This window comes from Bubalus kerabau, chromosome 2, assembly GCF_029407905.1.
Source record: "Bubalus kerabau isolate K-KA32 ecotype Philippines breed swamp buffalo chromosome 2, PCC_UOA_SB_1v2, whole genome shotgun sequence".
NCBI lineage: Eukaryota > Metazoa > Chordata > Mammalia > Artiodactyla > Bovidae > Bubalus > Bubalus kerabau.
Genome location: NC_073625.1, coordinates 93,469,341 through 93,541,429, shown reverse-complemented (window position 1 = coordinate 93,541,429; position 72,089 = coordinate 93,469,341).

Below are 72,089 nucleotides of genomic sequence, written 5' to 3'. Positions count from 1 at the left end.
GTAGACCCCTTCCCAACCCTTTAAAAAACATGTGAAATCAGCTCCTTCTACTTACCCTAACCTGAAACACCATTCCTTCCATTTGCTCTGCTCTCCTTCACTCTCAATGTGTTTGGAGGCAGGACCAAACCAAGAGACCTGATAAAGGCCATTTTCTTGTGTGTGTGTGACAAAAGTTTAGACAAAAAGATGTACAAAGGAATGGGATGGGAATGAAAAACCAATATACCCTAGTCTATGTGTGTTAAGTCACTTCAGTCATGTTTGACTCTTTGTGACCCTATGGACTGTAGCCTGCCAGGCTCCTCTGTCCATGGGATTCTCAAGGAAAGAATACTGGAGAAGATGGCCATGCCCTTCTTCAGGGGATCTTCCTGACCAAGGGATTGAACCTGCATCTCTTATGTTTCTTGAATTGGCAGGTGGGTTCTTTATCACTAGCACCACCTGGGAAGTCCATGTAATTTATGCCAAATCTTATAACAGTGATTATATTGTATCTCATTTTAGTCATGTAAACGACATTCTATGCAACCCTGTATTTTCCATGATGAAATTCTGAATCCATTTTCCGCATAGAAATGTCATTACATTACATTCCACATCAATCTACATTCAGAGCTATGTTCTGGGTAAAAGGTATATTAAATAGGTATTCTGGATGTTTCCCTGAGAAGCTCAACCATCATGTATAACTTGACTTTTTATGGGGAAATGAATTCTGAGTTGCAAACAAGAGATTTACAAAAGTCCTTTTAAAAGAAAACCTTTCCCTCAATCAGAACTTGAAGGGTCTTATTGTGCTTCTTACCTCTTTTTTTAGTACCTCAATTTCTTTGTCTGCAATACAGAAGTAACAATTCAACTTGTTTCCCAGGAAAAGATGATAAATGGAAAGGATAATTAAGACCTAAAATTAAAGACTTGGTTTTATTTTTTCTGAGTGCAAAAGTCCACAAATGTCTCTGTGTGAGCAAAATCTTAGGAAGAAGAAACACCTTTTGGTTGATATCATACCTTGAGAAGACAGTTTTAAAAATGTAAAAAGACTACTGGAATTTGGGCTTTAATTCTGGCTCTTTCCCTTATTTACTTTAGATACTTAGGGTTTAGGAAAGTCCTTCAATATCTCTGGTCAATAAGACTCACAACAGAATAATGGAGGTTGGGACCACCTGGTCTCTAATGGCTATCTTGATTTCACAGTCTTTCATTTTGTGAACAAGACAACCAGAAAACACTCATTTAAAAAAGACGTTAAAGACAATTGTTCTTTTTACCAATCCCAAAGTAGAAAAAGTAAAATTCCTTTTACATATCAGACTATTTAAACCCAACTGCCCCTGGGTACCAGAGAAGGCAATGGCGCCCCACAGAGAAGCCTGGTAGGCTGCAGTCCATGGGGTCGCTAAGAGTAGGACACGACTGAGCGACTTCACTTTCACTTTTCACTTTCATGCATTGGAGAAGGAAATGGCAACCCACTCCAGTGTTCTTGCCTGGAGAATCCCAGGGACGGGGAAGCCTGGTGGGCTGCCGTCTATGGGGTCGCACAGAGTCAGACACGACTGAAACGACTTAGCAGCAGCAGCAGCAGCCCCTGGGTACAAGTTTTCATACCTAAAGGAAGATCACTCAAAGATCCATCCTTAAAAGTTAGAAAAGTTTTGTAAAACGAAAATACCACTTCAGATGACAGCTGTTCTATGACTTATTACATCATTACTGATGATAATAAGAGGTAGTTAATTATAAAAAGGTGAATACTTAGTAATAATTTTTTCACTGATATTATCTACTTTATAAAGGTAAAGATTAAGAAAGGTCTTACAACTTGTAAATTTGCTACATTTTCTTTTTTTTTTAATTTTACTTTATAACTTTACAATATGGTATTGGTTTTGCCATATATCAATATGCAAATAAATATCATCCCATTTACTAGAAAATTAAGCCTAATTCGATAGAGAAAGGCACTGAAATAAAATTTTTAAAAAGATCTGAAAGAAGGCTCACACTTCTGAGGCATGAACACTTGAATTTAGAATGCAGTTATTTTACTGCTATCTGTACCAGTTTTCATTTTTAGTAAAGGCAAGGAAAATTAAAAATATTCAGGCAGTATGTATGTCATAAATGTAACTACTGTTTATTTTAAATCATTTCATTCCCTTTTATGATTTTTTTTAAAGCAGCTGTTGCCATTGCTACATGTTTATACCAATCAATCAACCTCTTGCTCCAACATTTGCAACAAAATCTAAAAAATCACAAGCGGCAATGCATCTATCTACTCATCTTGGCAGCTATGAAGAGAAATCAGATGAAAAGCATTTTATGTTAAGGGGTAAAAGTTCCATCCACATTTACATTTATATTTAGCTGTATTGAGTTTGCAAGCTCTAGTTTTGGGATGAAATAAGAGCAAAGTTTTCTGAAGTCTTGGCCTGAGAGACAACGAAAATCCATATGACTTCAGAAAACCATAAAACCTGCAGGCCCATCATGCTCTGCCTGTGAAGAAAATTGTCTATGAGCATGTTAGGTGAATTTTGAAAGGAAAGTTTATGTCAATATCCTTGTAAGAAAGTTTCTTCGCCACCTATCGCTAAACAATTTATACTATAGGATGCTTGATCACCTCTCTGGATTCTAGGAGTTTCTTGAATCCTCTTAGTGATCAAATAGAGAGAGAGGGAGAGCCTCAAGAGAAGTAAATAAGTAGATATCTGACAACCCACCAAACATTGTTTTGAATGTAAAAATTATTATTCAGTTCAGTTCAGTCGCTCAGTCGTGTCTGACTCTTTGCGACCCCATGAATCGCAGCACGCCAGGCCTCCCTGTCCATCACCAACTCCTGGAATTCACTCAGACTCACGTCCATCGAGTTGGTGATGCCATCCAGCCATCTCATCCTCTGTCATCCCCTTCTCCTCCTGCCCCCAATCCCTCCCAGCATCAGAGTCTTTTCCAATGAGTCAACTCTTTGCATGAGGTGGCCAAAGTACTGGAGTTTCAGCTTTAGTATCATTCCTTCCAAAGAAATCCCAGGGCTGATCTCCTTCAGAATGGACTGGTTGGATCTCCTTGCAGTCCAAGGGACTCTCAAGAGTCTTCTCCAACACCACACTTCAAAAGCATCAATTCTTCGGCGCTCAGCCTTCTTCACAGTCCAACTCTCACATCCATACATGACCACAGGAAAAACCATAGCCTTGACTAGACGGACCTTTAAAAAAAGTCATTTTAACAATCACTTTTCAACATTTAGAGAAGAGAGTGGGCACATGTCTATTTATTTCTATAAATCCTGTCTCCTCTTTTGATATACCTTTATTATGAAGTGGGTAGAGGAGTAGGGAATACACATTTCATCTTGGGCATCAGACCTCCAGTCTGCATTCTTTTGGAAATCTCAACACAGAAGAAGACTGCTGTCTCCACTTTCTCACACACTTACTCTCCTGTGCTGAGAATAGGTTCATTGATTTCTGGAATATAGATATAAGAATCCAGTATCCATAGGAAAAAACAATATCTCTTCTTCACTAAGAAGATGAATTAGTTTTAATTAATACTGCTGCTGCTAAGTCACTTCAGTCGTATCCAACTCTGTGTGACCCCATGGACGGCAGCCCACCAGGCTTCCCCGTCCCTGAGATTCTCCAGGCAAGAATACTGGAGTGGGTTGCCATTTCCTTCTCCAATGCATGAAAGTGAAAAGTAAAGTGAAGTCGCTCAGTCGTGTCCGACTCTTAGAGACCCCATGGACTGCAGCCCACCAGGCTCCTCCGTCCATGGGATTTTCCAGGCAAGAGTACTGGAGTGGGGTGCCATTGCCCTCTCCATTTAATTAATACTAGAACAGTAAAATTCCTAGTTCTAATGTATAATTGTTATGGCTATGCAGATATCTCCATGACAGCAGGAATAATGTCCATCTTGTTTATTGCTCCATTCACTACCTCTAGAGCATATGTGACACTTGATAGTCTTTCAACAAATGTTTGTGGTTGAATAAGTATATGGATAGAAACTATAGTTAGGAAATACACTGACAATTTCCAACCAGATGAACTTTAAAAACAATTGTTTAAAAGAGGTAAATGTGTTTGATATAGGCTTTCATGACATAAGATGGTGTGCTAGAGTGAAAGGTGCAAAATGAGATTCACATATGCATAAAATAGGAAGCATACATAAATTGTTAGTTTTCCTCTCCACAACATTACGCTGATTCTGATTTTAAAATCACTAAGTGCATGCACAATATCCATTAAAATGAACTATCTCGTGTACTTTAAGTTCTACAAAGGCTAGGGCCATATCCATTTCAATCTTTGCATTTTGTTTTCTCAACTCTTAGTACAGCGCTTGGCACATAGAAGATGTTTAATAAGTATTTGTCAAATAAGTGAATAAGATATAAATGAATGAATGAAAAATGGCCTCGAATTATCGATTAGTGGGAAATATTTTTGAAAAGTAACGTGTATTTTTTCATTTGTCAATCTCCTGATGTATGGTATTAAAGGCTCCTTTAAGGAAAACCATTTTCTCATAATTATCAGTGCAGAATAAAATAAATAAATTGTGAATAATTGCAAAATAGAATTTTACATACAGAGTTCATTTTTAAAAAATGTTCCAGGCAAGAAGGACCTGACAGTTGACATATTCCTAGAGCCAGGAGTTAACCCAGGGGTTGACGATTCTTGATGGAAGATCTAAAGTGAATGGAGGCTTGGCTACCATGGCGAGTTCTAGGAGTTTATAACAGGTGCTCCCCTTTCCTCAGATATGTTCATTACTAAGCAGCTGGTTGTCAGTGGTGGTAAAGATAAGGTCTACTGTACTTACACAAGACTCTCTTGGTAGGAGTTACTGTTTCCAAGCTCAGAAAAGAATTCAGGAGATATGTATCTGTATCTAACATGTCAGATGAATGGTGTACCTATTTTTCTCCACTAAATGAAAGAAGGATGAGAAAAAATAGTAAGCTAAAAAAAATATCATATCTAGTTTTGGGTTGGCAAACGTAAAGAACAGTGAAGTAGTACAAGTAAGACTCTAACTGTGTTCATAATCTGTTTTGAAATAGTCAAATGAAAGAAGTTGTATCCCTGGAAAGAATTAAAATATGGATTCTGAGAGAGGGGTTTTAGCCAATATCGATACCAAAGACTTCTGCATAGATCTCGCCTCATGCAGGTCTTATTGGGCATCACCATGGCTGGGACCAACACAAGAGATGGTAGTGAAAGGCATTTCACTGTGAGGGGCACCCTCACCACGTGGGTAACATGCTCTTAGTAAGAATGAGAATGGAATGCGAACTCCTTTAACACATTTTCTACACAGTATTTGCTATCCCTCTCCTTCCTTTCAGAAAGAATTCTAGGGCATTCTGCCTTTTAACAAAATGGAGCTCTCCTGCGACTTGAAAAATCTGCAAGGAGTACACACTCTATAAATTCAAGATCAATTCCAAACCCTTCCATGTGTACAGTTTTGCAATTCAGTGGTTCTCTTTCTATAAAAATAGACTTCATGTCTTGAGAGCAAGCACCTTACCACTACTAAACTTTCAGCTCCTGTCTTCAGAAGTCTCAGGTGAGGTTTTGTCCCCATCTACTGCTCTCACCTGGCTGTCTGCCAACAGCTGAGCCGGATTCCCACACACAGGAGGCTGGATCTTGGGTCCACAAGGCTTAGCAAAGCACAGAACTCCGTGTCCTTATCTACTCTGCCACAACTTCCAGTGCAAAGGCCCCTTTGCTCTCCTGCCTGGGACTCAGCTCCAGCAGCCACGCTTTTCAATCACAGTACCCTGTGACTAAACGTGTGGACCACCGCATGATTTCTTCCACCGGCTGGCTTTCCTGGCATTTGAATAAAAGTAAAAATAGCAAACAAAAAGGGAGAAGAGAAGTGACAAGCTGAAACCTGCAAAGAGAAAGAGGACAAGGTACAGAAAATCGGCTCCAGATTGCTGGGGAGGGGGTTGGGGTATGATGAGCTGATACTGCCATCTAGTGGCTTCACGACACTCGGAGAAAAATACTAAATCAGTCTCCCTCCTCGTGCAGTGATGTGTTTATTTTTTTAGTTCTAGGGAAAGAGAGAATACAGTTGGCACTTGAATGATGTGGTGTTTAGGGGCTGCCCAACCCCTGCAATTGAAAAGAGGCCACTGATATATCAGCTTCAAAAACAAAGGGATTAATAAATGACTCACCCAAGGGCAGGAAGCTGGAACAGTTTAGACCAAAGCAGAACTCAAACCCTAGTTCTTTTCATTTCACATATTGTGATCTCTAATGGAACACACACGTTTTCCCACACTGAGTTAATTTTAAAATCTGTAAAATGAAAATACACGTACTATACTTATTAAAAAGAAAAACCTGCGTTTAAGTTGACCCATGCAGTTGAAACCAGTGTCCTGCAGAGATAGACAGTTCTTGTCTAAATGAGCCAGAACTATGATAGGGACAAGTGTTCTTTGCCTTAGTAAACGGCTTCCATCTTCCTTGGGAAAAAGAGAAAGACAGAGGAAACCTTTCCAGAACTGCCTTGCTGTCTTTACAAGTGCATCCTCAGCTTTTCTGTTTGAGACTTCAATAGGTATCTTTGTCTTTGCAAGCATCTGTTTCCCCTACACTAAGGTTGCCAAATTAATATATAATTGGGCTTAACTGGTGGTTCAGGTGGTAAAGAATCCTCCTGCAATGTAGGAGACCCAGGTTTGATCCCTGGGCCGGGAAGATCCCCTGGAGAAGAAAATGGCAACCAATCCAGTATTCTTGCCTGGGGAATCCCATGGACAGAGGATCTCCTGGACAGACGGACTGCAGTCCATGGGGTCACAAAACAGTCGGACGTGACTTAGTGATTAGAGAACACACTGACAGAAATTGAAAAGTTATTGCTTGAGGGTGGAAGGATAGGATAAAAGCGTAACAGGACAGATGGAATTTTCAGGGGTGATGAAAGTGTTTTAGTTCTTGTTTGGGGTGATATAGGTGAGTGCATGGTAAAGTGTCACCTGCAATGCAGGAGACCCAAGTTCGATCCCTGGGTGGGGAAGATCCCTTGGAGAAGGGAATGGCTACCCACTTCAGTACTCTTGCCTGGAGAATTCCATGGACAGAGGAGCCTGGCAGGCTACAGACCATGGGGTGGTAAAGAGTCAGACATGACTGAGTGACTAACACACACAGATATAAGCAGATATTGATATAGGTAGATAGATACAGTCAAATTTAAACACCTAACAATTATTTAGTATAAGGATGTCCATGCAATATTTAGGATACACTAAAATTTAAAAAATTTGTCCTTTATCTAAAATTCAAATTTAATTGACCATCTTGTATTTTTTATTTGACAACTTTACCTCACTCCCAAGTAAAAACACAATTTTAGATGACAAGTTTCTGTTAGAACTAACCTTAAGTGAAGCTGTCTGTGAGAGAAATATATTACTTGTATCGTCTTCGCTACCATGACCATGATTACAGTGGTGGTATGATAAACACCATAAAAAGAATAATTAATAATAATGGTAATATCTTAGGCATTGAATCAAAGTCAATATTGATTTTTCATAGGGAACTCTCATTCATTCTGTGATGAGTCTAGAGCTAACAAGTGGTAGGAAGCAGACAAGGTTTGAAAATACAGACTGATAATCACATAGTGATTAGAAGCCTGTAAGTTTGTTAACTTGACCTTAATGTTATTAGCCCAGAGCTTACATGTAGGTGAACAAAGAATTATGAATTGTCACTATAAAAGAGAGTGAATTGTGAAAAAAAAGACACCTCACTTGCCAGGAAAACAACAGTCTAAAAAAAAGACCTAAGTGTCTTAGCAGCTATAGTTTTCAGCTTTAACATACTTGACCATTTGACAGATCAAATTTTGCTTTTTAGATTTTGACTTCTGATGAGAACATTCCTCTCATTTCACATTGCTGAAGGACAAGGTTTAAATGTCCCACTGAACTAGGATAGCTTGTCAACTGCTACAAAGATGCTATGGGTTGAATGATCTTGTGTATTTAGGACAACCTATTCAAATGATGGATGAGGCCAAATCTTCAGAATTTATTAAACATATTTTGGATGTTGTACGATTGTGGCCATTTTTCAGCTTGTGTCAGTCATCAATAGTAATAGAAGGTCTACCCACAATGAGAAACAATAATCTCATTTGGTGTTGAAATAGCCACAGCTCCAAGGAGTGCTTCTGAGTAAATGATCAACACCATTTACCGCTCTATGGCTGCTTGCTTTAATTCACCTCAAGCTGCCAGTGACTTTCACTTCTTCCCTTGCCTCTTTTTAGGTAGCAGCTGCAATAGAAAATGTGAGTTTTCCTATCTCCAATTCTCACATATCCTCCACACAGCAACATCATATTAATATTACTTCTTTGCTTATTAATGTTAGACAAATAATTTTCTGTGGTTTAGTTTTTGTCCATCACAATGCGCTAAAATCTAACCTGCCTTATCTAAATAAAAGAGCCTAGTAATAGGAATTTAATTCCTTTGAAATTCCTGGAGTAGACCACATTCATTCATGGCAAATTCTTCCCATAATTAGAGGATGCCTTAGTCCCAAGTTGAGCACATTTAGAAGTTACACACCTTAGAATCTGGGAAATAAATACATTACGCATATGATGGTATTCTAATACAGATTTTTCTTGCTTGACATAATAAATATAGTCTTCCATTGGGTATCAATTCAGATCATCTTTTGCTAGTGACTTATTATATAAAGTAGGAAGTGCATTATCTTTATTTCTAGTCCTTCTTTGATTGCCAGTGATCCCAGTACATACCCTGGGACACTTAGCATCTCTACCCCTGGTCAAGTAGCTAGTAAAAAATAAACAAAGAATATAAAATAGTATTAGATAAAAATATTTATACTAATTCTTATTGTATAAGAATTATTTCCTTTAAACATCAGTTTGTATACTTGGGATTTTTCCCAAACAACTGTATATATATTTTATCAACTAAATTATTTTTAGGTTATGAAAGCTACATTAGTACTCAGAGAATCATTGTATAAGTATAAAAATCTATAAAATAGAAAATATAAGATTTGCCTATTAATTTCAACAGAATTAAATTAATGTCAATTAATTTAGCATGGATTATAGAAAATATATTTTGAGGTAATTTTTTTTATGGTTTCCCTTTGTATATATACATGTCTTATAAGCAGAGTCTGGAGAAGGAAATGGCAACCCACTCCAGTATTCTGATGTGGAGAATTCAATGGACTTGTATAGTCCATGGTGTTGCAGAGAGTCAGAGATGACTCAGTAACTTGCACTTTTTCACTTTCACTATGAGCAGAGTCACTGATAACTTTTATTCCAGACTATCATTTCAATTATTCTTCAGTGCTCAGCCTTCTGTATGATACAAGTCTCACGTCCATACATGACTACTGGGATAGCAACACTGATTCAATGCATATGAGTTTGAGCAAACTCTCGGAGATAGTGGAGGACAGAGGAGCCTGGCATGCTGTAGTCCATGGGGCTGCAAAGAGTCGGACACAAATGACTAAACAACAACAATAATTTCAAAAATCTATTTTCAAGGCATTCTTTTCAAGAGTGGAAAACAGCCTTGGGATATAGAAATAGCATCACTTTCCTAGGCAGAGGGCAGATTTATTTGCTGCCCAATATAATAAAGATAATAATAAAAAAAAAATAGTGAGGTTTTCCTCTGGGCATAGGTTGAGCAAGTCTTCTGTAACCCCTCTTAAAGATTGGAATTTTTTTCTCTGTGACACAAATATACTAGGTGCCCAGCATCTCCCTGGGTCCATCTCCAAGTGACCACCTTGGGATCTGGGGCTGGAGATAGAAATCAAGGCAATCAAAAAGCTTAGGCTGCCTGTCTTGCCATGAATAATCAAGTCTTTTTTCTCTTACCCAAGAATCTCATGTTTTCTCCTAGCATCCATGAATCTATGACAGGCTAGTTTAAAAATAGGATAATATCTCAAACCCTCATGATTCTTGATATAAGTACATTACTGTGAACTTTTTTTTTTTTTATTACTTGTAGATCTTCAAACTTCTGAGATAGTATTATTGCACTTTGAATTGCCTTACAAAATGATAATGTATGTGTCTGTGCGTGTATCTGGGCTTATGTGTGTTGTGGGGAAAAGAGCTGCATCAGAATCTCCCAAAGGTAATTTTGCTAACATGGCAACAGCATAGCATACCTAAGGCCAGTCCTCCCCGTGTTGCAGCATTCATAGACCTGTAAAGATGGAAATACAGTGTAGAAGTTCTGAGTGCACACTCTGGAGTGATGTCATGCTGTCCCAACTCTGTAATCTGTTGGCAGTGTCATCTTGGACAAGTTACTGCACTTTTCTTTGTGGTTAGTAATACATATTTCGTAGGGTTGTTGACAAACCTGGTAGTCAGTTACTGTATTGTTTTTACCATAGTAAGTCAAGCAAATAAAAATAATTCAGTTTTGTCTGATTTAATTGAGGCATAAAGATTTGAGGCAAACTACCTATGGGATAAATCTGGCTTAATGCATTAATTCTATAAAATTCACTGCTTTTTAAATTAAAAACTACTGTTCTGCTTAATACCTCTTTCACAGGTTAACAGCCACCTTTGCCAACAGTAACAGATGTATTTATATCTCCTCAGAATACCCCCATAATCAACATAGTGAAATCAACAATGAAATTATTTAATAATCATTAACAACTCTCTCCTTGCCTAACATTTTATTTCATTTGGCATAAAATCTTTAGGTTTCTTACTGCCTGTATTAAGCTTAAGTACTGTATGTACACATATTTTTTCAGAAGAGGATTTGTGAGCACTTAGCACATACTGCTTTTTCTGCCAAAATTTAAAAGTTAAATTCCTAAGAAACTTTAAATTAACCGAAATCTTTAAAAAAGCAATGATTATAATGGGGTAAAACAGAGTTTCAGACAATATTGTGCTATAATCAGTGTTTTAGACTTATGACATCAAGCAGTTTTCCTATGGGGATTTATGATTAAAAGTTATTTTCATGTATCATAAATTTCTTGATTAAAAGTGGAAATAAGTAACTAACCAATTTTTTATTTGCTTTCCAATTCACATGTGTGAGTCATAAACTTTAGCACTCATTCTTATAATACACAAAGCACAAATTTTACATAAGATACCTTATGATCCAGCAATCCCACTGCTGGGCATACACACTGAGGAAACCAGAAAGGAAAGGGACACGTGTACCCCAATATTCATCGCAGCACTGTTTATAATAGCCAGGACATGGAAGCAACCTAGATGCCCATCAGCAGATGAATGGATAAGAAAGCTGTGGTACATATACACAATGGAGTATTACTCAGCCATTAAAAAGAATACATTTGAATCAGTTCTAATGAGGTGGATGAAACTGGAGCTTATTATACAGAGTGAAGTAAGCCAGAAAGAAAAACACCAATACAGTATACTAATGCATATATATGGAATTTAGAAAGATGGTAACAATAACCCTGTGTACGAGACAGCAAAAGAGACACTGATGTATAGAACAGTCTTATGGACTCTGTGGGAGAGGGAGAGGGTGGGAAGATTTGGGAGAATGGCATTGAAACATGTAAAATATCATGTATGAAACGAGTTGCCAGTCCAGGTTCGATGCACGATACTGGATGCTTGGGGCTGGTGCACTGGGAAGACCCAGAGGGATGGTATGGGGAGGGAGGAGGGAGGAGGGTTCAGGATGGGGAACACATGTATACCTGTGGCAGATTCATGTTGATATTTGGCAAAACTAATACAATTATATAAAGTTTAAAAATTAAAAAAAGTAATAGAAATCATGAAATAGAAATAAATCAATTTGTAAGTACCATCAGTAAAGAAGAACTATGATGGTAGTACAGCAGCCATAACCCATAACCTCAAAAGTGAAGCTGCATGTATTTTTCACCATATAAACTTTTTTTCCCCCTTAAGATCACTATTATTTCCCAACATCCTTCAAGGTCACTTAAATTTCCCTGAACAGGAGCCACTGCACTTTGTAAGCATGTGCTAATTGTTGTCTTTCTAAAGATAGTTAAAATAAAAATCCAAGTCAGTTACAGATCTTCATTCCCCTAAGAAAAATGCAATACATTTTTATAAGTGATAAAAAGTCATCAAGAAAGAATTTCATTGGAAAATTTCAGTCAATTAATCAAGAAAACTGAATTTATTTTATATACTGATCTTCTCTTATCCTCTTTTTTTCTTCTTTATACTTCACATCTCTTACTACAGATTTCCTAAAGAACTAACATGTGACAGGTGGTGTGGATAAATTGCTATATATCTGTCTAGCTATACAGCAGCCTAAATAGCCATTCCAGGAATTCAGAGTGAAGAAAAGTGGTCAGAATTCAAGATCAGTTCAGTTCAGTCACTCAATAGTGTCCAACTCTACAACACCATGGACTGCAGCAAAACAGGCCTCCCTGTCCATCACCAACTCCTGGAGTTTACTTAAACTCATGTCCATTGAGTCGGTGATGCCATCCAACCATCTTATCCTCTGTCATCCCCTTCTCCTCCTGCCTTCAATCTTTCCCAGCATCAGGGTCTCTTTCAAATGTCAGTTCTTTGCATCAGGTGGCCAAAGTATTGGAGTTTCAGCTTCAGCATCAGTCCTTCCAATGAATATTCAGGACTGATTTCCTTAAGGATGAAGTGGTTGGATTCCCTTGCTGTCCAAGGGACTCTCAAGAGTCTTCTCCAATACCACAGTTCAAAAGCATCAGTTCTTCAGCACTCAGCTTTCTTTCCTACAAAATCTGAAATGCTCTCTGTTTCCACTACAGGACATCCTCATTCAATAGGTGCACAAGGTTGAAACAGACAGAAATAATGATCCCCTATTGGATGCAGTCTACAACTTAGAAGTCAACAGAAGCTTTAAGTTTGGGAGCTTGTTTGTTATTTTCCTCAAACATGTGAACAAGTTCTTCCCTGCTTACTGCCAGAATTGATTCATAATCCAGACTGTTCTAAGCACCATGGATTCAGGAAAAGTGCTTATTTCTTTTCTTCAAAGTCTATTTTTAAATGGTGAGGACAGAGTGGTAAGACCTGTGCATGGACTAGGTGTGGAATCAAAGTGTCTTGAGGCAGTGATAACGGAGTGGGAGGTCTGTTCTGAAATATAGAATCCTGAGCCCATGGCCATTCTGAGAGCTGTGTGTTCCAGCTAAGAGCATATTAATATGCACTGCCTTCCTATAGCCAACAGCACAGCTATAAGAAAAACAGACAAATACATTACCACAAAAATACTATTAATGAAGCATGTCAAAGTTTTACTGTTAAAATGTCCCTTCAGAGAAGAATCTTGAAAAGCTTTGTTCTTCTCCACTCCAAAGGAGGGAGACTGAGGCATGAAGAGGTTAAGTGAGTTGACCAAGGTCACCCAGGAAGGCAGTGAACTAACCAGAAATAGCACCCAGGACTCCTGCCTCCTATACCACAGCTCCAACCACTGGACCATGTTTCCTGGTGTCAGCGAAGCATTAGACCACAGCGGTTTGCCAGCAACATCAAATAGCATTTTGCCAGTGTAATTTACCTCTTTTGGAATTAAATAATAATAACATTTTACCTTAATCTATCACCTTTCATCCCAGGGGAGCCTAAAGTGCTAAGTGCTTTAGTTATGAGTTTGAGCAGCTTATATATGCATCATTAAAATGCAGCTGTCCTTAGAGTCAATGTTGCAGCTGTTAAACGTAAGTATTGCGACTGTTAAACATTTATTAAGCACCAATGATGTGCTAAATGTTTGAGAGAATGGAAAAGTTGAATTTAGAGAGTTTACAAGGACTAGGAAGTAGAGGAAAACTACTTAAAATCTTGATGACATATAAATAGAAATCAGACTACTACTGGAACACACTTTCGTTTCTAGGGAATATAATCATGAAGGGGTCTGAAAAATTGTCTTTGTAGAAAAAGGACCCTTAGATGAATGATCTAAAAATGTTAAAGTGATAGTTTAGACCACAGATAAAGATATTTTAGAATCATTTCAACACATTCTCCTAATCTTTACCTGATTCCTCACATTTATTTCTCATTCTTTCTTGTGTTCTCAGGCACTTATGATAAGAAATGTTGAATAGCAAAGTCCAATAAGTTTAATATAACCTGATCTGATTTTCCCATGGAGATCTATTATATAACTAGAAGCATTTACTCCCAGGGTGGGGTGTAGGGAGGAGGGCACAGATCCAGAAGAGAAACAAAGCAAACTTGAGCATGCTGTAAATAATGACATGGTTAATGGAAAAATGATAATTTTATGATAAATGGTTAAAGTAGAATTATAAGGTTTTTTGACAATAGCTCTCACACCATACATAGACTGTAAAATATGATGGATCATAATAAACTCTATGCAGCAAGTAGACGTGCCATAGAAATTATGAATGGAATTAACCAGGATTATTTTTTTCCCAACCACGTGAAAAATCAAAGGGAAATAAAGGAAGTTCAAAGGAACAGAAAATCCCAAATGGGGAAGTGAGTCTCTATTATATCTGTCCAGCATTCTATGGCTTGAAAACATACTTTAGTTGTTCAGATGTTTTATAGCACTTTATGCCAAATATGTTGATCTGGGCCTCAGGAAGGAAAAGACACAGAAATACAGTAAAGGACTCTATTTGATATGCTATGGACACGAACCCACAAAGGGATCACACTGCCCAAAATACAGGCTTGGGGCCAGGAGTGAAAACTCGCTCTGCCCTGACTCTTCTCTCTGCTATCAAAATAGAGCAAAAGCGAAAACAAAAAATCTTCTTAACCTTGTTGGCTTTGTAGGTTGTCCAGTTTTTGATAGCTTATATTTCAGGAAGTTTTACATAAATCAGACAAGAATACTGAAGTGGGTTGCCATGCCCCCTTCCAGGGGAACTTCTAGACCAGGGACAAAACTCACATCTCTTATTACAGCCTTGACGTACTTCTTTCCTGATTTGGAACCAGTCTGTTGTTCCATGTCTGGTTCTAACTGTTGCTTCTTGACCTGCCTACATATTTCTCAGGAGGCAGGTAAGTTGGTCTGGTATTCCCATCTCTTTAAGAATTTTCCACAGTTTGAAATGGGATCTAATTAAAATTAACATCTTCTGCACAACAATAGAAACTATAAGCAAGGTGAAAAGACAGCCTTCAGAATGGGAGAAAATAATAGCAAATGAAGCAACTGACAAACAACTAATTTCAAAAATATACAAGCAACTCCTGCAGCTCAATTCCAGAAAAATAAACAACCCAATCAAAAAATGGGCCAAAGAACTAAATAGACATTTCTCCAAAGAAGACATACAGATGGCTCACAAACACATGAAAAGATGCTCAACATCACTCATTATCAGAGAAATGCAAATCAAAACCGCAATGAGGTACCATTTCACGCCAGTCAGAATGGCTGCGATCCAAAAGTCTACAAGCAATGAATGCTGGAGAGGGTGTGGAGAAAAGGGAACCCTCTTACACTGTTGGTGGGAATGCAAACTAGTACAGCCACTATGGAGAACAGTGTGGAGATTCCTTAAAAAACTGGAAATAGAACTGCCATACGACCCAGCAATCCCACTGCTGGGCATACACACCGAGGAAACCAGAATTGAAAGAGACATGTGTACCCCAATGTTCATTGCAGCACTATTTATAATAGCCAGGACATGGAAGCAACCTAGATGTCTATCAGCAGATGAATGGATAAGAAAGCTGTGGTACATATATACATGGAGTATTACTCAGCCATTTAAAAGAATGCATTTGAATCAGTTCTAATGAGGTGGATGAAACTGGAGCCGATTATACAGAGTGAAGTAAGCCAGAAATAAAAACACCAATACAGTATACTAATGCATATATATGGAATTTAGAAAGATGGTAATGATAACCCTGTATGCGAGACAGCAAAAGAGACACAGGTGTATAGAACAGTCTTTTGGACTCTGTGGGGCGGGGGGTGGGGGGGTGGGGAGGGGATGATTTGGGAGAATGGCATTGAAACATGTGTAATATCATATGGGAAACAAATCGCCAGTCCAGGTTCCATGCAGGATACAGGATGCTTAGGGCTGGTACACTGGGATGACCCAGAGGGATGGTATGGGAAGGAAGGTAGGAGGGGAGTTCAGGAGTGGGAACACGTGCACACCCGTGGTGGATTCATGTTGATGTATGGCAAAACCAATACAATATTGTAATTAGCCTTCAATTAAAATTAAAAAAAAGAATTTTCCACAGTTTGTTGTTAGATTAATTGTTGGATTAATAATTATATTAATTAAAATATACTCCTCAGATCTTAATTTTTTCAACACATATGTAAAATTAAAATATACATATATAGGTGTAAGTGTGATAGAAAAAACCTGGTTCAGCTGAGCAAAAGTGAAAAAGTTTTGGAAATATAAATTGGCAAGGGGCTCAACACGACTCAACCACGTGCTACAACTGCTAAAAAAGGCTGAAGGGAGTCTTAGTCCATAGTCAGTTATCCATTTAGTCAACATCGTTTACTGAATCTCTAGCGTGTGCCTAACATAAAGGGGAACCCAGTGATGAGTAACACCTTGTCTTTGTCTCAGGGAGCTTAGCATTTAATGAGAACACAGATGTAAATAAATAATTACCGAATAAGCAAATAAATAAATCACCATTCAATGCGATATATGCAAAATAAAAGTGTATATATAAAGTGGTTTTAACAACAGAGGAGGGGGATGGGGAGATGTAGAGGATGATGTCTGAATTCCACAGAAGAGATAAGATTCCCCCAGGAAAAGGTGACTAATGGGTGGCAGGAGGGGATTTTAGAAGCAGGATATCCAAAAACAAAGGTGACGATTCTCCCATTCTACTCAGTATAAGTTGAACTCTACTTGGACAAGTAAACAGTGTCCAAAAGAGATCTCTGTTCTGACAGGATTTGAAATGCTCTTTTTCAGTGGAGTCAATGGGAATACAGAGTCTTCAAGGAAGAAAGAAGGAAAAACATTTGTGTTTTCCTTAGACATTTAAAGATTCTTGTGTAAAAGAGAGAGAACAGCTTGTCCTATTTAGCTAAAAGAACAGAATGAGGAAGAATATTGGGGGGAAATTGCGAAGAAGCAGACTTTGGCTTGATCCATGGACAGAAAAAACTGGAGTGGTTCCCAAACAGATTGAGGTTTCACCATGACTGAAGATATTGAGGCCAAATGAATTATTGTCAGGGATATTGCTGAAGAAAGTTAACCATTATGTGGGTGAATTAACTGACATCTATTATCCTTATCTTTCCTGTGAGTCTATAAAATGTATTGTAAAATGAACCGAAATAGTAGTGGGCTTGGCTGGCTTTATAAGCACACTATTCGGTTCAGGCAGCTATTGCAAACCACACACTGGTTGGCTTATAAACAACAAAATTTCATTTCTCCCTGTTCTGTGGCCTGGAAGTCCAACATCAAGATGTTACAAGGTCAAGTTCTGGAGAGAATCCTCCTCTGTGATGCTGACTGCCAGACCTGCCTTGTATCCTTAGGTGGTGGAGAGCAGAGAGAGAAAACAGGTGCTCTCGTTACTTTCATAAGGACACTAATTCTATTCATTTAATTCTAATTATCTCCCAAAGGCCTTGTCTCCTAATACCATCCCATTTGGGCTGGTATTAGGGGTTTCAACATATGAATCTGGAAGGAGCATACTCAGTCCATATGTGTATGTTACGTTTCTGGTTTTCTAGTGAGGTCCCAAATCTGAGGGCAACGGATCACACATGCAGATACAGCTTTCATGCTGGATATTCTAAGAGGTGGACAAAATTGCCTCTGTAACCCTTATTCCATGGTCTTCCTCTGCCCTTAATGACATGATAAGAAATTCAAGAGAGGTTGATAAGAGAGGAAAGGATGATGGAAGAGAATTAATAAAAATAAAGAATACTGTGACATAGGGAAGAGACTGTCTTCTTTCAAATTCCAGGCTAAATGGGAGCAAGTCCACCTCTGAAAATGAAACTGAGGGACATTCAGAAGAAAGGAATATTGACCTCCAGACTTAGTATTTCTGGAGCTTTGGAACTGTGGGTCGGATGCTGTCTGCTATAGACTGAATGTTTGTGTCCCCCTCCCCAGTGTATATGTCGAAATCCTAACCCTCAATGTGATAGAATTAGGATGTGGGCCTTGAGAAGTGATTGGTCACAAGAGTGGAACCCTCATGAATGTGAGTAGTGCCCTTGTCAAAGTGACCAAGAGGCTCCCTCGTCTCTTTTGCCATGTGAGGACACAGCAAAAAGACAGCTGTGTATGAACCAGGAAGTGGTTCCTCAGTTCAGTTCAGCTCAGTCAGTTCAGTCGCTCAGTCGTGTCCAACTCTTTGCAATCCCATGAATCACAGCACACCAGGCCTCCCTGTCCATCACCAACTCCCGGAGTTCACTCAGACTCATGTCCATTGAGTCAGTGATGCCATCCAGCCATCTCATCCTCTGTCATCCCCTTTTCATCCTGCCCCCAATCCCTCCCAGGATCAGAGTCTTTTCCAATGAGTCAACTCTTTGCATGAGGTGGCCAAAGTACTGGAGTTTCAGCTTTTGCATCATTCCTTCCAAAGAGCACCCAGGGCTGATCTCCTTTAGAATGGACTGGTTGATCTCCTTGCAGTCCAAAGGACTCTCAAGCGTCTTAACCAACACCACAGTTCGAAAGCATCAATTCTTCGGCGCTCAGCTTTATTCACAGTCCAACTCTCACATCCATACAAGACCACTGGAAAAACCAGGAAATGGGTCCTCACTAGATATCAAATCTGCCAACACTCTGATCTTGGATTTCTCTGTTTCCAGAATTGTGAGAAAGAAATATGTGTTGTTAATAAGCCACCCAGTCTGTAGTATTTTGTTATGGCAGCCCACATGGACTACGACACCACCAGAGAACCATGGCTATATGCAATGAAAGAGGTCTTTGGAAACTTTGAGGAATGTCCCTTGGAATTTGAAAAGCCTGATGACCAGTGTGTGATCCTTGCTGAAAGCAAGCAGAGAGAGCTGTGTGAGTGGCACACATTTCCAGAGTTCAGCAGAACAAGGATCCGTGAGTTTTCCTATAAGCCAAGTAGACATTGCAGAAGAGAACTGGGCTTTAAAAAAGGACCTTGCCTTGAAAGGCTTCTTGCTGGAACAAGCAGTCCCTGGAAGAAATCCTGAGCAGGAGTTGAGGAAGAACTATAGGTTACAGGACAGAGGTCTTCAGCACAGATGAAAGAGACTGAGAGTAGGGACCGTTTCTTTCTTTTTTTTTTTTTAATTGGAGGCTAATTACATTACAATTTTGTAGTGGTTTTTCCCATCATTGACATGAATCAGTCATGGATGTACATGTGTTCCCCATCCTGAACCCCCTTCCCACCTCCCTCCCAATCCCATCCCTCAGGGTCATCCCAGTGCACCAGCCCTGAGCACTCTGTTTCATGCATCGAACCTGGACTGGCGATCTATTTCACATATGGTAATGTACATGTTTCAATGCTATTCTCTCAAATCATCCTACCCTCGCCTTCTACCACAGAGTCCAAAAGTGTTCTTTGCATCTGTGTTTCTTTTGCTGTCTCGCATATGGGGTTATCGTTCCTATCTTTCTAAATTCCATATATATGCGTTAATATACTGTATTGGTGTTTTTCTTTCTGACTTACTTCACTCTATATAATAGGTTCCAGTTTCATCCTGGAGAAGGCAATGGCAACCCACTCCGGTACTCTTGTCTGGAAAATCCCATGGACGGAGGGGCCTGCTAGGCTGCAGTCCATGGGGTCACTAAGAGTTGGACACGACTGAGCGACTTCACTTTCACTTTTCACTTTGATGCATTGGAGAAGGAAATGGCATCCCCCTCCAGTGTTCTTGCCCGGAGAATCCCAGGGACTGAGAGCCTGGTGGGCTGCCATCTATGGGGTCACACAGTCAGATACCACTGAAACGACTTAGCAGCAGCAGCAGCAGCAGCAGTTTCATCCACCTCATTAGAAATGATTCAAATGCATTCTTTTTAATAGCTGAATAATATTCCATTGTATATATGTACCACAACTTTCTTATCCATTTGTCTGCTGATGGACATCTAGGTTGCTTCCATGTCCTGGCTACTATAAACAGTGCTGTGATGAACACTGGGGTACACGTGTCTCTCAATTCTGGTTTCCTCAGTGTGTATGCCCAGAACTGGGATTGCTGGGTCATATGGCAGGTCTATTTGCAGTTTTTTAAGGAGTCTCCACGCTGTTCTTCATAGTGACTGTACTAGTTTGCATTCCCACTGACAGTGTAAGAGGATTCCCTTTTCTCCACACCCTCTCCAGCATTTATTGTTTGTAGAATTTTTGATAGCAGCCATTCTGACCACCGTGAGATGGTACCTCATTGTGGTTTTGATTTGCATTTCTATGATAATGAGTGATGTTGAGCATCTTTTCATGTGTTTGTTAGCCATCTGTATGTCTTCTTTGGAGAAATGTCTGTTTAGTGCTCTGACCCATTTTTTGACTGGAATTGAGCTGTATGAGCTGCTTGTATGTTTTTGAGATTAATTCTTTGTCAGTTGCTTTGTTTGCTATTATTTTCTCCCATTCTGAAGGCTGTCTTTTCACCTTGCTTATAGTTTCCTTCTTTGTGCAAAAGCTTTTAAATTTAATTAAGTCCCATTTGTTAATTTTTGCTTTTATTTCCGTTATTCTGGGAGGTGAATAATGGAAATTCACAGAGGATCCTGCTGTGATGTTGTCTTTTCACCTTGCTTATAGTTTCCTTCTTTGTGCAAAAGCTTTTAATTTTAATTAGGTCCCATTTGTTTTGTTTTTTGTTTTTGTTTTTTTTTTGCCTTTATTTCCAATATTCTGGAAGGTGGGTCATAGAAGATCCTGCTGTGATTTATGTCAGAGAGTGTTTTGCCTATGTTCTCCTCTAGGAGTTTTATAGTTTCTGGTCTTACATTTAGATCTTTAATCCATTTTGAGTTTATTTTTGTGTATGGTGTTAGAAAGTGGTCTAGTTTAATTCTTTTACAAGTGGTTGACCAGTTTTCCCAGAACCACTTGTTAAAGAGATTGTCTTTTCTCCATTGTATATTCTTGCCTCCTTTGTCAAAGATAAGGTGTCCATAGGTGCGTGGATTTATCTCTGGGCTTTCTATTTTGTTCCAGTGATCTGTATTTCTGTCTTTGTGCCAGTACCATACTGTCCTGATGACTGTAGCTTTGTAGTGTAGTCTGAAGTCAGGTAGGTTGATTCCTCCAGTCCCATTCTTCTTTCAAAAGATTGCTTTGTCTATTCGAAGTTTTTTGTATTTACATACAAATTGTGAAAGTATTTGTTCTAGTTCTCTGAAAAGTATCGTTGGTAGCTTGATAGGGATTGCATTGAAGCTATAGATTGCTTTGGATAGTATACTCATTTTCACTATATTGATTCTTCTGATGGATAAACATGGTCTATTTCTCCATCTATTTGTGTAATTTTTTATTTCTTTCATCAGTGTTTTTTAGTTTTCCATATATAGGTCTTTTGTTTCTTTCGGTAGACTTATTTCTAAGTATTTTATTCTCTTTGTTGCAATGGTTAATAGAATTGTTTCCTTAATTTCTCTTTCTGTTTTCTCATTGTTTGTGTATAGGAATGCAAGGGATTTCTGTGTTTTAATTTTATATCCTGCAACTTTACTATATTCATTGATTAGCTCTAGTAATTTTCTGGTGGTGTCTTTAGGATTTTCTATGTAGAGGAGCATGTCGTCTGCAAACAGTGAGAGTTTTACTTCTATTCCAATCTGGATTCCACTTATTTCTTTTTCTTCTCTGATTGCTGTGGCTAAAACTTCCAAAACTATGTTGAATAGAAGTGGTGTTTCTTAAAAACCCTCAAAAGTCCTTCATAAGAGAGTGGTGCCTGATGGAGACCATGAAACAAACAATCAAGAATCAGAAATAGAGACAGGCAAATCACTTTTTTTGCCTTTTCTTCTAATACCCCATTACATTGTACTCAAAGGGACCTGCCTGAAGCAAAAGAGCACACAGAGTTGAAAGAGGAAATACTGAAAGAAACAAAGTTGTCCTCCTGCCCCAGCACTGTCCTCCAGGGAAGCCTTTGGTCAGCCCTGACCTGGGCAGAGACAGAACTTCCCACTGCATGGAGGACATAATTTTATTTTATTTTTAAATCAAATGGGACCATTTAAATCTAAAGAGGATAGTCAGTACCCTATCCTAATAACATAACAGACAAGTTATGTTATTTTCCCAAATTATTTTCAACATATGAGGAATGGAGATTCAAACATAATTAGTTAAAGCCAGCAGTGGAGAAATAGAAAACTCTACTGAATGTGTTCCTTAAATCTAAGCCATCCTGAAAACTGGAAAAATAAATATATCTTATCAAAAGCTTCTCTATACATCTTATTTATTCAAAATATTCCTATTCATTTATGCAGAATATCCCTATAACATTCAGTATTATACATTAGATTTTATAGTAAATTTTAAATAAATTCCAAATTAGAGTTTATATTATATTAAAAGAAGTACATTCATGTTTATACTTTGAACTTCCTTATAAAATGAAGATATTCTATAGCAGTTATGGAAATCAAGTTTGGGAGCAAGAAATGAGACAGTACAAATAGGGCATGGTAATTAACTTTTGCTCTGATCCAACATCACTCATCTTTGCAATAAAGAGCAGCAGGATGAATTTACATTCTTGGAAATGTTGGCTGGTGGCATTGGTTATTGTGAGCACAACCTCCATATACTCTGAAGATTGCCTAATCACAGCAGGAGCCAATACAAGTTTATGCTGCAACCCTGTATTACATGTGATGACTCAGTAATAAACAGCCCATTCAGAACTGTTTCCTAGAAGCTTTTTATTGAGTATCACAAAATCCATACTGTGCATACAATTTAGAGTCTATCAAAGCAGATGAAAACATATTATGCTTGCTATTATGGAAAACAGTTTCAATCAGCATCCCCACTTCAAATCCTTATTAGTGGCCTCCTACAGCACTGTGCTGAGGATGATTCTATATAATTACATCAGGCTGAGGCAGGAATGTGCATGCTCAGTTGCTCAGTTGTGTCCAACCCTTTGTGACCCCATGGACTGTAGCCCACCAGGCTCCTCTCTCCATGGGATTCTCCAGGTAAGAACACTGGAATGGATTGCCACTTCCTACTCCAAGGGATCTTTCTGACCCAGGGATAGTACCTGTGTCTCTTGCATCTCCTGCATTGGCAGGTGCATTCTTTACCACTGTGCCACCTGGGAATTCCCCTTACTGCACTTCATCTTAGCCAAAATGTCTAGAAGCAGCAGGAGTACCACAAGCAATTAGCAACAATCATGAACAAGAAGGGAAAGGTAGAGAGTGGACTGTGCATTTATCATCTCTGAATGAAAGCCTGTTTTTCCTCTGACTATTGGAAGGCTGGTGATTCATGTTGAAATGGAGAGAAAACTCTTGTTTGACAACAGACAGATAGCATTAGGTTCTTTTGCAATAACCAAATGACATGCTGCTTTTGATCTCAGCTGTTTGTCTAACTACTAACCCAAAGACAGAAGCGTATATCTGGAGAAAGACAGGAAGCTTAGAATGGGAAAGTGAACAACTAAAGACAGGTATTGCAAGTTCATGGGTCCATAAAGTGTACAGAAAAGTTCCTGAGAGGACAGAAATAACCACAGCTTTCTTGGGAAGTATATATATATATATATATATATATAGAGAGAGAGAGAGAGAGAGAGAGAGAGAGATTTATATATTTATTCACAGTGTTAGTAATTATTCACAGTAGCAGTAATTCTGCTCTATAAAGTCACTGGGAACGCTGAACTAGTGAATATCAAACAATTGCTCCTGGAGTTAGGTTCCTGTGAGCCTCTGGTCACATTTTCATCAGTAGATCAATAAAGTACCTTATTTCATGTGTGTTTCTGCTCAAAGACATCTTGCTTAATGTATAACATGATTCATTAACATTGAACTCTTGGCCAAGAGCATTATAACTCATGTCTGAACAAAACTTATCTCACACATGATTTTTCTGTAAGGCATATCCCAGCCTTCTTACACTGAGGAAACCTCAACAGCACTTCTGCACTATACTTAGGGGCATTCTAAAAGACAAAAGCACTAACAAAAAGCACTAAAATACCAAAACATGGCACTAACTAGATCATATAGAGGACACTTGTTTACAGTATGTGATTAGAACATGTACTTCAAGCAACTCACAATTTTTGTGGACTCTGCTTGCCCACAGATGACCAAAAAAGTATCACAAGTATTGATTTTATATTGACAAACAAATTTTAGCAAGCAATTCAATTTGACAATACAACATGTGTGAATAATGAGGGTAAGCTTTATGTGTGTGTGTTTGTATGTATCTGTAAATGCTATAAAGCTAGAACTTTTCAATTAGAAATAAAGACACAGCCTTTTATTGACCTCAAGAGTTTACATTTAATTGAAAGATTAGAACTAACACAAATAAAATACTTAAAGAAAATATAAACTGAAAATATAAGGAGACCCTATTCAATGGATCAAATGATAAGAAGAAGTTAGATGAGTCATCTGGAGTGTGTAAGGCAGACATTTTTTTTTTTTAAGTGGGCATTTTTCTGGATTCTTGAGTCTAGCACAGAATTTGTCTAAGAGGGATGTAATGAATAGGGTATTCCTGGTAAAAGCCCAGAGTGGACAGAAGTTCAGAGGCAAGAATGATGCCCTAAGAACCCCCTATTGTGCTCCAGAACCAGCAGAACATGGAAGCAGAGATTGGCCCCTGTTTGCTCAGTCAGAGAGAAAGACAGAACAGGACCAAGGGCTCCCTTCTGGAGTCAGAAATACACACCAGTCTGACCTTCACATTCTGATTTCAGGATCAAGCTCCTACAGAATAATGGCTGTGCCTTTGATGTATATGTGTATTTAGCTAAATTAAGCATGGGGCACTCTGCACAGAGGGGCACTTGATAAATCTGTTTCTTGGTTATTCCTTCACTCATGCCTTGCATAAGAGAAGTGAATGATTACAGTTTTTTCCCCCTTTCCCGGCAGTCTCACAGTATGGGAGCAGCATGTTCCTTCTTATTTCCATTCCCTCTCTGCAGGATAAAGGAAGAAAAATGACTTGAGCCACAGCAAATATTAGCCCAGGTATATTACTAAGTGTTCCCAAGGAAATAAAGACTAAATAAATCCACCATGTGGCTTTAGAATGGCAATGTCCAAAAGGACTTTATTTCTGAATGCTTCCTGAGAATGTGCCCATGGTTAAATCCTTTGTTTTCATTCCAAATGAGGAGATTCAACACTCAGGAATTAATATAATACTGGAATTTCATGGATATACCTGAAAAATGTTTAAACATCCTTACTTAAACATACTAGTTTATAGCATATACGTGCGTGTCTTTTAGTTGTTGCTGTTGCTGTGAAATGTCTTAAAGGTAATCCAGAAAGAAAAACACCAATACAGTATACTAACACATATATGGGAGAAGGCAATGGCACCCCACTCCAGTACTGTTGCCTGGAAAATCCCATGGACAGAGGAGCCTGGTGGGCTGCAGTCCATGGGGTCGCTAAGAGTCGGACACGACTGAGCAACTTCACTTTCATTTTCCACTTTCATGCATTGGAGAAGGAAATGGAAACCCACTCCAGTGTTCTTGCCTGGAGAATCCCATGGACGGAGAAGCCTGGTAGGTTTCAGTCCATGGGGTCACACAGAGTCGGACACAACTGAAGTAACTAGCAATGCATACATATGGAATTTAGAAAGATGGTAACAACAACCCTGTATGCGAGACAGCAAAAGAGACACAGATGTATAAAACAGTCTTTTGGACTCTGTGTGTGGGTGGGCGGGGGGGATGATTTGGGAGAATGGCATTGAAACATGTATAATATCATGTGGGAAGTGAATTGCCAGTCCAGGTTCGATGCAGAATGCAGGAGGCTTGGGGCTAGTGCACTGGGATGACCCAGGGGGATGGTGTGGGGAGGGGAGTGGGAGGGGGGTTCAGGGTGGGGAACACGTGTACACCCGTGATGGATGCATGTTGATGTATGGCAAAACCAATACAATATTGTAAAGTAAAAAAAATAAATAAAACTGAACATTCAAAAAAAATAAAATCCTGAAAAAATAAAAATAATAATGAATAAAATGTAGACAAGTAAATGGATGTTGCTCAGGTAAAAGGACAGACTCGTACAATCTACTTGGGCAGGGGTCAGTAACATTTTTTGTAAAAGTCTAAATAATAAATATTTTAGGCTTTGCCGAAGAGTCATCTGCAATGTGAAAGCAGTCATTGTCAATATATAAATGAATGTGTGACGGTATTCCAATAAAACTTAATATGTGGGCATAAATATTTGAATTTTAAGTATTTTTCATGTTATGAAATAATATTCTTCTTTTTATTTTTTTCAACTGCTTACACATGTAACATCCATTTTTACCTTGTAGGAAATACAAAACAGATTTGGCTCAATGGCTATAGTTAATTGACTTCTGTTCTTAGGTAAAAGAGGATAGTGAAGTCGTTCAGTCATGTCTGACTCTTTGCGACCCCATGGACTGCAGCCTACCAGGCTCTTCTGTCTATGGGATTTTCCAGGCAAGAGTACTGGAGTCGGGTGCCATTGCCTTCTTCATAAAAGAGGATAAACACTTTGTAAATAAAAGCTAAGAAAGAGAACCCTGGAGCAGGCTAAAGGTGTAAGCATGAATCCAGGTAAGAAGACAAGGTTCTTGTCAGCCATAAGCACTGTCCCCAAAGATATATTCTCCAGGGACTAGAGTCACAGTCTTTGGCTGTTTTACCATCCTGAAAAGATATTCCAAAATAGCACCAAAGTGATTGTTTCATGAGAAACCGAAGAGTTAATGCTGCCTTTCAAACCAGTGCCACACAGTCTTATAGCCTTAACACTGGCTTGCCTGTCCCAAGCTCTTGGATTTAATTAAATTATCCTCACTGGTCTTTAACAGGCTCTGACTCACTGAAAGTATCTTTTGGAAAGGATAATCACTTGGTGGGGTGGAGGAGTGGGGAGAAGGCAATGGCACCCCACTCCAAGTACTCTTGCCTGGAAAATCCCATGGACGGAGGAGCCTGGTAGGCTGCAGTCCATGGGGTCACTAAGAGTCGGACACGACTGAGCGACTTCACTTTCACTTTTCACTTTGATGCATTGGAGAAGGAAATGGCAACCCACTCCAGTGTTCTTGCCTGGAGAATCCCAGGGATAGGGGAGCCTGGTGGGCTGCCATCTACGGGGTCGCACAGAGTCGGACATGACTGAAGCGACTTAGCAGCAAGCTCCTGGCCATCTGGTCATCACTAGAGTAATGGTCTAAAGAATGGACAGAGATTATCATGATAAAAATTCTGAATAATTCTATTTGTTATAGATAGCTAAAACTGAGAAAAGTGCCTTTCACACATGGCTTTTCATATGGTAAACAAAGCAGTTTGTGAACCAGTCTATTCTACTCCAGGTGCTGTATGTTGTCTTTGTCTTCAAGATATGTGGTAAAGCTGGTCTTGCCCTCATATAAGATCACTCAGTCTCCCTGTAGTATTTCAAGCAATAATTTTTAAGCCTCTAGTATGGACCAAGAATCTTACAAAGGATATTTTATTTATAAATATTATAAGACCCTTGACGTCAATCACCATTCATATGACTGTTCTACAGATGACTAAAATGAAGCTCATAAGTCCTGTGTAACTTATTCAAGCTAGTAAGTAACAGAAACAAGACTTAAATCCTTTATCTACCTGTCCCTGTTACTGTATGTTGACTCTTTATCAAATCATAAAAGTTACACTACTCTCTGAAGGTCTGGGGTCTAAAGTTTCCAGAATCTGAGAAGCAAAAGGTATAAGTTGAAAAGGTCTCTGAAACAGGCAAAATAAATGTCAATGCTCAGGTATTCAATATGTTTCATTTTGCTAAAAGTAAAGTCCATTAGCCATCACCCAGAGACCATTTACTTTTATGAGTGATGTCATTTTAATCAGTTTGGTTATCTGGTTTTTTCAATTATAAACAACATTTCCGTAAGTTAGGGAAATCTTGGAGAATATTTTATTTGATAGCTTAACAACTAGAAAAGAAACAAAATAATTATGCCATAAGCATGCAAAATACATAGCTGTCTGGGACCATTTAGTATAGTGCCTTTACTCTCTTTTATGTTCTGGCATAGTAGTTAATTTTCAAAATTAAAATGAATCCTCAAGAAATGCTTAAATTCTGCTCATCATACTCTGCTTACAAAAGCAAGAAAGTTTGTGAAACATGTTTGGATTTTTTTAAATCAAAGCTAGTTTAAAATGTTAAAGTTTGAGAGCTTAAGAGGATACATATCAGTTATAGACAAATCTTATTTTGCTGCCTACTGACACCATAGGCATATAGACAAGTTCAAGCTAAAAGATCTTGGTAACTAGTTCAGTAAGTGTCCCGGGCCTCCATAAGGCTGTCTGTAATGGCAGCTCAGGTGCATGGGAAACCCAACTGAGCTAAATAACTCCATAGCAAAAGGATTAATTTTTAGAGGCACCATGCCAAAGGAAAAATATAAAATCAGGAACCAGGAAATATAGTTAAAGGTCAATTTTCAAGAAAGTCATCAATCATTCTTTAAAGCTGAAGAGTTAAAGAAATAGAAGAATTTCCATGGACAATGAAAAAAATAAAAAATGTCCCAAAGGAATGAGTTAATAATAAAAAGAAGGTTTTGCAGATGAGAGCATTTTACCTTTAGATGAAATCTGGAAAACTGCCGTATCATGGTAATGGGCTTCACAGGTGTCTGCTCAAACAAGTCAACAACATGCAAACTTGGCAGTACTTCTGATGGATCCCCAGGTGGCTCAGTGGCAAAGAATTCACCTGCCAATGCAGAAGACACAGAAGATATAGGTTCAGTCCTGGGCTAGGAAGATCCCCTGGAGTAGGGAATGACAACCTGCCCCAGTATTCTTGCCTGGAAAATTCCATGAACAGATAAACCTGGTGGGCTATAGTCCAAGGAGTCCCAAAGAGTCAGATACAACTGAGCACACATGTACTGCTGGTCTTTGCTTTGAGATTCCTGGATTTAGGTTCCTTCTTTCAGTTTCTTATCTTGTTGTAGGAGAACTGGAGGGGATGTCTCTCCCATTTCTTAGCTCAGCCTAGATCTCATCTTTATAATGTATATTCTTGTATGTTTTTGTCTTTATTCCAAGCTTCTGCCTTAACATTTTTACAAAAATTTTTGGAGTAAACGGCAAAGCTAGTTGTGACAGTATAAGCATTATATGAAGGATGGGAATATCATACTAAATTTTATAGTATATTTTTCATGTAAAAATTCTCTTAATTTCACAAAAAAAAATGTTGTTCCGGAAATGCTGATATTTCAAACATACAAACTCAGATCTTCCCATCATAACTAGAAACATGGCAAAAGTCTAGCATAGAGAACCATGAATCAATTTAGCCTGATTCATTTTATGTCTTGATGATTAAATATGCTTGATTACCATAAATTAAGGCATGTGCCAATGTTTTCAGACTCTGTTTGAAAATCTCTGAAGTTAATGATTGAACACTGGTAAATTTTTCAACTGCTTGCTCTTTTATCTTGATCTTATATTGTTGAGAGTTATGTGTTTCCTTTGGCAAAGAAAAAATTACTAAATAGACTTTACCTTTATTTCCAACCTATTTCCAATTAAATGTTTCTGATTTCTTTAGAGCACTTTCCCAAGAAGCCATTGCTAGACCTTCATCTTTGTGTGCTATATTCTGAACTTCTAAAGAAATGGTCACTTCCAGTCAGACCATCACCCTACTTCCCTGTTCTTTCTTGGGATGCACAGAGAGAAAAAATTGAGTCTGCATTTTAAATCAACCTTTGTGTTTGGTCCAATTATTCATTAAAGTAAATAAATAATAAATTAATAAAGCCACTGGACTTCCCTGGTGACTAAGATGGTAAAGAATCCACATGCAATGTGGGAAACCTGGTTTTGATTCCTGGGTTGGGAAGATCCCCTGGAGAAGGGAACGGCTACCCATTTTGGGATTCTTGCCTGGAGAATCCCATGGACAGAGGAGTCTGGTGAGCTGTAGTCCATGGGGTTTCAGAGAGTCAGATACGACTGAGTGACTAAGAACACAAAAAAAGCCACTAAAACACTGCAACTCACTGTAATGCCTTTTACTAATCCACCAGTCTACTTTATTGAACAAACAAAATATAAGCTTCATGAAACCTGGGACCATATCTGTCTTATTCATTGCCATTTCAACACCATCTACAATATGTGAAATAGATGAATGAATCAATAAATATATGTTCAGATCAGATCAGATCAGTCACTCTGTCATGTCCGACTCTTTGTGACCCCATGAATCACAGCATGCCAGGCCTCACTGTCCATCACCAACTCCAGGAGTTCACTAAGACTCATGTCCATCGAGTCAGTGATGCCATCCAGCCATCTCATCCTCTGTCGTCCCCTTCTTCTCCTGCCCCCAATCCCTCCCAGCATCAGAGTCTTTTCCAATGAGTCAACTCTTCGCATGAGGTGACCAAAGTACTGGAGTTTCAGCTTTAGCATCATTCCTTCCAAAGAAATCCCAGGGCTGATCTCCTTCAGAATGGACTGGTTGGATCTCCTTGCAGTCCAAGGGACTCTCAAGAGTCTTCTCCAACACCACAGTTCAAAAGCATCAATTCTTCGGCGCTCAGCCTTCTCCACAGTCCAACTCTCACATCCATACATGACCACAGGAAAAACCATAGCCTTGACTAGACAGACCTTTGTTGGCAAAGTAATGTCTCTGCTTTTGAAAATGCTATCTAGGTTGGTCATAACTTTCCTTCCAAGGAGTAAGCGTCTTTTAATTTCATGGCTGCAGTCACCATCTGCAGTGATTTTGGAGCCCCAAAAAATAAAGTCTGGCACTGTTTCCACTGTTTCCCCATCTATTTCCCATGAAGTGATGGGACCAGATGCCATGATCTTCATTTTCTGAATGTTGAGCCTTAAGCCAGCTTTTTCACTCTCCACTTTCACCTTCATCAAGAGGCTTTTTATATATTAAATAAATGAAGAAGCCCTACTAACACTGTGCCCCATTACCTGATAACATTCCAGTCACATATACATAAAATTAAACATATTAAGACATATTATCAATAAGGTAAAGCTTCATGAGAAATATAAAGCTTCACATACATCAGAATATAAATCTTCTTTTCCCATTTTCTCTTCTTTATAGATAGAATAATGGGGGAATCCTTTTAATGTTCTAGAATAATTCAAAGATATTTTAACTTCAAAATGAAAAACTCTAACAGGAATCATAAAACCAGAGAAATAGTGATATGTTTATGTAAATACATGGTGTTTATGAGCTAATCTCTTTAACAGACATACTACCCAGGTTAGCAAAGATGCAATATAGCACACAAGGCAAGGGCAGGAGCCCTCCTGTCAGACGGCCTTGGTTCATATCCACTGCTGCCACCAGTTGGCCTTGGACAACTAACCTAAAATCTCGGGCTCTTGGTTTATTTATCTGAAAAGAGATAATAATAGCACCTACCTCACAGGATACGTGGGGTTAATGATTGTGCCTGTTTTTGTCTATTGTCTCTCAGCCCAAATCTGTTCTTTTCTCTTCTGATTTCTGGTGCTGAAGAGGGACTCTACAAACTACTTTTCTTAGATCCCTTTGCCAATGGACATCTCATTGTTCTACCAGCAGGAGGCACAAAGAGGCAGACTGGAAAATACGAGGAGGAAGAAAGGACCTCCTCGTGTTTTAGGCTGTTTTGTCAGCATTATTTATGTCCATTTATTTGAGCTTCCATCTCGCTTTTTTTTTTTTTAATTGAAGGATAATTGCTTTACAGAATTTTGTTGTTTTTTGTCAAACCGCAACATGAATCAGCCATAGGTATACATATATCCCCTTCCTTTTGAAACTCCCTCCCATCTCCCTCCCCACCCCACCCCTCTAGGTTGATACAGAGCCCCTGTTTTAGTTTCCTGAAACATACAGCAAATTCCCATTGGCTATCTATTTTACATATGGCAATGTAAGTTTCATTGTTACTCTCTACATCTCACCCTTTCCTCCCCTCTCCCCATGTCTGTAAGTCTATTCTCTATGTCTGTTTGCCCATTGCTTCCCTGCAAATAAATTCTTCAGTACCATTTTTCTAGATTCTGTATATATGCATTAGAATACGATATTTATCTTTCTCTTTCTGACTTACTTCATTCTGTATAATAGGTTTTAGATTCATCCACCTCATTAGAACCTACTCAAAGGCGTTCCTTTTTATGGTTGAGTAAAATTCCATTGTGTATATGTACCATGATTTCTTTATCCATTCATTTGTTGATAGTCATCTAGGTTGCTCTCATGTTCTAGCTATTGTAAATAGTGCTGCAATGAACAATGGGATATATGTGTCTTTTTCAATTTTGGTTTCCTCAGGGTATATGCCTAGGAGAGGGATTGCTGTTCAGTTCAGTTCAGTTCAGTCGCTCAGTCGTGTCTGACTCTTTGAAACCCCATGAATTGCAGCACGCCAGGCCTTCCTGTCCATCACCATCCCCTGGAGTTCACTCAGACTCATGTCCATCGAGTCAGTGATGCCATCCAGCCATCTCATCTTCTGTCGTCCCCTTCTCCTCCTGCCCCCAATCCCTCCCAGCATCAGAGTCTTTTCCAATGAGTCAACTCTTCGCATGAGGTGGCCAAAGTACTGGAGTTTCAGCTTCAGAATCATTCCTTCCAAAGAAATCCCAGGGCTGATCTTCAGAATGGACTGGGTTGGACCTCCTTGCAGTCCAAAGGACTCTCAAGAATCTTCACCAACACCACAGTTCAAAAGCATCAATTCTTCGGCGCTCAGCCTTCTTCACAGTCCAACTCTCACATCCATCCATGACCACTGGAAAAACCATAGCCTTGACTAGACGGACCTTAGTTGGCAAAGTAATGTATCTGCTTTTTAATATGCTATCTAGATTGGTCATAACTTTTCTTCCAAGGAGTAAGCGTCTTTTAATTTCATGGCTGCAGTCACCATCTGCAGTGATTTTGGAGCCCCCCCAAAAATAAACTCTGACACTGTTTCCACTGTTTCTCCATCTATTTCCCATGAAGTGATGGGGCCAGATGCCATGATCTTCGTTTTCTGAATGTTGAGCTTTAAGCCAACTTTTTCACTCTCCACTTTCATTTTCATCAAGAGGCTTTTTAGTTCCTCTTCATTTTCTGCCATAAGAGTGGTGTCATCTGCATATCTGAGGTTATTGATATTTCTCCTGGCAATCTTGATTCCAGCTTGTGCTTCTTCCAGCCCAGCATTTCTCATGGTGTATTCTGCATATAAGTTAAATAAGCAGGGTGACAATCATATGATGGCTTTATTCCTAGTTTTTTACGGAATCTCCATACCATCTTCCATAGTAGCTGTATCAGTTTGCATTCCCACCAACAGTGCAAGAGTGTCCCCTATTCTCTACACCCTCTCTAGCATTTATTGTTTGTAGACTTTTTGATAATGGCCATTCTGATCAGTGTGAGGTGATATCTAGTTGAAGATTTGGTTTCCATTTCTCTGATAATGATCAATGTTGAGCATCTTTTCATGTGTTTGTTAGCCATCTGTATGTCTTCTTTGAAGAATTGTCTGTTTAGGTCTTTTTCCCTCTTTTTTATTGGGTTATTTGCTTTTCTGGTATTGAGTTGTGTGAGCTGCTTGTATATTTGGGAAGTTAATCCTTTGTCAGTTGTTTCATTTGCTATTATTTTCTCCCATTCTGAGGGTTGTCTTTTCACCTTGCTTATAGTTTCCTTTGCTATGCAAAAGCTTTTATGTTTAATCAGGTCCCACTTGTTTACTTTTGTTTTTATTTCCATTACTCTAAGAGGTGGGTCACAGAGGATCTTTGATTTATGTCATTGAGTGTTCTGCCTATGTTTTCCTCTAAGTCTTTTATAGTTTCTGGTCTTACATTTAGATATTTAATCTATTTTGAGTTTATCTTTCTGCATGGTGTTAGGAAGTGTTCTAATTTCATTCTTTTACATGTAGCTGTCCAGTTTTCCCAGCACTATTTATTGAAGAGGCTGTCTTTGCCCCATTGTTTGTTCTTGCTTCCTTTGTCAAAAATAAGGTACCCATAGGTACATGGGTTTATTTCTGGGCTTTTTATCTTGTTCCCTTGCTCTATATTTCTGTTTTTGTGCCAGTACCATACTGTCATGATGAGTGTAGCTTTGTAGTATAATCTGAAGTCAGGAAGGTTGATTCCTCTAGCTCCATTCTTCCTTCTCAAGACTGCTTTGGCTATTCGGGGTCTTTTGTGTTTCCATATGAATTGTGAAATGTTTTGTTCTAATTCTGAGAAAAATGCCATTGGTTATTTGATAGGGATCGCATTGAATCTGCAAATTGCATTTGGTAGTATAGTCATTTTCACAATATTGATTCTCCCTACCCAGGAACATGGAATATCTCTCCATCTGTTTATGTTATCTCTGATTTCTTTCATTAGTGTCTTATAATTTTCTGGGTACAGTTCTTTGGTCTCCTCAGGTAAGTTTATTCCTAGACATTTAATTCTTTTAGTTGCAATGGTGAATGGGATTGATTCCTTAATTTCTCTTTCTAATTTTTCATTGTTAGTATATACAAATCCAAGTGATTTCTGTGTATTGATTTTATATCCTGCAAGTTTGCTAAATTCACAGATTAGCCTATTAATTTTCTGATAGCATCTTTAGGGTTTTCTATGTATAGTATCATGTCATCTGCAAACAGTGAGAGCTTTACTTCTTTTCAGATCTGGATTCCTTTTATTTCTTTTATTCTCTGATTGCTGTAGCTAGGACTTCCAGAACTATGTTAAATAATGGTGGTGAAAATGGACACTCTTGTCTAGTTCAGTCTTTCACCATTGAGAATAATGTTTGCTTTGGGCTTATCATGTATGGTCTTTACTACATTGAGATAGATTCCTTCTATCCCCATTTTCTGAATAGTTTTAACCATAAATGGGTGCTGAATTTTGTCAAAGGCTTTTTCTGCATCTATTGAGATTATCATATGGCTTTTTCTTTCAATTTGCTGATATGGTGTATCACATTGATTGATTTGAGTATACTGAAGAATCCTTGTATCCCTGGAATAAACCCAGCTTGATTATGGTGTATGAGCTTTTTAATGTGCTATAGAATTCTGTTTGCTAAAATTTTGTTGAGGATTTTTGCATCTATGTTCATCAGTGATATTGGCCTGTAGTTTTCTTTTTTGTGTTGTCTTTCTCTGGTTTTGGTATCAGGGTGATGGCCTTGCAGAATGAATTTGGAAGCGTTCCTTCTTCTGCAACTTTTTTAAGGAGTTTTAGGAGAGGCATTAGCTCTTCTCTGAATGTTTAATAGAATTCTCCTGTGAAGCCATCTGGTCCTGGGCTTTTGTTTTTTTTGGAGATTTTTTATCACAGCTTCAATATCAATGCTTGTAATTGGGTTGTTCATAATTTCTATTTCTTTCTGGTTCAGTCTTTGAGGATTGAACTTTTCTAAGAATCTGTCCATTTCTTCCAGGTTATCCATTTTATTGCCACATAATTGTTCATAATAGTCTGTTATGGTCCTTTGTATTTCTGCAATGTCTATTGTAACCTCTCCTTTTTCGTATCTAATTTTGTTAATTTGATTCTTCTTTCTTTTTTCCTTGATGAATCTGGCCCAAAGGTTTGTAAATTTTGTTTATCTTCTCAAAGAGCCAGGTTTTAGTTTTATAAATCTTTACTACTGTGTCTTTCATTTCTTTTTCACTTATTTCTGTTCTGGTCTTCATAATTTCTTTCCTTCTAACTTTGGGTTTTTTTGTTGTTCTTTTCTTTTTTCCAGTTGTTGTAGTTGTAACATTAGGTTGTCTGTTTGATGTTTTTCCTATTTCTTGAGGTAGGACTGTATTGCTAAAAACCTCCCTCTTGAATTGCTTTTGTTGCATCCCACAGGTTTTGAGTTGTCATCTTTTCATTGTCATTTGTTTCTAGAAATGTTTTGATTTCCCTTTTGATTTCTTCATTAACCTGTTGGTTATTTAGAAATGTGTTGGTTAATCTCCATGTATTTATGTTTCTTACAGTTTTTTTTTTTCTTGTAATTGATATCTAATCTCATAGTGCTGTGGTCAGAAAAGATGTTTGGTATTATTTCAATTTTCTTAAATTTACTGAGGCTTGATTTGTGACCCAAGATGTTGTCTATACCAGAGAATGTTACATGTGCACTTGAGAAGAAGGTGTATTCTTCTGCATTTGGATGGAATGTCCTGAAGATATCAATGAGATCCATCTCATCTAATGTATCATTTAAGACTTGTGTTTCCATATTAATTTTCTGTTTTGATGATCTGTCCCTTGGTGTAAGTTGGGTGTTAAAGTCTATTATTATTGTGTTACTGTCAATTTCTCTTTTTATCTCTGTCAGTGTTTGTCTTATGTATTGTGGTGCTTCTATGTTGGGTACATTGATATTTACAATTGTTATATCTTCCTCATGGACTGATCCCTTGATCATTATGTAGTGTACTTCCTTATCTCTTGTAATATTCTTTATTTTAAGGTTTATTTTGTCTGATATGAGGATTGCTACTCCAGTTTTCTTTTGCTTTCAATTTGCATGGAATATTTTTTTCCATCCTCTCACTTTCAGTCTATATGTGTCTTTAGTTCTGAAGTGGGTTTCTTACAGACAGCTTATATGGGTCTTGTTTTTGTATCCATTCAGCCAGTCTGTGTCTTTTGGTTGGAGCATTTAATCTGTTTACATTTAAATTAAGTATTGATATATATGTTCCTATTGCCATTTTCTTAGTTTTTTGGTGTTTGATTTTGTAGATCTTTTTCTTCTCTGATATTTCTTGACTATATATAAGTCCCTTTAACATTTGTTGTAAAGCTGGTTTGCTGGTACTGAATTCTCTTAATTTTTGCTTGTCTGAAAAGCTTTTTTATTTCTCTGTCAACTCTGAATGAGATCCTTGCCGGGTACAGTAATCTTGGTTGTACATTTTTCCCTTTCGGTACTTTATATATATTCTTCCATTTCCTTCTGGTCTGCAGAGCTTCTGTTGAAAGATCAGCTGTTAAGTGTATGGGGTTTCCCTTGTATGTTACTTGTTGCTTTTCCCTTGCTGCTTTTAATATTCTTTGTGTTTAATCTTTGTTAGTTTGATTAGCATTTGTCCTGGAGTGTTTCTCCGTGAGTTTATTCTGTATGGGACTCTTTGTGCCTCTTGGACTTGATTGACGATTTCCTTTTCCATATTGGGGAAATTTTCAACCATAATCTCATCAAAAATTTTCTCATACCATTTCTTTTTCTCTTCTTCTTCTGGGACCCCTATAATTCACATATTGGTGTGTTTGATATTGTCCCAGAGGTCTCTGAGACTATCCTCAGTTCTTTTCATTCTTTTTACTTTGTTCTGCTCTTCAGAAGTTATTTCCACCATTTTATCTTTCAGTTCATTCTGATTCGTTCTTCTGCTTCAGAATTTCTGCTATTGATTCTTTCTAGAGTATTTTTATTTCAGCAATTGTGTTGTTTGTCTCTGTATGTTTATTCTTTAATTCTTCTAGGTCTTTGTTTATTGATTCTTGCATTTTCTCCATTCTGTTTTCAAGGTTTTTGATCATCTTTACTATCATTATTCTGAATTATTTTTCAGATAGTTTGACTATTTCCTCTTCATTTATTTGGACTTCTGTGTTTCTAGTTTGTTCCTTCACGTGTGCAGTATTTCTCCACCTTTTAATTATTTTTTTAAACTTATTGTGTTTGAGGTCTCCTTTTCCCAGACTTCAAGGTTGAATTATTTCTTCCTTTTGGTTTCTGTCCCCCTAAGGTTGGTACAGTGGTTTGTGTAAGCTTCGTATAGGGTGAGATTTATGCTAAGTTTTTTTGTGTGTGTTTTGTTTTTCCTCTGAAGTGCAAGGCTGAGTGAGGTGGTAATCCAGTCTGTTGATGACTGGGTTTGTATTTTTGTTTTGTTTGTTTTTTGGATGAGGCATCCTGCACAGGGTGCTACCGGTGGTTGGGTGATTTGGGTCTTATATTCAAGTAGTTTCTCACCATTGTGGGAGTTCTCACCATTTGATACTCCCTAGGGTTAATTCTCTGGTAGTCTAGGGTCTTGGAGTCAGTACTTCCACTCCAAAGGCTCAGGATTTGATCTCTGGCCAGGATTGAAGATTCCACAAGTGGTTTGTTATGGCATTAAGTGAGATTAAAACACAGACCCAAAATCAAGAAACCAAAGATGAACCCCACACTAAAGGCAAATATAAAATCAGGCAAATAATAATTGAAATAATGGAATATACACATACACAAGAAAAATCAAAACAGTCCAACAAAAATAAAGTACAATAGGTTGACCTGGCAAACAAAGGAAACCAAAAATTATATCTACCAATTAAGAACAAAGCTAACTAAAGTACAAACTGGAAAACAAAACTAAACCAAGGTGCCAACTGGGGAATAAAGCAATGAAAGCAAAGCTAACAAATATCTTGAAAGGAAAGGAAAGAAAGAAGAGATATGCAAAACTAAATCAGATCAGATCAGATCACATCAGTTGCTCAGTTGTGTCCGACTCTTTGTGACCCCATGAATCACAGCACGCCAGGCCTCCCTGTCCATCACCAACTCCCGGAGTTCACTCAGACTCACGTCCATCGAGTCAGTGATGCCATCCAGCCATCTCATCCTCTGTCGTCCCCTTCTCCTCCTGCCCCCAATCCCTCCCAGAATCAAAGTCTTTTCCAATGAGTCAACTTTTCGCATGAGGTGGCCAAAGTACTGGAGTTTCAGCTTTAGCATCATTCCTTCCAAAGAAATCCCAGGGCTGATCTCCTTCAGAATGGACTGGTTGGATCTCCTTTCAGGCCAAGGGACTCTCAAGAGTCTTCTCAAACACCACAGTTCAAAAGCAACAAAACTAAATAGAGGTAGATAAAGAAGATTTATATACATTAAAGATTAACTGAAGGGGAAAAGAACAGTAAGAAAAGCAAGTGAAAGTCATTCAGTTGTGTCCAACTCTTTGTGATCCCATGGACTTTACAGTCCATGGAATTCTCCAGGCCAGAATACTGGAGTAGGTAGCCTTTCCCTTCTCCAGGGGATCTTCCCAACCCAGGGACTGAACTCAGGTCTCCTGCATTGCAGGCAGATTTTTTACCAGCTGAGCCACAAGGGAGGTCCAAGAATACTGCAGTAGGTAGCCTATTCCTTCTCCAGCAGATCTTCCTGACCCAGGAATTGAACCAGGGTCTCCTGCATTACAGGTGGATTCTTTATAAAGTGAGCTATTAAATAAAGGAATAAATGTAGGAAAAAAAATAATAGGTTTAAAAAATTAAAATTAAAAAAGAAGAAAAAAAGAAAGAAGAAAAAAATAAAAGGAAAACTCCACAGAACTGCAAAAGCCCAACATAGAAGCAGAGGTTTATAACAACAATAAAAAGTATGATTGAAAAAAAATGCAAAAGCTCAATTAGATTTCATAATGCCAATAAAATTGACAACCACAATGGGGGATTGGGGTGGGGAGGAAAGGAAAAAAAGGAAAAGAAAAAAAAAATCCAAAAGAAACTACAGAACAAGTCAAAACACAAGAATAATAAATGTTTTTCTTGAGTCACTACTGTCAGTATCTTTTCCTTCACTGGGAGTCACAGTCCATCTCACCTTCCTAGGATGCCCTCCAACACTGTGCTGGTTTCTGGACTCACTGTGGAGGCAGCTCAGATTCTAATCTGGTCCTACTCCTGCGTGTTCTTGCCTCCTATGTCCACAGCTATCAGAACTTGTGTGTTTTATTTTGTGGGAGCTCTCAATGACCTTTTATACTTCCATAGACACAGCCTGCCTAGTTGATTGTGTGGATTTAATCTGCAGCTTGTACAGCTGGTGGAGAGGTTTCAGGTCTTCTTCATTAGCTACACTGCTCCTGGGTTTCAATTGTGGTTTTATTTCTAACTCTGCATGTGGGTCATCCACTGGGGTTTGCTCCTGAGGCTGCCCTGGAGGACTTGTGTCTGCCCCTGTGAGGGCCAGATGCAGAGGTGGTGCAGCTGCTTGGGTCACAGCAGTTCTGGCACCACCAGGTACTCAGGGGAGTTGTCAGCTATGGTGGTAGGAAATATAGTGCTCTAGAAGGGCGTAGCAACCAATATTGGCTAATATACTCTAGTATCTTGCCTGGAGAAACCGCCTAACAGAGAGGCCAGGCAGGCCACAGTCTACAGGGTCACAAAGAGTTGGACATGACTGAAGCTACCTTGAATGCATAGATTCGAGACCTTTTTTTTTTTTTTTTTTTGCCTGTGGCAGCTCTGCCCCAGTGAGGATTGAGTGTGAAGGTGGCACAGCTGCTTGTGTCGTGGAGACCCTGGTGTTGAGCCTCCATCTTATTTTAACACACTTGCACTCTTATTGATGCTAGCAATAGTCTGTCCTTGTCATTGTTTCAGAGAACAAAGCACTGGTTCTATGGGCCATTTCTCAGATTCATAAGATGTCAACTATAGCTGAGTAACTTTCTCATCAAAAGTTTGAGCACCCTTAAGCAATCTACCAGATTCTGGTAAACTCAATTCTACTGTTCACCTGTTGGGGTGTAAAATACATGTATCTGCTTCCATATGTTTATTATCTGTTTCCTTCTCCAGCTCTCTCACACCTGTATAACCAATTCTGTAGGTTAAAAGGCCCCTACTCAAACACCTATTAGTTTTCTGACTGTGCCCTGACATACAATAGTGAATATTTGTAAAATGCTTAGAACATTGCATAGCACATGGTTAGTGCTCAATAATTTACAGTGTTATTATACGCATATTGCTCAGGGATTTATTAGGACAACAGCATCTCATCTCTAGTTACCATAGTCCAAAAGGTAGCTGAATTTAGGAGAAAAAGCTAAAAATTATTTTCCCAGAAAATCCTGTGAATGAAGCATACTCATCTACAACTAAAAATCAGTGTACAGTAGGCATGAGATAAATATTTTCAGAAAATAGATGAATCAATGTCCCTCTTAACTCTTTATTGAGACATACAGATGGCTAACAAACACATGAAAAGATGCTCAACATCACTCATTATCAGAGAAATGCAAATCAAAACCACTATGAGGTACCATTTCACACCAGTCAGAATGGCTGCGATCCAAAAGTCTACAAGCAATAAATGCTGGAGAGGATGTGGCGAAAAGGGAACCCTCTTACACTGTTGGTGGGAATGCAAACTAGTACAGCCACTATGGAGAACAGTGTGGAGATTCCTTAAAAAACTGGAAATAGACCTGCCTTATGATCCAGCAATCCCACTGCTGGGCATACACACTGAGGAAACCAGAAGGGAAAGAGACACGAGTACCCCAATGTTCATCGCAGCACTGTTTATAATAGCCAGGACATGGAAGCAACCTAGATGCCCATCAGCAGATGAATGGATAAGAAAGTAGTGGTACATATACACAATGGAGTATTATTCAGCCATTAAAAAGAATACATTTGAATCAGTTCTAATGAGGTGGATGAAACTGGAGCCTATTATACAGAGTGAAGTAAGCCAGAAAGAAAAACACCAATACAGTATACTAACGCATATATATGGAATTTAGAAAGATGGTAACAATAACCCTGTGTACGAGACAGCAAAAGAGACACTGATGTATAGAACAGTCTTATGGACTCTGTGGGAGAGGGAGAGGGTGGGAAGATTTGGGAGAATGGCATTGAAACATGTAAAATATCATGTATGAAATGAGTTGCCAGTCCAGGTTCGAAGCACGATACTGGATGCTTGGGGCTGGTGCACTGGGACGACCCAGAGGGATGGAATGGGGAGGGAGGAGGGAGGAGGGTTCAGGATGGGGAACATATGTATACCTGTGGCGGATTCATTTTGATATTTGGCAAAACTAATACAGTTATGTAAAGTTTAAAAATAAAATAAAATTTAAAAAAATAATAATAAATAAATAAAATTAAATTAAAAAAAACAAAAGCTTTTTTTCATTTTTAACCCTCCACAGAATGATATGTGGTCCCCTGAACACAATCAAAATGTAGTAGCAGAACCAGTATGTAGAACCAGGAGATGAGTTCAACATACTCAAACTGTTCTATTAATAGACTCTATTCAACAAAACAAGGCCACTGATCATGAGCATGAATATTGGGGTCATACTGTACTGACAAAAGACTTTCAAAACCCTACTCTCAATTTATAAACTTATCTTTTGTGGATTGGTTACCAATAGTTCAAATGGTCCAGAACACACTTTGAGTAGCACTGTGTTATTCACTTCTTTTGTTATAAAATTCTCATTGATTGTGAGGTTTGGCTCTTCCTTGATAGAACTGAATTTTCTTTAATTATAGAGTTTTCTAACTACACACAGAGAAGAAAAGCTTGAATTATATTGGAGAATGTTGGGACCAGCCCAACAACGACCCTATCTGAGGGAGAGGTGCTGCAGAAGAATAAGAAAAAAGAAGATTCAGAATTAAAGTGGGGATCAGGGGGCTGATGCCATTCCTGGGAAAAAGCCCAGATCGTAATCCTTGCATGTCTTTTATTGTTAACTTCTACTTCCTTATTCATGCTCTAGAGATATCTGTTCTTTACAATCTCAGTGTACAGTCTTCAAGGTCAAACCTTCAGGTGTTTCAGGACTTTGTTTAGCCCTTCAGCTAGTGATGCTCTTTTTCAGCAACTCCCTCAAGGCTCTGGTTATGAGAACAGTCACAAATTGTTTTCCATCAGTCACATCAGTACTTCAACATCTTGTTTTCAAGATGGCTTTCCAGGATGTACTTTTTACTGCTCCCAGACCTTCGCCTGGGAGTGATGAGAAAGTCATTCTTATTTTTCAAAGAAGCCCTGTTAATTATAGTACAGGCCTGTGCATAGCATATTCCCTACAGAGAACATGTGAATGATGAGTCATATAGGCTGTCATTTTAAAAAGAATGGTGCACAGCAACTCTTGCCATGTCTTAGTATCTTAAGCCATTTAAAAGTATGCCATCTCACCTCCTTTTCCCTAGGCAGGAACTACTAGCCATATTTTAATCTTCCTAATCTTCATTTCTTTTGAAGTAGGATATCTTACCCTACTATGTTCCCTTCTTCTTCCCTATTTACCCTTCCAAGCTCAAACCCAAAGCCACCTATTCCATGAAGTCCTCGCCAATCCTCCAGTAACAATCTATTTAACCACACATAGTTAATACAGACTTCCTGGTACTGAAGGTTTTGGGCGTTTTTTGTTGTTGTTGTTGTTTGTTTTTTTGTTTTTCATTTTAGTTCATTTATCTTCTTTAAAGATTTTTAGTTCCTAGAGGCAAAGACCCTTTCTTAGAAAACTTCGTGTCCTCCTAAGAAACTGCATGAGGACTACATAAAGGTGTTCCCTAACTGCAAATTTTTACATCAAAATGGTATGGTGAGATATCCATGCTCATAGAGGATGGCAGCAAAAGAAGGAAGCATGCATTTGATTACCAAGGAAGTGACTAGATTTAGTATACCATACAGTTTTTTAAACCAAACCATCGTGAGACCAATACTTATATTTGTAAATCCTTGTGTAAAGGAGATTTTTATGAATGTAGAATAAAATGAGACAGTTCCAGTTAGGAATAAAAAATAATCATGAGATAAGTATTTATGAACAGTCTGAATAATCTAGCAAATAATAGTTTCATTTTTAGAATGTAATGATAAATGAAAGTTTAAAAGTTTATTAGAGAATGTAGTGAAACAATTTGTCTACATTCGGAATAATTACTGGTGAGGCACAGACTTCATGTATGGGGAGTTTTTTCTTTATGCATAAGGAATATTTCTATCCTTTCTAGCCAAAAATAGTATATAAAAGCTTCAGATTTCTTTGTCTTTAAAGAAAGAACTTGCCAAGCAAGTAAATAACAACTTAGTCTCTATCTAAATTGTTTAAAATCTTTTAATCTTAACTGATGTGTTCTTCTTATGTGAAAATGTCAAAGGAATAATAGAAATAATTCCATTGAAAGAGTCTGGTTACACCACACATATTTTTAGTTGTGGCCCTGTAGCCAGTTTTAGAATTCTCTGCATATCTTCACACTCGTCTGAAAATGAGATTTTAAAATATGTGATCTCCATGTTTCTTTTCATCAGAAATAAGAAGAGTGTTTTTGAAATGGAAATTTCTCTCTAAGATGAGAAGCTTCAGTGATTGTTGAACTACACTAAGGAGCAATTTGACGTTTCCCCAGTAGTTTTTGGGCTAAGTCAAACCTTTTGAACCTTTAAAGGTGATAGAAAGAAAATGACTCAGGATAACAATTTCAAAATCTGCCTAGCTGCTGGCATGCTTGGCAGAATTATTTTAACCTTAACCTTATCAGAACCTTCTTTTCAACAAAGCACATTCCTTTGCTATCAAGCTTTCCTCTATATGCCATATAATCACAAAAATATGTTTTGACCTTGACTCCAATTTGAGGAATATGTTTCATGCTATAGTCCATTTTAAGTAGAGCCTATTATAATGGAAGCTGATGCATAGTTAATTTCTGGCTAGTACTTCATAAATTACTTGGACCACCTTTTCCTGTGAATTAAAAAGTTTCTCAGAGATTATGCTAGCATTGGCTGTGCATTTTCTGCTTGTTTATAGGTTTTGTAGTACTTCTGACAGAATGCGGTCCACTGGAGAAGGGAATGGCAAACCACTTCAGTATTCTTCCCTTGAGAACCCCATGAACAGTATGAAAAGGAAAAATGATAGGATACTGAAAGAGGAACTCCCCAGGTCAGTAGGGCCCAATATGCTACTAGAGATCAGTGGAGAAATAACTCCAGAAAGAATGAAGGGATGGAGCCAAAGAAAAAACAATACCCAGCTGTGGATGTGAATGGTGATAGACGCAAGGTCCGATGCTGTAAAGAGCAATATTGCATAGGAACCTGGAATGTCAGGTCCATGAATCAAGGCAAATTGGAAATGGTCAAAACAAGAGATGGAAAGAGAGAATGTAGACATTCTAGGAATCAGCGAACTAAAATGGACTGGAATGGGTGAATTTAACTCAGATGACCATTATATCTACTACTGCGGGCAGGAATCCCTCAGAAGAAATGGAGTAGCCATCATGGTCAACAAAAGAGTCTGAAATGCAGTACTTGGATGCAATCTCAAAAATGACAGAATGATCTCTGTTCATTTCCAAAGCAAACCATTCAATATCACAGTAATCCAAGTCTATGCCCCAACCAGTAGTGCTGAAGAAGCTGAAGTTGAACGGTTCTATGAAGACCTATAGGAATTTTTGGAATTAACACCCCCCCCAAAAGATGTCCTTTTCATTATCAGATCAGATCAGATCACATCAGTCGCTCAGTCGTGTCCGACTCTTTGCGACCCCATGAATCGCAGCATGCCAGGCCTCCATGTCCATCACCAACTCCCAGAGTACACTGGGACTCACGTTCATCAAGTCAGTGATGCCATCCAGCCATCTCATCCTCTGTCGTCCTCTTCTCCTCCTGCCCCCAATCCCTCCCAGCATCAGAGTCTTTTCCAATGAGTCAACTCTTCGCATGAGGTGGCCAAAGTACTGGAGTTTCAGCTTTAGCATCATTCCTTCCAAAGAAATCCCAGGGCTGATCTCCTTCAGAATGGACTGGTTGGATCTCCTTGCAGTCCAAGGGACTCTCAAGAGTCTTCTCCAACACCACAGTTCAAAAGCATCAAGTCTTCAGCGCTCAGCTTTCTTTTTTTTTTTTTTTTTTAATTTTATTTTATTTTTAAAATTTACAATATTGTATTAGTTTTGCCAAATATCGAAATGGATCCACCACAGGTATACATGTGTTCCCCATCCTGAACCCTCCTCTCCTCCTCCCTCCTCATACCATCCCTCTGGGTCGTCCCAGTGCACCAGCCCCAAGCATCCAGTATAGTGCATCGAACATGGACTGGCGACTCGTTTCTACATGATATTATACATGTTTCAATGCCATTCTCCCAAATCTTCCCACCCTCTCCCTCTCCAACAGAGTCCATAAGACTGTTCTATACATCAGTGTCTCTTTTGCTGTCTCATACATAGGGTTATTGTTACCATCTTTCTAAATTCCATATATATGCATAAGTATACTGTATTGGTGTTTTTCTTTCTGGCTTACTTCGCTCTGCATAATAGGCTCCAGTTTCATCCACCTCATTAGAACTGATTCAAATGTATTCTTTTTAATGGCTGAGTAATACTCCATTGTGTATATGTACCACTACTTTCTTATCCATTCATCTGCTGATGGACATCTAGGTTGCTTCCATGTCCTGGCTATTATAAACAGTGCTGCGATGAACATTGGGGTACACGTGTCCCTTTCCCTTCTGGTTTCCTCAGTGAGTATGCCCAGCAGTGGGATTGCTGGATCATAAGGCAGGTCTATTTCCAGTTTTTTAAGGAATCTCCACACTGTTCTCCATAGTGGCTGTACTAGTTTGCATTCCCACCAACAGTGTAAGAGGGTTCCCTTTTCGCCACATCCTCTCCAGCATTTATTGCTTGTAGACTTTTGGATCGCAGCCATTCTGACTGGTGTGAAATGGTACCTCATAGTGGTTTTGATTTGCATTTCTCTGATAATGAGTGATGTTGAGCATCTTTTCATGTGTTTGTTAGCCATCTGTATGTCTTCTTTGGAGAAATGTCTATTTAGTTCTTTGGCCCATTGTTTGATTGGGTCGTTTATTTTTCTGGAGTTGAGCTGTAGGAGTTGCTTTTATATTTTTGAGATGAGTTGTTTGTCAGTTGCTTCATTTGCTATTATTTTCTCCCATTCTGAAGGCTGCCTTTTTACCTTGCTAATAGTTTCCTTTGATGTGCAGAAGTTTTTAAGGTTAATTAGGTCCCATTTGTTTATTTTTGCTTTTATTTCCAATATTCTAGAAGGTGGGTCATAGAGGATCCTGCTGTGATGTATGTCGGAGAGTGTTTTGCCTATGTTCTCCTCTAGGAATTTTATAGTTTCTGGTCCTAGGTTTAGATCTTTAATCCATTTTGAGTTTATTTTTGTGTATGGTGTTAGAAAGTGTTCTAGTTTCATTCTTTTACAAGTGGTTGACCAGATTTCCCAGCACCACTTGTTAAAGAGATTGTCTTTAATCCATTGTATATTCTTGCCTCCTTTGTCAAAGATAAGGTGTCCATATGTGCGTGGATTTATCTCTGGGCTTTCTGTTTTGTTCCATTGATCTATATTCCTGTCTTTGTGCCAGTACCATACTGTCTTGATAACTGTGGCTTTGTAGTAGAGCCTGAAGTCAGGTAGGTTGATTCCTCCAGTTCCATTCTTCTTTCTCAAGATAGCTTTGGCTATTCGAGGTTTTTTGTATTTCCATACAAATTGTGAAATGATTTGTTCTAGCTCTGTGAAGAATACCGTTGGTAGCTTGATAGGGATTGCATTGAATCTATAAATTGCTTTGGGTAGTATACTCATTTTCACTATATTGATTCTTCCAATCCATGAACATGGTATATTTCTCCATCTATTAGTGTCCTCTTTGATTTCTTTCACCAGTGTTTTATAATTTTCTATATATAGGTATTTAGTTTCTTTAGGTAGATATATTCCTAAGTATTTGTTCTTTCTGTTGCAATGGTGAATGGAATTGTTTCCTTAATTTCTCTTTCTGTTTTCTCATTATTAGTGTATAGGAATGCAAGGGATTTCTGGGTGTTGATTTTATATCCTGCAACTTTACTATAGTCATTGATTAGTTCTAGTAATTTTCTGGTGGAGTCTTTAGGGTTTTATATGTAGAGGATCATGTCATCTGCAAACAGTGAGAGTTTTACTTCTTCTTTTCCAATTTGGATTCCTTTTATTTCTTTTTCTGCTCTGATTGCTGTGGCCAAAACTTCCAAAACTATGTTGAATAATAGTGGTGAAAGTGGGCACCCTTGTCTTGTTCCTGACTTTAGAGGAAATGCTTTCAATTTTTCACCATTGAGGATAATGTTTGCTGTGGGTTTGTCATATATAGCTTTTATTATATTGAGGTATGTTCCTTCTATTCCTGCTTTCTGGAGAGTTTTGATCATAAATGGATGTTGAATTTTGTCATTGGGTTTCTCTGCATCTATTGAGATAATCATATGGTTTTTATTTTTCAATTTGTTAATGTGGTGTATTACATTGATTGATTTGCGGATATTGAAGAATCCTTGCATCCCTGGGATAAAGCCCACTTGGTCATGGTGTATGATCTTTTTAATGTGTTGTTGGATTCTAATTGCTAGAATTTTGTTAAGGATTTTTGCATCTATATTCATCAGTGATATTGGCCTGTAGTTTTCTTTTTGTGTTAGATCTTTGTCAGGTTTTGCTATTAGGATGATGGTGGCCTCATAGAATGAGTTTGGAAGTTTACCTTCCTCTGCAATTTTCTGGAAGAGTTTGAGCAGGATAGGTGTTAGCTCTCTCTAAATTTTTGGTAGAATTCAGTTGTGATGCCGTCTGGACCTGGGCTTTTGTTTGCTGGAAGATTTTTTATTACAATTTCAATTTCCATGCTTGTGATGGGTCTGTTAAGATTTTCTATTTCTTCCTGGTCCAGTTTTGGAAAGTTGTACTTTTCTAAGGATTTGTCCATTTCTTCCACGTTGTCCATTTTATTGGCATATAATTGTTGATAGTAGTCTCTTATGATCCTTTGTATTTCTGTGTTGTCTGTTGTGAGCTCTCCATTTTCATTTCTAATTTTATTGATTTGATTTTTTTCCCTTTGTTTCTTGATGAGTCTGGCTAATGGTTTGTCAATTTTTATTTATCCTTTCAAAGAACCAGCTTTTGGCTTTGTTGATTTTTGCTATGGTCTCTTTTGTTTCTTTTGCATTTATTTCTGCTCTAATTTTTAAGATTTCTTTCCTTCTACTAACCCTGGGGTTCTTCATTTCTTCCTTTTCTAGTTGCTTTAGGTGTAGAGTTAGGTTATTTATTTGACTTTTTTCTTGTTTCTTTAGGTATTCCTGTATTGCTATGAACTTTCCCCTTAGCACTGCTTTTACCGTGTCCCACAGGTTTTGGGTTGTTGTGTTTTCATTTTCATTCATTTCTATGCAAATTTTGATTTCTTTTTTTATTTCTTCTGTGATTTGTTGGATATTCAGCAGCATGTTGTTCAGCCTCCATATGTTGGAATTTTTAATAGTTTTTCTCCTGTAAATGAGATCTAATCTTACTGCATTGTGTTCAGAAAAGATGCTTGGAATGATTTCTCTTTTTTTGAATTTACCTGGAGAAGGATCCATGTGTGCTTGAGAAAAAGGTGAAATTCATTTTGGGGGGATGAAATGTCCTATAGATATCAATTAGTTCTAACTGGTCTATTATATCATTTAAAGTTTGGGTTTCCTTGTTAATTTTTTGTTTAGTTGATCTATCCATAGGTGTGAGTGGGGTATTAAAGTCTCCCACTATTATTGTGTTATTGTTAATTTCCCCTTTCATACTTGTTAGCATTTGTCTTACATATTGCGGTGCTCCCATGTTGGGTGCATATATATTCGTAATTGTTATATCTTCTTCTTGGATTGATCCTTTGATCATTATGTAGTGACCATCTTTGTCTCTTTTCACAGTCTTTGTTTTAAAGTCTATTTTATCTGATATGAGTATTGCTACTCCTGCTTTCTTTTGGTCCCTATTTGCATGGAAAATCTTTTTCCAGCCCTTCACTTTCAGTCTGTATGTGTCCCCTGTTCTGAGGTGGGTCTCTTGTAGACAACATATGTAGGGGTCTTGTTTCTGTATCCATTCAGCCAGTCTTTGTCTTTTGGTTGGGGCATTCAACCCATTTACGTTTAAGGTAATTACTGATAAGTATGATCCCATTGCCATTTACTTTATTGTTTTGGGTTTGAATTTATACACCGTTTTTGTGTTTCCTGTCTAGAGAATATCCTTTAGTATTTGTTGGAGAGCTGGTTTGGTGGTGCAGAATTCTCTCAGCTTTTGCTTGTCTGAAAAGCTTTTGATTTCTCCTTCATATTTGAATGAGATCCTTGCTGGGTATAATAATCTGGGCTGTAGGTTATTTTCTTTCATCATTTTAAGTATGTCTTGCCATTCCCTCTGGCTTGAAGAGTTTCTATTGAAAGATCAGCTGTTATCCTCATGGGAATTCCCTTGTGTGTTATTTGTTGTTTTTCCCTTGCTGCTTTTAATATTTGTTCTTTGTGTTTGATCTTTGTTAATTTGATTAATATGTGTCTTGGGGTGTTTCACCTTGGGTTTATCCTGTTTGGGACTCTCTGGGTTTCTTGGACTTGGGTGATTATTTCCTTCCCCATTTTAGGGAAGTTTTCAACTATTATCTCAAGTATTTTCTCATGGTCTTTCTTTTTGTCTTCTTCTTCTGGTACCCCTATGATTCGAATGTTGTAGCGTTTAATATTGTCCTGGAGGTCTCTGAGATTGTCCTCATTTCTTTTAATTCTTTTTTCTTTTATCCTCTCTGATTCATTTATTTCTACCATTCTATCTTCTAATTCACTAATCCTATCTTCTGCCTCTGTTATTCTACTATTTGTTGCCTCCAGAGTGTTTTTAATTTCATTTATTGCATTATTAATTATATATTGACTCTTTTTTATTTCCTCTAGGTCCTTGTTAAACCTTTCTTGCATCTTCTCAATCCTTGTCTCCAGGCTATTTATCTGTGATTCCATTTTTATTTCAAGATTTTGGATCAATTTCACTATCATTATTCGGAATTCTTTATCAGGTAGATTCCCTATCTCTTCCTCTTTTGTTTGGTTTGGTGGGCATTTATCCTGTTCTTTTATCTGCTGGGTATTCCTCTGTCTCTTCATCTTGTTTAAAATGCTGATTTTGGGGTGTCCTTTCTGTATTCTGGCAGTTTGTGGAGTTCTCTTTATTGTGGCATTTCCTCACTGTGTGTGGGTTTGTACAGGTGGCTTGTCAAGGTTTCCTGGTTAGGGAAGCTTGTGTCAGTGTTCTGGTTGGTGGAGCTGGATTTCTTCTCTCTGAAGTGCAATGAAGTGTCCAGTAATGAGTTATGAGATGTCTATGGTTTTGGGGTGACTTTGGGCAGCCTGTATCTTGGAGCTCAGGGCTGTGTTCCTTTGTTGCTGGAGAATTTGCTTGGTATGTCTTGCCCTGGAACTTGTTGGCCCTTGTGTGGTGCTTGGTTTCAGTGTAGGTATGGAGGCATTTGATGAGCTCCTGTCAATTAATGTTCCTTGGAGTCAGGAGTTCCCTGGAGTCAGGGTTTGGACTTAAGCCTCCTGCTTCCAGTTATTGGTCTTATTTTTACAGTAGTTTCAAAACTTCTCCTTCTATACAGCACCATTGATAAAACATCTACATTAAAGATGAAAAGTTTCTCTACCGTGAGGGTCACTCAGAGAGGTTCACAGCGTTACATGGAGAAGAGAAGAGGGAGGAGGGAGTTAGAGGTGACCCGAATGAGATGAGGTGGAATCAATAGAGGAGAGAGTGGACTAGCCAGTAATCACTTCCTTATGTGCACTCCACAACTGGACCACTCAGAGATGTTTACGGAGTTATACAGAGAAGAGAAGAAGGAGGATGGCGACAGAGGTGGCCAGGAGGATAAAAGAGGGGAATGAAAAGGAGGGAGACAGATCCAGCCAGTAATCCCTAAGCGTTCTCCACCATCTGGAACACACAGAGATTCACAGAGTTGGGCAGAGTAGAGAGGGGTTAGGGAGGAGACACAGGCGACCTGGTGGAGAAAAAGGAGAGTCCAAAGGGAGCGAGAGCAGTCAAGCCAGTAATCTCACTCCCTAGTGAAAAATGGGTCCTGAAGATTGGGTTCTTAAAGGTACAAAATTGGTAACAAATACATAAAAGCAAAAATTAAAAATCTAGAGTAGAGTTTGGAATTTCAAAAATACGATGTTAAAGAAAAATAGAAGGAAAAGAAAGAGAGAAAAAATGAACAAACAAAAACAAACAAGGTCACAAAAATTATAAAGAAAATATAGGTACAAAATTGATAACTAATACCAAAAAGCAAAAGTTAAAAATCTAGAGTAGAGTTTGGAATTTCAAAAATACAATGTTAATGAAAAAAGGGGAAAAAAAAAAGGTCAAAAAATTATAAAATATATATATATGAAGTTTGCTGTAAAAAAAAAGGGGGTCTTTTTTTTTGCAAAGTAATAGGTTATAAAAGTGAAAATTAAAGGAATAATAGAGGACTTAAAATTTTTTTTAAAAAAATTTTTAAAAAAAAGAAAGAATGATCGCAAAAATAGTAAAAATATATCTAGGACTTTCTCTGGTTTTGTTGTGAGTATTGTGGGTTCAGTTCATTTTTGGCTAGTTCCTTGGTCTGACTTATATTTCTCAAGATCTATAGGCCCCTTCCTATGTAGTCGGTAGTAACCACAGGGTTTTAATCTATTGCCTGTAGCTTCCAAGGCGGTTCCCTCTGTTATAGCTTCTTCTGTTTGCTGGTCTCTTCTGTGTCTGGTTTCCGCCATGACACAAAGGGGACGGTGGAGGACTTTTTTTTTTTTTAGGCTCACTTGTTCAGTCACACTGTGGGGAGGGAGGGAGGGATGCTGCAAGCATATAACACTGGCGTGTGCTTGCAGTGCCTCAGCCACACTGGGTCTGCCCCCGCTTACGACGCGTGTAGCCTCCCTGCCCACACTGCTCAGGCTCTAGGTTGCTCCACCGGGAACTATCCGTGGCCGGCCCTGGGCTGCCTGCACCTCCCAGGTCCAAGCTGCTCAGGATCAGGCACTCAGGTAGTCCTCAGAGGCACAGACTCAGTTGGGCCTGTGTTTTGTGCCCTTCCCAGGTCCGAGCAGTTCAGGTGATGAGGTGGTTGGCGAGCGCGATTGCTGCGACTTATCGCCTCCCCACTGCTCGGTTATGTAGGTGTACAACTGGCGCACCTTCTCAGACAGATGTTGACCGTCCAGACCCCCAAGAAGTTTTAGTTAGCAAAGAAGCCTGCTTACAGTTTTATAGATAATGGCACTCTGGGGCTGCAATTGCCCCCTTCCGGCTCTGGCTGCCTGTCACTGCAGGGGGAAGGTCTGCAGCCGGCTATCTCTGTTCGGTCCTTTGTTCTGTGCGCTGGCCTGGCGGTGTCTTAGGTTAGGGCTGGCTTTTCGCGTGGTAGATATCCCACAGTCTGGTTTGCTAGCCCAAATTATTTCGCTCAGATAGCGCTCAGGGTATTCAGGCCAGGTCCTTACTCTAAGCGATGCAGCCCGCGCGGTGCCTCCCTGCCCAGCCCCCGCTTGCTAATGGCATGTGCAGGCGTCTGCGCTGCTTCGCAATCTGCGGGTTTTAATTGTTTATTTATTTTTCCTCCCTGTTATGTTGCCCTCTGTGCTTCCAAAGCTAGGCACAGATTCGGCAGTGAGAAGGTTTCCTGGTGTTTGGAAACTTCTCTCTTTTTAAGAATCCCTTCCCGAGATGGAATTCTGTCCCTCCCTCTTTTGTCTCTTTTTTTGTCTTTTATATTTTTTCCTACCTCCTTTCGAAGACTTGGGCTGCTTTTCTGGGTGCCTGATGTCCTCTGCCGGCATTCAGAAGTTCTTTTGTGGAATTTACTCGGCGTTTAAATGTTCTTTTGATGAATTTGTGGGGGAGAAAGTGTTCTCCCCGTCCTACTCCTCTGCCATCTTCGCTCCTCCCTCGGCGCTCAGCTTTCTTCACAGTCCAACTCTCACATCCATACATGACCACAGGAAAAACCATAGCCTTGACTAGACGAACCTTTGTTGGCAAAGTACTGTCTCTGCTTTTGAATATGCTATCTAGGTTGGTCATAACTTTCCTTCCAAGGAGTAAGCGTCTTTTAATTTCATGGCTGCAGTCACCATCTGTAGTGATTTTGGAGCCCAGAAAAATAAAGTCTGACACTGTTTCATTGTTTCCCCATCTATTTCCCATGAAGTGGTGGGACCGGATGCTATGATCTTCATTTTCTGAATGTTGAGCTTTAAGCCAACTTTTTCACTCTCCATTTTCACTTTCATCAAGAGGCTTTTGAGTTCCTCTTCACTTTCTGCCATAAGGGTGGTGTCATCTGCATATCTGAAGTTATTGATATTTCTCCCGGCAATCTTGATTCCAGTTTGTGTTTATAGGGGACTGTAATTCAAATGTAGGAAGTCAAGAAACACCTGGAGTAACAGGCAAATTTGGCCTTGGAATATGGAATGAAGCAGGGCAAAGACTAATAGAGTTTTGCCAAGAAAATACACTGGTCATAGCAAACACCCTCTTCCAACAACACAAGAGAAGACTCTACACATGGACATCACCAGATGGTCAACACTGAAATCAAATAGATTATATTCTTTGCAGCCAAAGATGGAGAAGCTCTATACAGTCAGCAAAAATAAGACCAGGAGTTGACTGTGGCTCAGATCATGAGCTCCTTATTGCCAAATTCAGTCTGAAATTGAAGAAAGTAGGGAAAACCACTAGACCATTCAGGTACGACCTAAATCAAATCCCTTATGATTATACAGTGGAAGTGAGAAATAGATTTAAGGGACTAGATCTGATAGACGTAGTACCTGATGAACTATGGATGTAGGTTCATGACATTGTACAGGAGACAGGGATTAAGACCTTCCCCATGGAAAAGAAATGCATAAAAGCAAAATGGATGTCTGGGGAGGCCTTACAAATAACTATGAAAAGAAGAGAAGTGAAAAGCAAAGGAGAAAAGGAAAGATATAAGCATCTGAATGCACAGTTCCAAAGAATAGCAAGAAGAGATAAGAAAGCCTTCCTCAGTGATCAATGCAAAGAAATAGAGAAAAACAACAGAATGGGAAAGACTAGAGGTCTCTTCAAGAAAATTAGAGATACCAAGGGATATTTCATGCAAAGCTGGGCTCGATAAAGGACAGAAATGGTATGGACCTAACAGAAGCAGAAGATATTAAGAAGAGGTGGCAAGAATACACAGAAGAACTGTACAAAAAAGATCTTCATGACCCAGATAATCACGATGGTGTGACCACTCATCTAGCGCCAGACATCCTGGAATGTGAAGTCAAGTGGGCCTTAGGAAGCATCACCACGAACAAAGCTAGTGGAGGTGATGGAATTCCAGTTGAGCTATTTCAAATCCTGAAAGATGATGCTGTGAAAGTGCTGCACTCAATATGCCAGCAAATTTGGAAAACTCAACAGTGGCCCCAGGACTGGAAAAGGTCAGTTTTCATTCCAATCCCAAAGAAAGGCAATGCCAAAGAATGCTCAAACTACTGCACAATTGCACTCATCTCACACGCTAGTAAAGTAATGCTCAAAATTGGAGAAGGCAATGGCACCCCATTCCAGTACTCTTGCCTGGAAAATCCCATGGATGGCGGAGCCTGGTAGGCTGCAGTCCATGGGGTCGCTAAGAGTCGGACACGACTGAGTGACTTCACTTTCACTTTTCCCTTTCACGCATTGGAGAAGGAAATGGCGGCCCACTCCAATGTTCTTGCCTAGAGAATCCCAGGGACGGGGGAGCCTGGTGGGCTTCCATCTATGGGGTCGCACAGAGACGGACACGACTGAAGCAACTTAGTAGCAGCAGCATGCTCAAAATTCTCCAAGCCAGGCTTTAGCAATACGTGAACCATGAACTTCCAGTTGTTCAAGCTGGTTTTAGAAAAGACAGAGGAACCAGAGACCAAATTGCCAACATCCGCTGGATCATGGAAAAAGCAAGAGAGTTCCAGAAAAAAAACATCTATTTCTGCTTTATGTATTATGTCAAAGCCTTTGACTGTGTGGATCACAATAAACTGTGGAAAATTTTGAGAGAGATGGGAATACCAGACCACCTGGCCTGCCTCTTGAGAAATCTGTATGCAGGTCAGGAAGCAACAGTTAGAACTGGACATGGAACAACAGACTGGTTCCAAATAGGAAAAGGAGTACGTCAAGGCTGTATATTGTCACCCTGCTTATTTAACTTCTATGCAGAGTACATCATGAGAATGCTGGACTGGAAGAAACACAAGCTGGAATCAAGATTGCCAGGAGAAATATCAATAACCTCAGATATGCAGATGACACCACCCTTATGGCACAGTGAAGAGGAACTCAAAAGCCTCTTGATGAAAGTGAAAGTGGAGAGTGAAAAAGTTGGCTTAAAGCTCAACATTCAGAAAACGAAGATCATGGCATCTGGTCCCACCACTTCATGGGAAATAGATGGGGAAACAGTGGAAACAGTGTCAGACTTTATTTTGGGGGGCTCGAAAATCACTGCAGATGGTGACTGCAGCCATGAAATTAAAAGATGCTTACTCCTTGGAAGGAAAGTTATGACCAACCTAGATAGCATATTCAAAAGGAGAGACATTACTTTGCCAATAAAAGTCTGTCTAGTCAAGGCTATGGTTTTTCCTGTGGTCATGTATGGATGTGAGAGTTGGACTGTGAAGAAGGCTGAGCACTGAAGAATTGATGCTTTTGAACTGTGGTGTTGGAGAAGACCCTTGAGAGTCCCTTGGACTGCAAGGAGATCCAACCTGTCCATTCTGAAGATCAGCCTGGGATTTCTTTGGAGGGAGTGATGCTAAAGCTGAAACTCCAGTACTTTGGCCACCTCATGCAAAGAGTTGACTCATTGGAAAAGACTCTGATGCTGGGAGGGTTGAGGACAGGAGGAGAAGGGGATGACAGAGGATGAGATGGCTGGATGGCATCACTGAATCGATGGACGTGAGTCTGAGTGAACTCCGGGATTTGGTGATGGACAGGGAGGCCTGGCGTGCTGCGATACATGAGGTCACGAAGAGTCAGACATGACTGAGCGACTGAACTGAACTGAGTACTTCTTTTGCTATGACCATTTCTCCAGTCCTTGAGAATTATAAGATCCATGAAAATTAGTAAATCAGAGAATGACAGTTCCACTCAAATCTAATTCTGTGCAAACACTACTTAGGATAAGACTGACAGACCATCTTTTTTTTTGTCCTTTCTCATGGCAGGATGTGAGTGAAGACAAGCAAGCAGTGTTGATCAAATAATTTAGAGATCCTGATACTGAGTGCAGACAAGATACATGATTTTTTTTACATGCTTCTTTTTGGTGTTGCTTATTTTTTTGTTCTTATGTTGGGATTTATGTATAGTCAGCCTTACTTTGGAGCTATATTGCACCAAAACAATGGGTACTGAAGTATTTAAGTGAATTTTTAATAATAACAATTGTTATTATGAAAAGCTATAGAAGTTTCCCCTAGACCCACTGTACTACCAGAAATATATTTGTAAAGATATGCAAAAAAGGAGTTCACCAGAGTTGTGAGCCTATAGGCATATCCCTATGCCAAAGGTCAGCAATGAAAATTGCATTAAGAACATCATTTAGTCATAAAAGAAAGACTGATGACATCTTCAGTTCAGTTCAGTTCAGTCACTCAGTCATCCGACTCTTTGGGACTCCCTGAACCGCAGCACGCTAGGCCTCCCTGTCCATCACCAACTCCTGGAGTCCACCCAAACCCATGTCCATCAAGTTGGTAATGCCATCCAACCATCTCATCCTCTGTTGTCCCCTTCTCCTCCTGCCCTCAATCTTTCCCAGCATCTTAGCCTATAGGTAACTTCTGAGCCAGTAATTTAATTTGGAAGGATAGTTTTTTGCCAAAAGTGTCTAGGTAATGAAACTATAATAATATATCTTAATTTTATTATAGCTGCTACAGCAGTTTGCTCTGTATTTTTAAATTTTTCATTCAGTAAATTTTAAAGATTTTACTGTCTTTATTCAATAATTCATGAATTGTGCTGCAACTCATCCAGCAAAGAGCTCTGAAGAGTTATACAAAATGAAATGTTTTTATAGGCAAAAGGGAGTAGAAACAAGGACGTTATATTAGGCCAAAAAAAAAAAAAAAGCACATTGGTTATTGTAAGGATACTTTCCCTTAGGTGATGGCAGGGGTCTATAAGGCAGGTGACCTAATTAGTGTTGATCAGGTGATTTCTGATTGACTGCTTTGATTCCATTTCTGGGAGACTGAAACTATAATCAAGTTTCAATTAAGTGAGGTGGAGGTTAGCATAAGTGACTCCATTTGGGGTCCACTGTCTAATTTTTAACACTGAGAATGAAAGAATGGTCAGGTAGGAGAGAAGAAAAAGCTTTATGAATATTTGAAATGGCATGTACCAGGCACTGTAATAGAGATGAACAATGCATACTGGTAGCACAAAGGAGAAAAAGACTAACTTCCCTTAGTACTGGGGAAAGATCTTACAATGAGAACATACAGTTGAGAAAGTTCTTTGTGATGAGTAGAAATTTTCCAAACAGACAATTGAGTAGAGAATAGGAACAAAAGAGGTATGAAACAGCATGAGCCAACAAAATGCAAGTACTCCAAGGGAAAATTAAAGGGCCTCTTATGCCATTCAGTAATTTGGAAATTTATGTCCTAGGCAATGGGAAGAATTTAAGAAAATGCTTTCTTAAAGCAATGAAATAGTATGGTCATATTTGCTACTTGGATTTCACTCTGAATGAAACATACAGAACTGACTCACACCAGTTAAATGTAAAGTTAGTAGTTCAGAGAGCCTTGTTATCACTAGAGGCTGAAGGAAAGAGGTAGAAGATGATGAAAGGAAGGAACTAATTTGAAAGGCTCTCAAAAGGAAAAACGGACTCATAACAATGACATTGAATGAAGTGGATTCACTTATTTCTTCAGTGCTCTACCTAGGCAGATTACTAGTCCCTAGGGATAAAACTAACTAGAACATACATAGAACTCATGGCCTAACAGGAGGGGCAGAACTTTAAAGAAGCCTTTACAGTGGAATCTGAGTATTTTATTGGGGTTAGATAGGTTGCTATGGCAGCAGAGAGCAGAGCTTCCAAATGTAGACTGGAGATTAGGGAATATTTTGCTGGGGAAATAGAATCTAAACTGAGACCTAAGGGGAAAGTGATGGAGGGGAAATTTGCAAAAACAGATGAGAAGATTTGAAAAGACTTTAAGGTGAAAAATGGTGTCATGGGAGAGAAAATCTAAAAAAAATTGTAAAGGATGAGAAGAGGTAAGAAAAGTAAGCAGCCAGCAGAGCCACATCCACTTGAAGGGTAATGTTGAACTACTGTGAGATTTTCAATCACAGAAATTTGCATTTTAATTTTATATTTGTATTTGAATTATATTTGTATATTTGAATTTTAAGATATTCACCCTGGCTGTAATTCAGAGAACCCATAGCTAGAAAAGGCCAGCCTTTGTGTTCTCTATGTCACAGTATTCACGACACTTTGCTCAGCTTCTTTGTTAAGAATAAACCACATGATTAAAGCAAAGAAAGCATCTTTCTTGTGCATTATGTATTCCTACACAGGTACTCAATAATGTGTGAATGAAATAATAAACAAACAAGTAAATGAGTGAGGAACAATTAGGATGCTATAATAGGATTCCACTGAGGGAATGTGAAAATGTTGACAAAAATAGAGGTACAGAACATAAAGATAACTGGACAGATTCAAGAGATATTTAGAACTACAACTGACAGATCATTGAAAGTGATGAGAATAAAGTTTTAAAAAGGCAAGAATAGTTTCTAGTTTCTGTCTTACAAAACTAGGAGAGTGATACCTTTATCAATTGTTTCCACTTACCAGCCAACTTTTGTTTACCTGAACACTCTAGCACTTAGCCTTATGTTCTTCATTGTTTCCTTTACAAATTATTCCTTAGACTGCCCTGGACGATTAGCTACTGTCCTCAGATTGTAATTTTTTTCTCTTAAACTCCTTAAAATCAGATTTAAAATTCACACTTTCCAAAGATTTGAACAAAGAAAAATAAGTGAAAAAAATAGGAAAAACTTTATAAACTAGAGGTAAATAAATAAATAAATAAAATACAACTAAAGCTTAAATTTAAGTGGAAATTGAGTGGTAATCATCTTTAGAAATTATGATTTCTAAAGAATTAATTATGTGTAAAACCCTGGATAGAGATAATTAGAGAACTGGGTTGTTTTATTTCAAAGATAGGACATTTATGTCCCATAGTGCATAAGAGTATAAAGAACAGAAAGCAATATGTGGTAAAGGTAAAGAGAATAAGGTTTCTACAAACCCAATTGATGAAAATATTTCTTTGTCCTGGAACACAAGCAAGTCTTGAAGAAAGGACCTGGGACACTCCATATGTCCTAAATCTCTTCTCAATAAGGTTTTTGGATCCCTGTTAATGACTATATCAATCTCTGTCTAGTCGGTTTTCCATCAGAATAATATCATGCACCCCAAGTTCAAGATTTTTGCTTCAACCTGCTGGCAATATTCCTGAGTAGACATAGCTAATACCCAGCAACTGAATGTGTTTGGATTGGTACTCAGAAATATTCGTGATGCCAAATGTGAGAGGTACTGATATTCATGCCACTCATTAAATGATCAAATTAGTTTTTAATTTCCACAACTCTCAGAATCTCAGCACCTTTATATCATCTTTGCTAAAAAAAGAAAAAAGTGATATTTGGAGAAGATAAAAATCAGAACATGTCATAATCCACATAGAAACTGGACTACCAGCATTAATATATCCTCTCCTGATTTGGCTTATTTGCCTTAATGAAAATACCAAAATGGCAAGCAGTTTTCTTCCCTGGCTTCTGGGGAGATAAAATGCAGAAAAATCCTAATGATTTTAACATGATCTAATCATTTTAGATAGTATAAAGTATTATGGGAAAAATGAATGAAAGCGATGAAAGCATTACAAAGGAAAAATGGCATAATGATAGATGATGTAGTAGCCAAAAATGGGAATGTAAAGAGAAGAAAAACAAGATCCCTAAGAAATAAACTATACAAACATGTCTTCATATCTCTTTTGCATAGTTTGTGTATATGTGTGTGCTGCTAGAGTGGTTGGTGATGTTATATTTGAGTGTTAATGGAGAAATAGTCAGCAGCCTTTTCTTCCTATTCAAGGTATTTTCCAAGCAGCAGATTAAATATATATAGAAGAAGAGAGAATTAAATGTGGCTTTTATAGGAGGAGAAAAATCCCATGAAGGGGAGGGGAAGGAGGATAGCAAAAATAAATAACTCCAAAACAAACATGGAATTGAGCTGGGACTTAAAAAGGAAGATGCAAATAGGTAATACCGGAGAAATTCAAATGGTTTCAAGTGAACAGAATAAACAATTCAAGCAACGTAGGAATTCAACAGAGAAAAATGAGGGTAGTAACTAGATGAAAATAAGGTTTCTAGTATCTAGGTGTCTTGGTATATTTTACTGTTACTTTTCATGGTAAGGATTTTATGAAATTAAAATGAATAAAGAATCTTAATCAGGCCAACTTTTGTTCATTAAAATGTTGGAGTTTTTCAGGTTGTGTTCATAAGAGACTATCAACCAAATCCTGTCACTATTGTGGAAACTTATGGAGGAACCCTAGGAACTGGGTCTGAGAGCAAGATGTGGTAGGTAGAGCAACAAGACAGGCTTACAGGAGAAGCACAGGAAAAGGGAGCAGTTAACTCAGTTTCTAACTCAAATTTGAACCTAAACAACTGAGTTAACACATTTACATAAAATCTCATTTGTATGTCTGAGTAATAGAGAAAAATCAGCAAGTATCTCCCTTTCTCTAATTTTTGAATGGTGAAGAAGCATCACATATGGCTCCCTTAAATGTAATAGAGCATGGGATTAACACTGAACCCGTCAGAAAAATGGCTGACTTCCACATCAAAGTTATGTTTGAGGAAGCACAGTGGGGTAGGGAGGATGATGCTAGAAGCAATCAAAACTGGTTTGAAGGTCAACTCTTTCTTTATTCATTCATTGTGTGACTTTCAAGTGGTAACTTATCTGAACCTTTGTTTCTCCTTTTATGAAATGCAGAGAGTAAAATCAATTTATGCAAGGGTGTTTCAACCTGTGAATACAAGTATAAGCATTCCTCGCTTTATTGGGCTTTGCCAATACTGTGTTGTTTGCAAATCGAAGCTTTGAAGCAACCCTGCATTGTCAGGTAACAGTTAGTATTTTTTAGCAATAAAGTATTTTTAAATTAAGGTATGCATGTTGTTTTCATTGATATAATGCTATTGCACACTTAGGCCAGAGTATAGTGTAACCATAACTTTTATTTTCACTGGGAAACAAAAACATTTGTGTGATTTGCTTTATTGCCATATTCTCTTTATTGCAGTGGTCTGAAATTGAACCCACAGTATCTCCAAGGAATGCCTGTAATTTGTTCATTCAATAAACTTTTGTAGTGTCACAAGCAATATAGTTCAGGGGTGAACAAGTGGAGATAATCCCTGACCTCATGCATCATGCTAGGAGACAGTATAATAAATGCATAGATGTTCAGTAAACTGCAGCTAGTATTTTATTTGTTACAGGAATAAGAAGTGCATTCAAGATAAAGAAAAGAAAATTCCCTGTATGTACCATAAACTATCACCTGCATGTAGGTGTGTCTTTTCTAAATGGAAAACAAATGAGTGTGATTTGGCATAAACTGTAGTATTTTGACACTTGCACAGACAAATCTGACAGAGTAATAAAGCTGGCTAATGAAAGAGGTGAGTGACAAAAACATGCCTGGCTTCATATGTATGCATGTGGCTTCTGTAAAAATCCATCCCAGCTGCCCCATTACATATTCAACAAGATTTCCTAAATTGAAGAAGCAGATACAGGTTGTGTTACTGCTCCCCTACAGACTCACTGTGAGTATCAAGAGAGTTTTCAGTATAATAAAAACAAAATTGAAAACCTCTCTGGGCTGGTGAATAGGTTGCATTATTTAGCTCACTGTAGTAACAGAAAATTGACATTAAAAAATGGATCTCACAGTTCATACTCTTCACGGTGCCAAGTCCAGGGAAAATTTCTTCTCCTACCACACAACCACAGGAGCTGCCAAAAGCAAAGATCTTGAAATTGAGGACAGCCTTTCTTCTGTTTCAGGAGTCTCTGGCATTTAACTCTTATTTCTTGGGATGCTGTTTTATCCACAGTTAAGCCCCAGACTAGTTACATTCCGCAGAAGAAGAAACTGCAGAAACCCTGTGTCAATGCTTTCTTTTTTTCCAAGATTCTGTTTGAAGTGAAGTGAAGTGGCTCAGTCGTGTCCGACTCTTTGCAACCCCGTGGACTGTAGCCTACCAGACTCCATCCGTGGGATTTTTCCAGGCAAGAATACTGGAGTGGGTTGCCATTTCCTTCTCCAGGGGATCTTGTGTTGCTACTATTACAGTGACAGCTATGTTGAGCTGGCCTTCAGTTCCAGAGGCTGTCTCTAAGCTGAGGCATTAGAGCAGCTCCCAAGGAAACATTGCTCTATGCTGAGGAAATTTCAAATACTCTTAGTCTTGAAATCTCCCTGACAGTGGTAGCCCTGTCTCTATGGAGGATCCAGCAAGAGCCTGAGCCAAGTTTCGCACTGAGATTCCAAGAGCATAACTGCAACTCCAGAGTGAAAAAGGACTTCCATTGTGAAGAGAGCAATAAAGAAAATTTAGGAATAAAGGCTAAATAAGAATTCTCCAGGAAAAGAAATAAAGAAAGAGGTCAAATGCAGTTAAGGAGGCAAGGAGAATGAGTAGAGTTCTTTGCAGTAATGTGTTTCTACAATAATCGAAATATCTCTCTTCCCTGAGTTTTGTGACAAAAAGCTATATGAATAGATTCAATTCAGTAAATGATCTGTCAAAAAGAAAATAGTGGTCAATTCTGTTTATTAGAGTTATAGGCTTTTTTTTTTTGTAATTTTACCTGTGGCATTATCTTTATATTCAAAAATGATGATGCATAAATTGGGCCAATAGATAAATATTTTTAAAATAACATGAAATGGTAGGCACCATGAATTCTCTCTAGTCCATGACTACACTCCAGTTCCATCTCCTCAGTCAGCACCTTGTTTGATCGTTCTTGACAAATGACCAACTAAATCCACATTAAACTCAGGACTTCATTATCCCTCCACAGGAGGAAGGCAGGGCTGCAAATCACAGAAATCACTTCAACTAGGACAATAAAAACAGAAATGATTTATCAGTAGGATAGGAGCTATGTCTTGGAACTCAAAACCAAGAAAAGCAGTAGACTTGAAAAGGAAATAGAACCAGGGACTGGAACCAAAATTTTTCTCTCAAATCTCTCTTGGGGCTGTTGGTCTCATTTCTCACTCTTTTTACATGTGCTTCATTCATTCTTTCTGCAAGGAAACTTCTTCCACTTTTCTATTCACATAGTGGAAAATTGCTATCCTCTACCCACTGGTTCTATTATGCTTCATTCTAGACACAGGCTAGAAAGAAAGAGGATATGGGGACTTGAGTTCAAGCATTGGCCTCTATTCATCACACTTTTTTTTTTTTTTTTTTTTTTTTGCTGAGACAGTAAATATTGCTTAGAGGTCTCCACTGATGACAAGCAAATATTTAAATACTAGATATCTTTCAAGGCTTTACTGTTCTATGACATGCCATCCCTCCAAAGGAAAAAGTCTAATCTGGCCACTACTAATAAGCTTTTGTGTAAGTAAAAACTTGAACTAGAACTTTACCCATTTCCAGTGTTTTACAGTTAATGAGCCTAATGTTAGATCCACAGTCTACTCTCCAAAATAGCCGTTTCACAATTCTCCCTTGTCCTCTTCCTTTAAAATCTTTAACACTTTAAAAAAAATCTTGTATAAAAACATACAGTCAAATGAAAATCACCTCAAACTCCTACCAGCAAACATAGTTTTCACATATGGATTTCTATCTTTCTTCATGTTCAGTTCAGTTCAGTTGCTCAGTCGTGTCTGACTCTTTGGGACCCCATGAACCACAGCACGCCAGGCCTCCCTGTCCATCACCAATTCCCAGAGTCCACCCAAACACATATCCATTGAGTTGGTGATGCCATCCAACCATATCATCCTCTGTCGTCCGCTTCTCCTCCTGCCCTCAATCTTTCCCAGCATCAGGATCTTTTCAAATGAGTCAGCTCTCTGCATCAGGTGGCCAAAGTATTAGAGTTTCAGGTTCAACATCAGTCCTTCCAATGAACACCCAGGACTGATCTCCTTGCAGTCCAAGGGACTCTCAAGAGTCTTCTCCAACACCACAGTTCAAAAGCATCAATTCTTCTGTGCTCAGCTTTCTTTATAGTCCAACTCTCACATCCATACATGACTACTGGCAAAACCATAGCCTTGACTAGATGGACTTTTGTTGGCAAAGTAATATCTCTGCTTTTTAATATGCTATCTAGGTTGGTCATAACTTTCCTTTCAAGGAGCAAGTATATTTTAATTTCATGGCTGCAATCACAATCTGCAGTGATTTTGGAGCCCAGAAAAATAAAGTCAGCCACTTTTTCCACTGTTTCCCCACCTATTTGCCATGAAGTGATGGGACTGGATGCCATGATCTTAGTTTTCTGGATATACATTAGATCATAATTTCATGGCTGCAATCACCATCTGCAGTGATTTTGGAGCCCAGAAAAATTAAGTCAGCCATTGTTTCTACTGTTTCCCCATCTATTTGCCATGAAGTGATGGGGCCATGGATAAAATTTCCATACGTTTATCTCATGCCAAATCTTCTAGCTATACTCTAGATCTGTACTGTCCAATACAGTCATCATTAGTTTTATGTGACTATTAGTCACTTAATACACAACTAATCAAAGTTGATGTGTGCTATAAGTGTAAAATGCACACCAAATTTTAGACCTAATATGATAAAAATAATAAAAACTATCTCAATAATTTAATATTAAATACATGTTGAAATAATATTTTAATATTCATGATTAAATACAAAATTTAATTAATTTCACATTTTTTTCTTCCAGTTTTATTGAAATATACTTGAGCCACAGGACCATATGAGCTTCCCAGGTGATGCTAGTAGTAAAGATGCTGCCTGCCAACACAGGAGATGTAAGAGATGCAGCTTCAATCCCTGGGTCAAGAAGTTCCCCTGAAGAAGGGAATGGCAAACCACTCCAGTATTCTTGCCTGGAAAATCTAATGGACAGAGGAACCTGGTGGGCCACAGTACATATGGTCCCAAAGAGTCTTTGCTGAAGAGACTTAGCACACACAGCATTGTATAAATTTAAGGTGTAGCATGGAACAATGGACTGGCTCAAAATTGGGAAAGTAGTAGGTCAAGGCTGTATATTGTCAACATTCTTATTTAACTTATATGCAGAGTACATCATGTGAAATGCCATGCTGGATGAATCACAAGCTGGAAACAAGATTGCTGAGGAAAATATCGACAACCTCATATATGCAGATGATATGACTCTAATGGTAGAAAATGAAGAGGCACTAAAGAGTTAACTAAAAGCTGGTTTAAAACTCAACATTCAAAAAACTAAAATCATGGCATCCAGTCCCATCACTTCATGGCTAATAGATGGGGGAAAAGTGGAAACAGTGGCAGATTTTATTTTCTTGGGCTCCAAAACCACTGCAGACTGTGACTGCAGCCATGAAATTAAGTCACTCACTCCTTGGAAGAAAAGCTATGACAAAACTAGACAGCATATTAAAAGGCAGAGACATCACTTTGTGGACAAAGGTCTGTATAGTCAAAGCTATGGTTTTTCCAGTAGTTGTGTATGGATGTGAGAGTTGTACTATAAAGAAAGTTGAGCACCAAAGCGCTGATGCGTTCAAACTGTAGCACTGGGAAGACTCTTGAGAGTCCCTTGGACTGCAAGGAGATCAAACCAGTCAATCCTAAAGGAAATCAATCCTGAATATTCATTGGATGGACTGATACTGAAGCTCCAACACTTTGGCCCCCTGAGGCAAAGAGCTAACTCATTGGAAAAGACCCTGATGCTGGGAAAGATTGAAGGCAAAAGAAGAATAGGGTGGTAGAGGATGAGATGGTTGGATAGCATCACCAACTCAATGGACATGAGTTTGAGCAAACTTTGACAGATAGTGAAGGATAGAGAAGCCTGGTGTGCTACAGTCCATGGGGTTGCAAAGAGTCGGACAGGACTTAGTGATCTAACAACAACAACAACATACTTATTTGACTTACATACATTATGAAACTTATCACAATAAGTTCGTGAACATCCAACATCTTGAGTAAATACAAAATTAAAGAAATAGAAAAAAAATTTTTTCCTTATGATGAGAACCTTTAGAATTTACTGTCTTAACAACTTTTATGTATTAACACACAGCAATATTAATCACATTTATTATATTGTACACTATGTCTTTTAATAAATATGACTACTAGAAAAATTTTAAATTACATATGTGGCTCAGATTATGTGTCCATTTTGTAGTACTGCTCCATAGCCTGTCCCTTCTTGCCTTCTCATAGTATCCTCCTCTGCCATTTTCCACCCTTCCCTTTCTCAGCAACATTAGTTTCCCTCTAACTCTTGGATTATTCTCATCAGCATACAAAGTCACTTTTTATTTTGTTTAAAATATAAGAACCTTCTTTGATTTTTCTCCACATTTCTCCATAACTCTTCAGCACAGAAATCCTCAAAAGATTTATCTATGATTACTAACTCCACTTCTCTACTCTTCTCCTAAAGACCACTCAAGCTGGGCTCACATCCCTTTATTCAGGTCACTTATGGCATCCCTTTTGACCAAATCATATGGTCAGTTCTATTCTCCGCTTACCAAACCTCTTGGCCACACTTCCTTGAGATATCCTTTCCTACCATCTGTTCTGACTGTGTAATACTCCCCAGTGTCCTTCACTGGCTTCTCTTTTTCTCCCTGACTAAAAACACTTCAGTGTCTGAGAGCACAGTCCTAGATAGCCTTATCTATTTCCACTTACCTAAACTTCACTCACTCACTCATCCAGTCTTGCTCTTGGTTTTAAATGCTGATGATTCCACAATTTATTTCTGTACCCAAAAGGCACCTATGAGCTCCAATAAATCCAGTTGTTTCCTCAGCCTTTACTCTTGGCTTGTGAATAGACATCCCAAGTCTTACATAATTTAAAACCTAGTTCTTGACATCCTTCCTTCCTCTTTTACCTTTTTCAGTCTCTGTTGTGGCATATCTACACACACGCTCAGGCAACAGGTCTAAAGATCATTAGTCATTTTCTTCTACTTCACCCTCACATCCAGTGTATTCTCATCGTAACTTATCAGCATCTCCACTGCAGCCCAAGCCACCTTCCTGTCACATAGAATATTGCAATGTCTACCTTCCTCTCTTGTCCCACTTCATTTCCTCTTGTTCAAAGCATATAGAGTATGCTTTTTTTAAGCTCAATTGAGTTTATATTACCCTTCTGTTTATAAGTCTTTAATATGTTTGCAGTCATAATTGAAATAAAATCCAACTACATTAACAGTGCCTATTAGATTGTATATTATGTGACTTCAATAATGTTTCTGATATAACCTCTCACAGAATTCACCATCTTTTCCTGGGCTCCAGGTATTCTTAACCTTCTTTCCTCCAGGAGAACACACTAAGTAAGTTCCTGTTTCAGCATCTTTACTCTTGTATTTCTGTTCCTTAAAATGCTCTTTGACTTTTTCTTATTATTTGAGCATCAGCTTAGTTTTGCAATAGAGAATTCCCTTGATTCCCTCTAGATAATGTATTATCTCCTCCACCCCAACAATCACTTTCTATTCCCTTACTTTATTTTCTTCATACTGTCTGAAATCTCTCTCCTGTTAGAATATAATCTCTACAAAGAGAAATTTTGTTTTATTCACTATTACATTCTCTGTGCTCTAAAGCATTCCAAGAACCCACTCACTGTTCAAAAGAAAACTGATGAATGAGAAGATTAATGAATAAATAAATGGATGATACAGTCAACAGAGGCGAGATAATAATGAACAGTTCTACAATGTGTTCTCACGATATGTGAGGAATGCCAGTTCCCCAAAGGCCCATATTGAATTCTAGCCCAATTTATTGAAGTCATTGAGAAACTGTGTCAAGTTTATACAATTTGAGATGCATACAAGAAAAACATTGAATAACCTAGCAAAATTGGGCTCCTTCGTCACCTCTACCTTCGCACTCATACCAATCCAAAAGTCAGAATCCTGCTTTTTGCTGAACTGTGTAGTTTGGCCACAGATGTGTGAAAGGACAGAGAATTCAACAGCTGCAATTCAACTTGGCATTTAACTGATTTCTTGCTATGCATTTCAACAATTTCAGAATTTTTAGACAACTTAGACTGATAAAGCTTTTCATAAGAGATTTTTATCTTTTCAATGCTATACCCTTCTTTGGGCTGGGAAATTACCTTTTCGGTAAGATCCAGTCTTCATTTGTAACAACAAAATACAGTAAACAGCTTACTGTTTCATCATCCATAAGTAAGACCATTCCCCTGCTTCAAATGAAGGGATTTTCACTTTTTTAATGCTCTACAATTTTTCCCAGAAGTTTGCTCCTTATAGCCCTGCTGTCCGATAAAATTCTGTCATGCTAACATTTGGTAGAAAGATACACAAACTCATTTAATTCAAGCAAACTGGAAAATATATCAGAAGAACATTAGAGATGTTGCCAAGACTCCCAAAGTGAAGATATTAGGAACCAAGATTCTTTAATTTTCTATTTCTTTTGACAATTCTGTTCATGGATTTTTTTTTTTCTGATTCTTTATTAACATAGCAAGGACTCACTATATAGGCTTCTTGCTTTTTATCATCTTGTCATTGAAGTGCCAATAAAAACTAAATCAATTTCGAGTTCAGATCCTAAGATCCTGGAGAGGGAAATGTTTTGCTTCAGCTTGGATCATAACTATATCTCTGTTCCAATGGTTACATTATAGAATCACCTGATCCACTGCCTACTTATCAGTTGTTCTGGATATAGACTTTTTAAAAAGAAGGGAAATGCAAATTCTTTTAAGAAGGTAGTGTGGAGACAGGGAAGTGATGAAGAGTAAAATCTGTGGCATGTCTGGTACAGTGCCAGAAATGTAGGAAAACCTAACTTCTATTGACTACTCATTGCTTCCCTAGATTATCAGGGACCATGTAATTCTACTTTCCAGTTGAACTGCTAGTGCCAAGCACTGTGCATTGCATATAGGAATCCCAGTAATATGGCTTTCATAAAGAAATTAATGACAATTGTCACACAAGAGACAACTCAGAAATAAACATAAAATAGAAAAGTATAAGGCAGAAGTGAAGGGAAAGAATCATGGAAGTGTGTCTTAAAGAACAGGTAAACATTTAATAGGTATTGAGGTATGAGAGCATAATATTATAGAGTAATATAACTGAAAAATTTTTAGATATGGAAATAATCATTGAATTCTTAAATAAGCTAAACTTTTTTTATTAAGGAATATGAAACCACTGTACAAGCTAATACAATTTATACTATCACTATCTCCTAATAGCAAGAAAAGATAAGAAAGCCTTCCTCAGTGATCAGTGCAAAGAAATAGAGGAAAACAACAGAATGGGAAAGACTAGAGATCTTTTCAAGAAAATTAGAGACACCAAGGGAACATTTCATGCAAAGATGGGCTCCATAAAGGACAGAAATGGGATGGACCTAACAGAAGCAGAAGATATTAAGAAGAGGTGGCAAGAATACACAGAAGAACTGTACAAAAAAGATCTTCAACACCCAGATAATCATGATGGTATGATCACTCACCTAGAGCCCGACATCCTGGAATGTGAAGTCAAGTGGGCCTTAGAAAACATCACTACGAACAAAGCTAGTGCAGGTGACGGAATTCCAGTTGAGCTATTTCAAATCCTGAAAGATGGTGCTGTGAAAGTGCTGCACTCAATATGCCAGCAAATTTGGAAAACTCAGCAGTGGCCACAGGACTGGAAAAGGTCACTTTTCATTCCAATCCCAAAGAAAGGCAATGCCAAAGAATGCTCAAACTACCGCACAATTGCACTCATCTCACAGGCTAGTAACGGAGAAGGCAATGGCAACCCACTCCAGTACTCTTGCCTGGAAAATCCCATGGATGGAGGAGCCTGGTAGGCTGCAGTCCATGGGGTCGCTAGGAGTCGGACACGACTGAGCAACTTCACTTTCACTTTTAACTTTCATGCATTGGAGAAGGAAATGGCAACCCACTCCAGTGTTCTTGCCTGGAGAATCCCAGGGATGGGGGAGCCTCATGGGCTGCCGTCTATGGGGTCGCACAGAGTTGGACACAGCTGAAGTGACTTAGCAGCAGCAGCAGCACATGCTAGTAAAGTAATGCTCAAAATTCTTCAAGCCAGGCTTCAGCAATATGTGAACCATGAACTTCCAGATATTCAAGCTGGTTTTAGAAAAGGCAGAGGAACCAGAGATCGAATTGCCAACATCCACTAGATCATGGAAAAAGCCAAAGAGTTCCAGAAAAACATCTATTTCTGCTTTATTGACTATGCCAAAGCCTTTGACTGTGTGGATCACAATAAACTGTGAAAATTCTGAAGGAGATGGGAATACCAGACACCCTGACCTGCCTCTTGAGAAACCTATATGCAGGTCAGGAAGCAACAGTCAGAACTGGACATGGAACAACAGACTGCTTCCAAATAGGAAAAGGAGTATGTCAAGGCTGTATATTGTCACCCTGCTTATTTAACCTATATGCAGAGTACATCATGAGAAACGCTGGGCTGGAAGAAGCACAAACTGGAATCAAGATTGCCGGGAGAGATATCAATAACCTCAGATATGCAGATGACACCACCCTTGTGGCAGAAACTGAAGAAGAACTAAAAAG